General features: G+C 38.7%; 1 protein-coding gene across 2 annotated transcripts; it reads right to left on the bottom strand.

Annotated features, from left to right (window-relative positions):
- Nucleotides 1-10,652: 10,652 nt before the first annotated feature.
- Nucleotides 10,653-12,385, bottom strand: LOC109097068. Of its 2 annotated transcripts, none has more exons than XR_006155512.1 (5): nucleotides 12,098-12,385; nucleotides 11,616-11,924; nucleotides 11,349-11,533; nucleotides 11,017-11,068; nucleotides 10,653-10,912 (listed from the first exon to the last, which is right to left on the bottom strand). XR_006155512.1 is itself a non-coding variant. In XM_019110751.2 (5 exons), exons 1-5 carry the CDS (start codon nucleotides 12,165-12,167, stop codon nucleotides 10,829-10,831), a joined length of 636 nt encoding a protein of 211 aa, XP_018966296.2. In that variant the 5' UTR covers nucleotides 12,168-12,374; the 3' UTR covers nucleotides 10,653-10,828. The 2 variants fall into 2 exon arrangements, 1 of the variants encoding a protein (XP_018966296.2); XM_019110751.2 differs by having other exon boundaries at nucleotides 11,349-11,469; nucleotides 12,098-12,374.
- Between the last annotated feature and the right edge of the window lie 59,704 nt (nucleotides 12,386-72,089).

A 72,089-nucleotide genomic window follows, 5' to 3' on the forward strand; every position in this document is an offset into this window, starting at 1 on the left:
AATAAATTGTTACTTTCTTGAAAATCAATAAATACATTTACCTTTTGAAATAGTTGTGTATGAGTCCCTCAATTGTCCTCAGTGTAAAAAAAAATGGATCTGAAATCATACATTCATTGCTAGAAAGGGTTCAAATATGCAAAAGATGCTGGAAAACTTGAGAAAGTGAAGGATCTGGAAGATTTTTCTGAAGAAAAGCGGCCATTTAAACTGTTCAGGACAAAAGGACTCATGAAACACTATCCCAAAACAAACATGAACCACTATTTCTTTTTATTTAATCAGCTATAATTCTGACTAGCAGACTAAATGTAATTAAATGATATTTTGATTTCAGTGAAATATCAATACCCCATCATCCTCTGCCATGTCCTTTCTATTTATCATGTGGAAACTGTCACCAGTGGTTCAAAGGGTTCATATTTTCCTTCATCCTTCAGATGAATTGTTGGGTTTGGGAACAGAGGATCCTGTAAAAATATAATAAAACACTTAATACATTACATTAATACACATCTCTAAATACATTTTACAGTTTTCATTGTTTAAACACAAGTTAGTATGATGAAACATAACATTATAACACAAATGTAATGAAAACAGGCGGCTATTTTGTTAGCTGAACTATACAGCAATTCACAAGGTCACGTGTATATATAATAGAGAGAATAAGCATATCTGGCCTGCTGTCGTCTGGGAATAGAGGTGAGAAATGCGGCGATATAGTGAATCAGAAGTCAGCTGCAGTGTTTGGATACTCTGAAATCAGATGAGCAGAATGTGTCTACAGATTTGTCAATGGGGAATATGTTAACAACTAAAGCACGCTACTGTAGCTAAACTAACATTAATTAATAAACATGTACATTGTACTAAAAGCTAACTTTTAAAATGTACGTAGCAGTTGCTAAGTAAGTTACCAGTTAACGTAGCAGTTTACCAAAATATCTAGACTAATTTTACTACATAAACCCACTCAAATGTATCCATTATAACACTTAACATTAAGTTTTGGTAAAAAGCTATATTTATAAATGGCTTATTTAAAATGTTTCTGTAAATTCTTCCTTACTTTCTTCTGATGAAGGCCGCTGAAGCGGGAACAAACGGCTCGAAACACTGGGTTAGAGTTTGAAAGAAATTATACAACATTGTAGAATTTGTAATGTTATGTTCGGATAAACATGTTATTTAAAAGGTTTTATGTATTTATACTAACCTTCGTCAGATGTAAATCTCTCAGAAAATCAGCGCGCGCAACAGCAAAGCACTTGAAGCGGGAATAAACAGCTCAAACAAAGTTATGCTAGAAATACAGATTAAAAATATTACAAATTCAAACAACTTTTAATGTTATGTTCTTGTAAACATGTTTTTTTTTCAAAATGGTTTTATATATTCACACTTACCTTCATCTGAGTTTAATCTCTCAGAAATTACCGGACGCTGTCAGCCAGTAGCCCCTCAGAACACAAGCTCTCCTGTCAGCACGCCAGCGCAAATTCAAACAACAGCTACGGCGGGAGGGATAAGGACAGTGAGTCGATTCCAAAAAGATTCGATTCACGGGCATCAAGAATTGCGAGTCTCGTGTGAATCAGCTCTAAATGCGAGGCCTGGAATGTCAGTGCTTGATATATTACTGTTCATTACCTCTATTACCAAACCCCGAGATACAGCATTACCGCGAATAGTGTGGATTTTATTTCATTAATCTCACTCAAATTTTGCGATTCTGTTCAAAAGACTCGTTTAGATTCATTCAGTTCGGATCAATTTAAACTAGCCTACAGATTTAAAATGACTGGAGGATTAATTTTTAACTAAAACACCCCGAAAAAACATGACAGTACTTGCTCCCTTAATTACGACATTAACCATGGTAGGCTACAAATAAAACCAAAAAAACATGATTATTGTACTCACATGGTAATCATAAATTAACCATGGTACACTCCATAGTTTAATGTGGTAGCCTATTTGTAGTAAAACTGTCGTTATACAAATGGCAGTCAATCTGCCAAAAAACATAGTACTGTATATACACTTTTATAGGGCTGCTGTACTGGAAATCTCTGAACACGTCTAGTGTGTGCAATCAGAAATATCCTGTATCCGGAAATCTCTGTGCATCTCAAGTGTATGGTTGTGTACAGGACTCCGCACACTTGCCTGGGAAATTTTTGACACGGGTCGTACACCTTAAGTTTCACTGAAAATTCCCATGTCAGATTCATCCCGGAAATTCCTCTTTTCACGCAGTGCAGTTAAACATCAAATTTTAATTTTTGGGTGAACTATTCCTTTAATGCAATACAATGAATCACAACGTCTCTCCCCGTGACTTAAATTATTGGCAGTTTAGCATTTAGTAAGTTATTTACACCAAAACAAAGATTACATCTCCTTTCATGTCCGAAAACATTATTTTTGTCTTACATTGCATAATAAATCCAGACAAGCTCAGAACTTACTCATTTTTCATCAGTTTACTTTCATGAAATGTAATGGGTGCAAAGTATTGTGGATGACTGAAGATTGTGGTGGTTCATCCCATGCATCTTTCAAATTCAGCTGAATGAAGGATGTGAAACAAAGGCTGCCTTCCAAGGATCCTTCTGATTGAGATGGCCTTCAGAGACGTTTGATGACGAGGCAGCCAAAATATGTAGCCTTCGTAGGATGCAGCCTTCCGTTTGAGAAGCACCTATCGACAAACAATCAATCTGCCCACCTGGTCAGAAATCAATCACAACATTCAACTGTAAGGTTTTTTGGGAGAGATGTATTCTAAATGTAACCAATAAAGTCACTTTTCTGTGAGGATTATCAATAAAATTAATTAAGTTTACCAATAAAAAAAAAAAAGCCTGTGTACTCAGTGGCCCAGTAGCTGTCTGGTTTAGGGGTGGGTTTAGTTTCGAAACGACCAATTTGTGTCTGGTCAGTAATACTCCCAGATATGTCCAAAAATCTGAGGTGTGTAGGCTACAGGAGATTACTGGTCCGTATACAGCCCTTTTCATGCAGTGATGCCCATTCAAACAAGTGGATTTTGAATGCAGCTTCTAAAAGACAAAAAATAGCCAAATATTTATTTGATACAATCACACTGGCGTGATTAGAATGTGCAGTGCGGCACAGCATCAGCTGCTAAATTCACATCTGCACTGGCGTTGTGGCTGGTGCTGAGCCAGAAACACATGTTTTTACAGCATAACCATTTTATGGCTGATGTGTTTTAATCAATAAGATAATATTTAATAAACCACAAACTATGATCATTTTAAAAGCCCCGATATACTTCAAACAAAGTTCGTTTTCGTTCTTCGTTTCGGGACAAAAAGAAGTTCGAAAAGGCTGAGCGACAGTATACTGTTAACAAACTTTCAACACCCCCGGGCTGCTGGAGGCGGGGTGTAGATTAATGTAAACATGTGTCATGATGCTCGCGTGTATCTCCTAAACAAAACAACAATGAAATGAAGAAGTGTAGGCAATCTAGGTGTGAGACGGGGCCCAATGGTCAGAATATTATAAAAAAAATAACAATTATCAGCAACAAATAATAAACAATCATCATTTCAACAAAAAAAAACAACAATCCATAATCAGTGTTCATTTATTTTATTAAACTGGATAAATTGTTTTGAAATACTGTCTCTACATCTTTAAAGTCTGTCCGCGAGTGATCGTACAGGTGCGGATATATTTGTGAAGCTCAGCTATTCGACACTCCAGTGTATTCAGGAGATGTTGCTCCCCTTAATGACCTCCGCAGAATGAGGAATGAACCGAGAAAAAAAAAATCACACGTCAAAGAAGGTGGAGTTTCAGAACACACCCACCGGTTGCGTAACCGCCATGGACCAATAGAAACTCAAAGGTGTTTAGGAGCCAAAACGAACTCCCCCAGAAAGTTCACTTTGGCCAGCCTTTTCGAACTGCCAAAACGAACTTTGTTTTGGCCTGATTTTGTTCGAAATGATGTCATATCAGTTCGTTCTTCGATTTCGTTTGAAGTATATCGGGGCCTTAAGGTATATACCAAGGGGAAACTCTTATTTATATTTGTTAAACGCAAGTAAAACATATCCTTTTTTAAGATTTTGTAAAAGATCAAAGTTTAATATAGGTGATTGTATTTTACTATATATATATATATATATATATATATAATATTTTTTTTTTTACAATGTGGGTTCATCAGTCTTATTCGTTCTATTCATAAAACTTTTGTTTAATATAAGTCAGCGACTATGTCATCGTAGCATTTGTGGTGATTTCTGTGATCGTGGCTCCTAATCAGTGGTCCTATGTCATACAGTAAGAGAGTTTCAAAGATGGCCATTGTCACAGTCTTGCGACCACTGCCTATGATAATTTTCTGGCAGTGTCAGAAATTCAGCATGTTCATCGCACAGTGTGTTTGCAGTAACGACCCACATTTACTGACCAACCAGTAAAAATGTGACATGAACTGCTTATCTCAAGCTCTTACTTCTTCCACTTTCGCCGCTCCCACTTTTTTTCAGCACACATAAATACTACAACTGTTAAAATGTGATTCATTATGCTCTTTTTGTTTACCACTAACACATGCTAATGACATTTTATTCTTCTATAGAAACGTGCATCGTAGCCTGCGAGTCAATAGGTGTCATCATCGTACAGTCTACATGCATGTCGTACCCAAGTTTATTAGATTCATGACGACAGTGTGTCCAGCAATGATTCTTGTCAGCTTAGGCTAGGCTACTTTTTTCAGTGAATTAAGGAATAAACAAATTAATAAAATTTATTTTTATTTATTTTTTTGTTACAAACTGTTCATTATATATATTTTTAACACAGTTACAAATACACACCAAGGATATGTGTCTTGGCTGTAATTATTTCCCAGCCGATGGTCGGGCTAGTTTGTTTGGTGTGTTCCACTCGTGGGCTTTCATCGGGCTCACGTCGGCGGCAGTTTGCCCAATTCAACATGTTATAGACGGTTTCATCGTGTGCATGCACCTGGCCCTAAGTTAACTTCCGGTCTGTGTTTGTTTATCAGTCTGGCTATAGCGCTGTCTACAAACGCAGTTAAAGTTAAGGTGATGAATAGACTGAAGTTGGGCTCAGGTGTTTGTGCTGTGGGATGTGTTTCACATACATTTATTTATTTGTGGCACTCACAATATCAAAACTGACCGATTTTCCAAAAGGCTTCGTTGAATAAACATAAGCACGTAACGAGGTGTGGGTGTTTTTATATCACTGTATTTCTGAATTAAGACTATCTTTAGTTAGTCTATTAAATTTTTGATAGTCATTTTCATTTCATCTTGCATGTTATACACCTGATAAAGCAGTGTTTGTGAGCTCAGTGCTGCTTTGTGTACAGCAGTTACTGGGGAAAACTCTGTTTCTCCCACTTTAAAGCACCTCCTGCTGTCAGAGAATGAATTAGCATTTTCGGTAAGTCTTATTTACGCACAAACATATTTTGCTTGTTATCAAAAATAATCAACTCTAGAGGGACTACTTAGCTGTTGTCGACGTCGGGACAGTCTGCGGGAGTGAGAACTCTGATTGGATGTTCAGTTTAGCAAACAAGTCACTGCCCGAGAATTAAAGCAAAAGTGATGAAAACAAGCACGTAAATGAAGGCGGTACAGACAGAAGTCTGTTTAAATGTTACGTGATCTAATACGTGAATGTTTTCATAACAACATGAGCCACTTAAAATGATTAAAGTTATCAATGTTACTGATATTTAAAATGGTAAGCAAGCGCTGCTTTTTGTTTACGTTTCGTATATCTGCATTTATTGTTTCGGTTTCTCCTTTTGAATGACAAATATATAGGTTACAACGGAGCTAAAGGCCTGCCTTAAAGTGGAAATGAAGCAGTCAGTCAAGTTTACATTATTTAGGAAAATAACTTCCATTTTAATAAAAAAAAAAAAACTATATAACAAACATGATCAATGGGGAAGTCGTGGCCTAATGGTGCATTCCAGGCAGGTTTTTGAGCCTGTAAATCACGACTTCAATCCACGACTCATGACTTGTAGCGTTCCAGGCAAGTCACGCCAAACTTCCGGAGCGCAAAGAATTGTAGCTAGATTATAAAATTTATTGCAACGTTATATTGTCCTAAAGTCTATTTCTCACCGTGTACCACTTGCATATTATCCGTAGGGGCTGCCATTGTTGTTTTGCGGGCTATGTGACATCAGAGCTCGGAGCTGGGAGTACATAGAATCTAGTACGAGTTCACGGGTGGGAAGTCATTGGTTTGACTGCCGTTCTGGTGCACTTTCACGGGTATAAAGTTGGAAAAAATACAGGTTACGGGTTGCCTGGAACACGGCATAATGGTTAGAGAGTTGGACTCATAATAGGGTGCCGCCATCTTGCAGTACCACTGCGTGTGATGTCACGGGGTTAGTTCGCTCCGATGGCCAGTGAAGTAATATAAGCATTTCTTTACATTTTGAACACAAAAATTTTATTTTAACAAACAATTTGGTTTTCGCCATAATTTGGATGAATATTCAACATCAAACTGTCTTTGATCATGGTATCCCAAACATTGTTTTCATAATGTGAGGTGCAACGTGATGTAAAAAAAACAACGCTTCATACAATATCATTCATGTCGCATTTTATTATGTCAGACCATTAAGACATATGCATTACACTGACTGGTTCATCAGTTGTATGTAGCTGACCAGTGCTGCTTCCTCAAAGTTTATCATTCTCACATTTTTAAAGCCTTGTCAGTTTAAATATTTAAGTGTTTTAAGCCATTCATGCAAGAGACAGCATGGAATAGATTCCAGTGCTGTACTTACACACTGTGATAGACCTTTTCTGAAAGAGATTTAAATGCGTTACTCACGCATTGTGATCATTTCTGTTTGCACACACACAAAGCCACAGCTCGGATAGCACATGAGCAGGCTTCCAAATTGAGCTTTCTTTCGCACCTTCATCAGCAAATGCACACAAAGCACGTCGGAATGACAGTCTTGGGGATTATCCACGTAAACGAGTAGTTTCCGATCCGCACTTTACCCCAAACCAGCAGGTTCACAACTTCTTCAACCCCTAATACTGCTCTGTCCCATCACCGTATCAGCTCAAATGCATAGGCAATTGCACTTATTATGGACTTAACAGTGCTTTAAAGGTCATCTTCCTCCATTTCAAAACAAGCGTGTGTTCAAAATGTAAAGAAATGCTTATATTACTTCACTGGCCATCTGAGCGAACCAACCCAGTGATGTCACATGTGGTGGTACTGCAAGATGGTGGTGCCCTTGCTCCCAAAGCTATTACAAAACAACTTTTTTTCTTTAAAATGGTTACATTAATCATGTTTGTTATATATTTTTTAATCAAAGTGGAAATCACTTTACTAAATAATGTTAACTTATCTGACTGCTTCACTTCCACTTTAAGAAAAAATTTGCTATTCACTGCGTCTAAAATGTAGGGCCTATAATTGCAGAAAATAAAAAAAAAAAAAAAAAAAAAATAATATATATATATATATATACATATATATATATATATATATATATATATATACATATATATATATATATACACGTTGTATTGAACATTAATGGAGCAACATATTTCGTGTGAAAAAATCATTCAAGTTCTTTATTTTGTTTAAAAATCTTATAAATGTATGAGGTGGCAAGGGTACGGAAGAGGATTAGGGCCAAGCATTAATAAAAAAATAAAACCATCTCGAGATTAAACTCATTAAATTTCGAGAAAAAAAGTCGAAATACAATCTTGAGAATAAACTCATTAAATATCGAGAATAAAGTCGTTGTGTTTCGAGAAAAAAAACTCGTTAAATTTCGAGAAAAAAAGTCGAAAGACAATCTTGAGAATAAACTCATTAAATTTCGAGAATAAAGTCGTTGTGTTTCGAGAAAAAAAGTCGAAATGAAATGTAGAGAATAACGCATTCGTGTTCATTGCATAGCCTACTGATAGAGGACATGGCAGAGTTGGATCACTTAGTCAAGCTATATTTTAGACTTTCATTCAGTAACAAAGAAATACAACTTTAGCTAATTATGACACAATAATAATTAGCACACGAACTTTAAAGAGAATTTGCAAGCGGCTAGGTCTTTTTAGAAGAAAAAAATCAGTCCAATTTGCGCGATGTAGGCTACTCGCTTTTGTCCAACATGAAAGGTTATCGCTGGCTTCACCCAAATGCACTCTGGCACTTGGACAGCTATGATAAATTAAAACCGTACGGCATTGCCATTAATGGCGTGTAATGTAATGAGTTTATTCTCAAGATCGTATTTCGACTTTTTTTTCTTGAAATTTAACGAGTTTTTTTTCTCGAAACACAACGAGTTTATTCTCGATATTTAATGCGTTTATTCTCAAGATTGTATTTCGACTTTTTTTCTCGAAATTTAATGAGTTTAATCTCGAAACACAACGACTTTATTCTCGATATTTAATGAGTTTATTCTCAAGATTGTATTTCGACTTTTTTTCTCGAAATTTAATGAGTTTAATCTCGCAATATAATGACTTTAATCTCGAGATGGTTTTATTTTTTTTATTATTGCTTGGCCCTAATCCTCTTCCGTACAAGGGGGGCCAAAAGGCTCACCAGCATGGGGTAAAAGGCCCATGGAATTGGTACAAATACTTCAGTTAAAATAATGTTTTTTTTTAAGTAATGTCTAAGTTAATACTTGTTCAAAACAATCACTTTAGCAAAGTTTGTACTATTTTCTGCTTATTTTGAAAAATAAAATAATTCATTTTTGTTCAATAAATATACTGTCATTAAATATGGTAATTAAAAAATATAGTTTAAAATACAGAAACAAAATCATTTGAATAAGTAAAGATTCTGAAAGTATTGAAGGAGATCCAATTATAATTGAATACATATTTACAGTAGTAACAACAAATTATATTTTATTATTTGATATGATTAATATCATGTTTTTTTTTTTAATATGATGCTTCATTCTAAACATGGTGATTATCTCTAATATGGACACCCAACAAAATATATGATATTTACCATCTGAATCTAACCATTTCATGTCAACAAAAGGAAAAGTCAGCCATCTATTAATTATCATGTTAATTACTGTGCGCCTTTAGCCCCAACAGCAGGGGCGCTTTTTACCTCAAATACCATACTTTTACATATTCTTTCATTATTTATTCATATTCCGTTGCTTTAATTATCTTAAACAAAACTGAAAATCATAAAGAAGACCTTCGTCTCAAAATACAGTATATGCATTGATTTTAGCGATTCTCATTTGCTACTTAAATCAACAACACCTGTGTTCAGGTTTGACTGTAGTACAATTAATGCAAAAACTGGAATTTAAAAAAAAAATCTTTGAGAATGTCAAAATATATATCTAAATCCACAACTTAATAAATGTTAGGCTAATGTTAATCTTAATCTTTTTGTCTAAAAACAACTAGAGAATGTTTAAGCCTTTTATATAGAGCTATATAGGAATCTAGTTGCTAAACCATGGAATTGCAGATGTTTTTCTTTCTTTACTCCCACCAGATGGCACTGATCTGCCTTCAAAAATTGGATTTTAAAGACATTGTCTGTATTTTAACATAAAATACTGCCATAATTGAAACGTGATATAAAAATCTTATAATTTTTTTCAGTGGGAACGAGTTTATCAAAATTACTGCATAAATATTAATTAGTAACAAGAAATTCTATCAAAATAAAAAATACAAATATTATGGAACAAAATATATTACATTGATTATACTGAGAGAAAAAAAAAAAGTTAATTCCAGGTGTTCGGTTACTTTTGACCATGAACAACACAAGTGTGACTCCCAAATTTTTTTATTTATTTTTTACTACCAAATGAACAATACCAGAGAGTTAAGGTTACAGTAGTTCTTGACACGTGCGTGCCTTAATTCATTAGTAGTTCATATTAAAGGGGTCCTATTATGCTCTTTTACAAAGTCTTGATTTTGTTTTGGGGGTGTACTAGAACAGGCTCTCATACTAGGTTGTTCAAAAAACACATTATTTTTCACATATTTTACATTATTACAACACCTCTCTCCCCAGTCTGTCATAAACAGCTCGAATAGTTCCTGTATCAAATGAAGGCCCGCCTTCTGAAATACGAAATGCGCTGTGATTGGTTATCTGGGCCAGTCTGTGTTGTGATTGGTTATCTGGGCCAGTGTGTGTTATAATTTGTTAGCTGGGCCAGTCTGTGTTGTGATTGGTTAACTGTGCCAGTGTGTGTTGTGATTGGCAGCACTCGGCACCTGGTCGGGAATTTTCATGCCCCTTACCATAGCCACCTGTGAGCTTCAGTGTAAATATTGTGTCAAAATCAAATCAATTTGAGTGTGATTTAAACCCGGATGATTGTAACCGCTCTAAGTTTGTCTGCCTTGGGAAGACTAGTGCTTCTGCGACATAGTGATAACACTCGTTGCCTTCTCTAGTGCAGCTCAACCAGGTCTCTTCCCATTCGTCGATCTTTGTGATATCACAAATCCTGGAAAATATGCATTGTCGTCCAAACAAATAGTTCATTGTAGTTTTTGAAAAGTGATTTCTCTTAAATAAAATATCTCCTTTTGAAGTGGACTTTGAGCTTTGTAACTTTGGAGATATTTTTATGCTCAAACAGCAACATTACAGACTAACTAAAGTTGAAAAAGTGAAATAGCATAATAGGACCCCTTTAAAGTTACATTTAATATTTGTATTAGTATGATTATTCATGTACTGTTATTGTAAAGAGTTAGCCTAATAATAAATTACATCATATTTGTCCATATACTGAGTTGTATCTCTCAAAGTACTGACTGTTGTGAGTCTGAATCCTTCCTCTGACTGGTGCCTGGGACTAGAGTGAAGTGAGAAATTAAATAATTATTTACTGAATTAAGGAAATACTGGATAATATACTACTTAAATGCTTTTTATGTGAAAAGAAAAAGAAAAACTCACAAAGTCCTGTCCTGCTTCTCTCTGACTTGAATCTTTGCTGTTTTTCCATCTCCTGTAAACACATAGTCACACGTCACATGTGTTGTTCTCTTATTTGGTTTAAGGCCACAACAAATACTACTGAGATGCTTTGCACAACTCTGCTCATCATATTTGTTATCTCTTAAATTAAAGAAATAAAACAAGGGGAAGAAATACATGCATACTGATGAAATTGTTATAAATATTTACTAGCATTTATGAAAAGACTAGAATCACTGTCACTACTTCACATATGAAATCTAGAGTCAATAAACAATCTCATCAGTTCATCATGTGTTAAAGTCTCTGACCTGTGAATGCAGATGCTGATGGTGATGATCAGACAGATCACAATGACTCCACAACATGAGATGATGATGATAATTATGTGCAGCGGCATTTCTTTGGGTGACTTTGGTCTGATCTGGTTTTCTGACAGATACCACAGTCAAACACACATCAGTCCACCAGTACTCCACTAGATACTAGTCACTGGCTGAAAACGCAATTATATTTCCTCTATAATAAATACACTTTATTTGAAAAAAGAAATTTAGTTAATGAAATCATGTGATAACCTGTTGTTGTTAATGTCCATCTTATTGCTGCTGGGTAACAGGTGTAGTTTCCTGCATCAGACGCTTGTATTTGATGTATTGTTAATTCTCTTGGAGCTGTGGAGTCGATGTGAATCCTGTTTGAGCTGAAGTTTCTCATTGTTCTGTTACTGTAATAGTCAAGACTAAAAATAAAAGAATTGTTCATTTTCCATATGAAATCCTCATCAAACTCGGTTTTGTTGCAGTGAAGTGTAACTGTTTCCCCCACAAACACTGTCTTGTTGATGTGCTGCTGAATCCTTTGCTCTTGATTAGATTTGGAATAATCTGATGAACAGACAGAAAATCACAATCACTGCTGGTTTACAGTAACTGCATCAGGCAGTAAAATGCATGTGACTACAAACATGCAAAAGTTCATGAGACACCTGTTTCTCTTGTCCTTATTCACCACTAACAGACACAAGGGGACCATACAACGCAAAATCAAACAAACATACCTGCATTGGTCAGTAAAGTAATCATCACACACAAATTCAGATGCAGGATCCTGGTTTGAAAAATCTCCATGGCAGAAGGTAGAAATGAACCTCTTACTCTTTCTTCAGCATTTCAAGTTTTTATGATTGAACTGAGAGAGTCAGCAGACAAAAACGAGGGGAAGTGGTTACGTGAGAGTGGGACACCACCAAGAACCACTGAGCTCCAGAGAACAACCTGATGATCAGAGTGTGAAACAGCTTAAGATATGATTTTAACAGCTGCCTTTTGACAACCTAAGAATATTCATGACTGTGTATTGTTTCTATTATATTTGAAATATACTACCGTTGACAAAAAAAAAAAAAAAAATCAACATCAAGATTGTATATTAAAATGTATAGATATTGATTTAAATATAAAATATAATATATTTAAGTCCTGTGACTGACCAACATTTCTTTTAAGTTTTTCCACCATTTTTAAATTAAAGTCATGTAAGTGTGAAAATGTTTTAAAATTACATACATTCCGAGTAATTTCTTAAATATGAGATCATGAAAGCTGTGCATAATAATACAAATAAATAAAATAAAATGTTTGAAATACTTTAGATTTAGAGTTTAGCATATTACACCAGCATGCAGACGAGACCGACTATATAGATATATATATATATATATATATATATATATATATATATATATATATATATATATATATATATTATATATAAGAATAATTATTTATTGCTATATTTTTGGTAAAGAAAGACATTGGTTTTGTGTTAGAGGTCTTGTATAAATGATCTTGCAAAGTAGCACCTATAGCTCTGAACATGTATGCCAGGACTTTACAGTGTAAATTCCCCCAAAATATATGCACTATTAATTCCAGTTCATTAATAAATTTGGTGACAAGGCTAATATTTTCTTAAAAATTTACTCACTGAGCTCGGTAATGTGCACTAAAATGGCCTCTTTGATGAGTTGTGAGACAAGCCTCATGACCCACTCACTTCCTGTATTCTAGGACCTCTGTACTGGAGAAACATTTTGCAGACCAATGCTAACACACAAGAAACTGTCTATTTTTAGGCTTATTTTGCAAAAGCTCTCATTTTAAATGATGTAAGCACCTTTGAATTCATTATAACTGAACTACACCCTCATAATAAGGACTGTTCACCATTTTGACTGAACAACTTCTGCTGATGCACTGATGCAAAACACCTCTACACCATATTACTGTGCAGCTCCCATAGTTATGTATTCTGTTTAGCAACATAGTATCATGGGCTGTGTTGTCCAGTGGAAGAGAATAATTTGAGTTTACATAGTAATATAACATTTAAATGAAAATGAAAAAAATTTAAATAAATAAATGAAAATAGCAAAAAAGTACTTATGTTTAACAACACCCCTTTAGCTGTGACTACATGTGTGTAGGGAACTGATGCAATGTGGTGAATAAATTCCACTGGTCAAAGTTCCTGAAAGAAAACGTGCACAGATCTTTGTTTAGGGTTTCCACCTGGTTTTAGCGTCATAGAAGAAGTAGACCTGAAGCAGACAGACCAAAATCCACCATAACATTAGATGCAGATATGGGCTTGTAACTGAATAGACATCTTGCTATTACTTCTCCTGACTTCGACTTGTTTTAGTTCAAGTCTATTTTAAAACAGAATGACATGTCATCATCAGTAAAGTAATAAGATGATTCAAAAGACCTTTGAATAACATATAATTTAACCAAACAACAATTTTTCATGTAATTTTACAACAATTTAAACTATTTACATTTTAACTTTTAGTATTCTGAGGTAGTGAACTTTTTGTCTTTATTAAAATGTTCAATGAAGCGTTTATACATCTCATTAAGGAGGATGAAGTGTAATTTCTTATAATTTACAATAATTGTTTGTTATTGTGATGTGACAATTACAATAATTACAATAATAGCTTGTTATTGTGATCTGCCCTAGGAGGTGATTATTTAAAACATTTTTAACATTGTAAAAAAAATAAGCTAAAAAACATGCAAGTAGCCAGACCTTTTACTAATGGCACACAGTGTGCAGCTTGTTCTGGTGAAGATCCGCCCACCTACACAGGAACAGTCTGTCTGATTGATATAAAAAGCGACCAATCATAGTTTGTTTTGTGTTTATACAGCTTAGGGGCAGGTTTATCATAAGCAGTTAATATCACAGTAATATAATGTCATGGAGCAGTAAAGCTGATCACTTCACAATCGGTTGCACACAAAACAACCAAAGAAATTAACAGAAACTTTGTGAAAATTTCTGTTCCTCCAAAAAGAATAAGGAATATTTCATGAACAGAAATAAAGCAGATTACAATGTTTTTCAGTAATTTCCTTATTCGCTAAGTGTCTCTAACACAACTGTGAATGTCTTTCAAAGATTTGATTTCACTAACCTGGCAAACTTTAGCAAATCCAGTGCATCAGCCCAGTGCCTTATGAACACAACTTAATTTCCAAGTTCGCCCAAACTTCTGTTAATGGCATAGAAGCCAGCCAACCAGATTGGAATGGACTAGCTTGTTTTAGACAGCATTTGGCAGATATGTGGCAGTCAGACCGTGGGTGGTCCATGGGCATGTAGTCTAAAACTGAAACTACACTTTGTGAGACCGTATGTTCATGAAGTAAATATTATCTAGAAGAGTGGAACAGCTGTCAAAAAAAATAAAAAAACACTTGAAAATTGTTGTTTGGAAAGTTGTCATGGCACAAATAAAAAGGCTGTCAACCTTGTTGGAAACTCAGAAGCGTAGACCAGGAGACTTTTGGGTAATCTTCTGCAGAATTCTTTATTGAGAACGCGCTGGATGGCGCTGCAGTCATCAAAAGTCTCACCAAAGCAGTGATATTTTGGAGTTTATATACATTTCAAGGGGGAGGGATACATAGAGTTGGAGACAATTTAAACAAAGCAAGCAAATGGAATCAGGAAAATTCCAGACACTGGCAACTTCCCAGCCTTGATCTCATCAGCATAACAGTGTCATTTAAATACAGAGGTCCCTGACAGTATCACCCATACCTTCACATTATCATAGAAACAAAGGCACAGCTGTGTCTTGATCTTAAGAAGCCAGATGGTCAGGAAGAGCAAACAATAGGTCAATGTCTCAGAAATCTGGGCTGTTTGACTTGATCATCTCAGAATGTCATCATCTTAAAGGGGGGCTACAATGGTGTTTCATGTATTCAGAGTTGTTCACAGTGTTAAAGAGATGGATTCTCATGCTTAACATGGCCAAAGTTTTAAAAAATAATTCAGACAATGGAGGAGAATTTCTGTGCCGAAAATCTGTGCTGAAAATCTTACAGGTACTTCCGGGTTGGTACAAGTTTCAGCTGTTTTTTTTTTTTTTGATTGTGGATTGAATGAGGAAGACAATGGTGGAACTCCTTATATGAGCATTTCTCTCGGAAAAGCGCACTCATGCACACGTCGACCAGAGGAGTGCAAGACTGCGCCCATCAACGCTCTTCATCGGCAAATCCTCAGCAGCGCTTCATAGGATTTGTTCAAGAATGTCTCTAAATAAGTGTGTTTTTGGATGTGAGGGAAGGTTTACCGTGTTCAGATTCCCAAAAAACCCAGCGTTACACGAACAGTGGATGCAGTTTGTTTTTCCGGGGCAGCAACGGAGTGTAGCAGTGTGTTCTCGTCATTTCAGTCAAGGCCTAGGTCGACGCTGGATTTTCACATGGTTTGCTATTAAATAATGGAGCGGACCCAGTGATGAAAGACCCAATTCATGTAAGTACAACTGCATCAGATTTCTGTCTTTTGTAGGAAATTCGCACATAAGTGAATATACTGTATGTTAATGGAAACAACACGAAACATCAGTATTATAGCTCCACCCACGGCACGCCTCCAGGAGCTCTGCTTTTTCCGGAGAGAATCGGAAAGCTGTATTTTTCTTTTATAAATATGATAAAACTAAAGACTATTTGGAGATATGAAGGATGCAGTACTACTCTATAGGTACTAAAGATTAACATGAGATTTGGTGAAACTGTGTATGTTATGTACCCTTTAACCTCAAAATGTAAAAACACAATGTACATACTATTACATTGGAACCTAGATTTAACATTTTATAAATTTGTAATCCTACAGTCCTCCCATTGAGAGTTCTAATAACTCTCACATAATACAAATTTAAACCTTCATAAGTCCATTCTATGGCCTATGTGTGTTAACATAAGCCCCATCTTGCAGTCATGTAACCTGAAAAGGCACATATCTTATTCTGTGTCTTGTCCTAGATTTACTTAGGTGTAATAGTTATTTTTAGAACCATAACTGTGGACACATATGACATGGATGGTAACATGTTGTGGAAACTTCATGATGACACAGAAAACCATGTAGCATAAGAGTGGAAGTCTTGAAGTCCATGGCGCCTGAATAGCTGTGAAGTCTGTTTTCTGTAGTCCATTTCCCACGTAGAGACGCCTGGTCCTCATGAAGCTTGTTCATGGATGTCTTAGGTGATGCTTTACACCAGGGTGCCGCATATGAAGGTGACATGGCATGCACACATACCTGCAACACAAAAAAACAAAGAAACAGCAGACCAGCAGTATTCATGCATAGACATTTTTAGACTTCTGTTGATCGTATAGTGGTTTTAAGTCTGGTGATCGTATAGTGTTTTTCTCAACCTAGTTTTAAGTAATTTGACACCTATGGACCAGTGAGGTGGGGATAAAACTACTGATAGGGAAAACCTATGAGGAAGTCTTCACCACAGGGTTGGCCCCCGAGGCCCGTTGCACTTTGGTTCTTCCTTGGGCTCCCCACTGGTCTGTGTGTGTCCTAATCTGTCCCTGTAGTTGGTGTGCAAACTTGACTGTACAACATCTCCATCCTCTAATGGAACATCAGTCATAACAAAACATCATAACCCAAAGAGAATAGGAGTGACTGGAGTGTGCTGTAATATAGCTTTGAAGGCTGAGAGTGTACTTAACGTTCTCTCAATGAAAGGAAGTGACAGTCACCTTCCTGTAGTTTTATTTTTCAAAGAATCTTTCATCTTTGTTATACATTACTGGGGTAGTTAAGCACTCACAGCCCTAACAGTTAACACCTGAGCAAGCTGCTTCAACAGTTAGGTGAAGTGGGGAGGGGCTGCTTCAGAGTGGTAAGTAGACTGAATAGGAGCTGAGTAAAGCTGTTCATTTCTCTTAATGTCTTCTTGCTATTCCTACACTTTTTCATCCAGTGTCCAGTTTTACCACAGTAATGACAACTGCGCTCCTTCTTAAGACGTCTACGTTTCTGTCGGTTCACTGTGTTGACATGAAAGGATGCTGCTGCAATGTGTACTCTGACTTTAACATCAGAGTCTCTTTCCCATGTAGCTAAACTGTCTAGATTTCTTCTGAGAGTTTTGTTAGACCAAGTTAGATCTAGGAATGGCAAGGCTTTTCTGTACTCAGCTACAAGGCCATCTGACCAGATGCGGACTAATTCTAATAAGTTACTGGTGACTTTCAAAATCTTTCAGTGTATTCACTCACAGTTTCAGCCTCCTTCTGTACACAACTAGTGACCTTTGACCAATTCACTTTTGGTCCAACAATGTTCTTTAACTCTCTCAGAACTCCCTCTCTTAATTCATCTTTACTGGCATGTTATAGTAACAGCACACTCAAAACTGTTGAATTCAGATTCAGTTAGAATTTGTGACATCAGCTGTGTGACTTCTGCTAACGACATGTCATAGAGACACATTTTGCTGATCAATGCTCTTCTGAATTCAGTAAAATTTGTGCGTTCAGTAAACTCTGGGATAGTCTCTCTATATCTTTAGGTCTTAGCGCTTTGGCAACAGCTCGGACAACAGAAGAGTTGGGAGGAACACTTTCAGTTCCCTCAATTCCCTGAGAACTTCTCCTAGCTCCACATACCTTCACTGAATTTACAGGCACATCAGTTACTGACTGGATGGCTACATCTGTTTCAAAGAAAGCTTGTAAGTCAGGATAAATGTTATCAGGCTGACTAACTTCTACCACATCAGATTTTGCTGCAGTTTAATTCCTTAGTCAAAGAGGATACTCTAGCTCTGAGCTCTTTGTTCTGTTTCTCTAGCTCTGAGTTACGCTGAGAATGTTGCGTAGCTAAAGCTAAACCAAATTCTCTGTGGCAGCAGATAATGCCTTTCACATTGTTTTTGCGAATACATGATCCTAGTACCTTTTTACATTCTTCAACTGACCATACTTTTTCTGGATCAATACCAAATTTCTTTATCAAATTCAATCTGACTGACTCTGTCACTATTGAGTCCATGTGCTGTCCTAAAAATGATTTGAACTCACTGTCTGTCCATGAAGGAGTAGCTAGTCCACCTTTCTTAGTTGTTGGAATCAGCTTAGCATTCCTTCTCAACATTTTGTAAAGTCTTTCTGACACAACAGGACACTTCTAACACTTCCCTGGCAAGCAGAGGATACACTTGTTAACACACCTGTTAACTTTCCCTGGCAAAGCAGAGGATAGCTGGATTCAGGTGAGAAGCTCTATCCAGGGCACGGCACCAAAACTGTTGGAAACTCTGAAGCGAAGACCAGGAGACTCTTGGGTAATCTTCAGCAGAATTATTTATTGAGAAAGCTCTGCTTAGCACTGCCGTCATCAAAAGTCTCACCAAAGCAGTGATATTTTGGAGTTTATATACATTTCAAGGGGGAGGGATACATAGAGGTGGAGACAATTTAAACAAAGCAAGCAAATGGAATTTGAAGCCTTGATCTCATCAGCATTAAAGTGTCATATAAATACAGAGGTGCCTGACAGTATGGCCCATACCTTCACATTATCATAGAAACAAAGGCACAGCTGTGCCTTGATCTTAAGAAGCCAGATGGTCAGGAAGAGCAAACAAAAGGTCAATATCTCAGAAACCTGGGCTGTTTGACTTGATCATCTCAGAATGTCATCATCTTAACCTCAAAATGTAAAAACACAATGTACATAATATTACATTGGAACCTAGATTTAACATTTTATAAATCTGTAATCCCACAACCTAGAACTACAGAGAGAAACAGGAAGTATATTTATTAGGCCTAAAGGGAACAGGGAGGTGATATTCTAAAGGTTGACTTTTTCACACAGTCATGTTCCGCTGGAACTAGATAGTACTAATTATAGTAAGTATAAAATTTTGTCATGTGGCAAGACAAGATGAAGAAGAAATACAAAAGTGCAATTTGACAATATTTACACAAACACTAGACTGGAGACCCATGAGCATCTGCTCACCAAATCACTCACATTTCTTTCAGTGATCACCTAATGCATATAGAGTGGTGGAACTATGATGTCATTTTGTAGGCAACAACCCATTTTAGCACTTCTGGTTCCATCGTCCCAGAGTCAATGGGTTTTTTGAATGTGAGTTTTTTTTATCTGTTAAGTTTCTTTAAGAAGGCGGTTGCTAACAAGTTGCTAAATGTAACTACAGGCCCTGTTGGAGACATTAAACATCATCACGCCAAACAGTTTATTAGTTTACATTATTTTCCAATTGCAGTGTAATTTATAGTACAATTAATTGTAGAATAACCAATTAACACTAGAAGTCCCAGAGAGCACTTTTCTACCTATAAAACCCACAGGACAGCCGATGGGCTGGAAGGCTTTAGGCTAATATCCTTAATCAGCTGTGAACAGTTGCTTTTGTTATGTAAACAATTTGGGGCCATGCTGAGCCACTTCAAGGAAACTTGTGTTTCACTTTGCCATCTTAGGGAGAAATCAACACACATGTTTTTTTTTTCCTTTGTTGCTGAGATTTATTGATAAAAATAGTACAAAATAAAATAAAGAAACCAACCATTTGTACACATATTTACAAATAATATTAAAAAGTGAGTGAGTAATCCAGCAATCACTCACAATCCTGGCACTGCCATGGTATCTCCCGTCTGCATTTACCACATGTGTATCTGTAGCAGTGAACACATCGCACAGTGGCATGATTGTTCTTGCATTGGTGTTTGACCTGACACATGGCTCTTTTTCCAGGGCTAGGTGTGGAGGGTTGTGTCCGAAGCAATTGTTCTTTTTTTGCCTTCTTCGCACACATATGAGAGTTAGCCAACTCTCTTGCAAGCTCCACCAGGAAGTCCACCCGTCTTTCCTGCCTTTCGGTGGATGCTTGATACAGCACATGTGCATTCAGTGCTGCCATGTCAATCATGTTATAGAACACGGCAACTGGCCAGCGCCGTGTCCCTGTGCGGATAGTGTACTCCCGCACCATCTGGTCCATCACATCCACGCCGCACTTTGTGGTGTTGTAAAGTGTGACAGTGTTTGGCTTCCTTTTGGTGGTATTATCAGTCTGAATCACGCTGTGCATGCTGCTAAGAATGTAGACGGTCTTCCGTTTGGGCGCATACGCCGTCAGCGTACCAGCAGTGGTTGAAAACACCTAATAAATAAGATAAATAGTTATTTTCATAGCACTTTTACACACAATGACACAATGACTCACTTGATCCCCACACACTGGAAATTGCAGCAAACTTATCAGTCTTTGCTCGATCACTCCGGGTGGACCTGTCATCAAAGCGTAGGTGTCGCGTGATGTCTTGAAAGCGGTTTCGCGGCATTGTTCCAATGATATGTGGGTTTCCCAGGTTTGCTGACCAGCAGTCACGTAGTGATGGAACCTTGGTAAGCCCCCGCAAGATGACAATTGCAATAAATGCCATTAGTTCAGGGAGGGCCATGAACCAATGAACATGCTCCGTTTCCTGTGCATGTTGAATAGGAAGCTCTGAAGGCGACTCGAGATACTTTTCCTGGCCATAGCCGTTGGCTCTCCATCTGCAGCATACGCTTTGATTGGGGTGAAAGGGAGACGCGTCCCCACCTGTTCTTCACGCCACACTGTGCCATCTTTCACTGTCTCTGTCAGGTCAGTCCCCAAACGGGCTCTCTTTTTTGGTTGAGGAGCAGTCTCCTCATCTGCAGTGTGAACAAATTCAAATTGTGAGCAATGGAAAAGTCAAATGATATCACAAATGCATGCATAGATACTAATAATAATTCCAGTATCTCCTTCTCTGTATCAGAATAATGTCTGAAATATCTTCCTAAATAAAAAGATACAACTAAAGCAAAGAAACAACTAATAATGTTTTGCACTTCAGATGGCAGTGAATGTCTGCTAAGTAGTACAAACAAAAAAGTGGACAATACAAAAAAGGCAGAGTAAATATTTATTTCACTCCACTCTGCTTTTTTGGTGTTTTCCACTTACTGGTTTGAAATGAAATAGGAAATAATATGAAATGAAACTTAACCTGAAGACAGATCAGACAGATCTGAGTCCGAATCCGGCTGAAGTTCTATGTCTTCTCCATCTGAGTCACAAGGGTTTACTTCACTCAGGATCATTTCCAAGGCCTGCCGAGTGGTGAGTCTTCTCTGCATTTTCTTTTCTTGAGGTCAATCAAGTTCTCTGCTTTTAGCAGCCCTCCCTCCCCCACACATACAAACAAGCCACCAGCAACCATTCACACACACACCCCCAACCCCCCTGCAGATTGCTCAGGTAATGACCATATTTACACAATAATTGATGCTAATGATAGCCAAAAGACTAGCCAGTTAGCATCCACTTGGCTAAAGGAGGGTTACAAATCTCTGGGACTTCTAGTGTTAATAGTTTCTCGCATTTTATATTGTTGTTCGACAATGTTTTTTTCCCCCGAAATGCATCACAAGTCTTGGAAGATGTTCATTTTATCGCTTTCCTACTGATGCGGAGACTCTGGGTTCAAGTAAGCTCATATTACAATTATTCCATGTAAACACCACATTTACCGGCTTAGTCATAATGACAGTGAATCTTTTACGATGCAAAGTGCCTAAAGCCACATTAAAATTAAATGTTTATGGCCCCATGAAGCTGTTACAGATTGAGGATTTTCTAGAAGCAATGATAAAATAACATTTTGTTTACTCTCCCTAACAAAATTATAGCTGAAATATGGTACTTTATTCACTAAAATAAGTTTAATCTTACCATACCCCCCCCCACTCTGCTGTTATTTAAGAGATTAAATGCACTAGAATTTTATTGTTTATTAATAAAGGATTTATTGACTTTTAATGCACCTTATTTCGAAATGTACAGAAAGTCTGAAAAAGTTGTGGGAAGTGTGGTGGTGGTGACGCGGGCAACCGTGGAAGTGGAACTGTGGTGCTGTAGTTCGTTTATAGCCCAAGTTCAGCTTTTAAGGTCTGGCGCTTTTATTTAAGCTTAAAAATTCATAAAAGTTATATTATTTTGTGGAGATTAACTTTATGGACAAAACGTGTAAGTTTCATGAACTATGATTTAACACAGAGCTTATTTTTTGCGATAATCCAAAAGCCTATCGAAAAACCCCTATTGGCTTTTGTCGAGGGAACCAGTGTAATACTAACAGCTGATCCGCCTAGAAAGTGATGTCATAGCTCGCTTACTCTATTGCATACTGAAAAGCAATTTCTCAATCCAAACTCGTTTCTGATTGGCTCAGTTTAAGTGCACATCTGATTATTTTTGAAAATTTTTAGGAACAGCAATGTACCAGAAAATCAACTGTATTCTTACCCCACAGCATACAGTAAACAATGTTTGATCATCTTAAAGTTGGTATACACCAAATCAACATCAAAGAACTAGTGGAGATCAGCTTTACCTGGACAAAAAAGTTGAGTGAGAGTAAACTGTCCATAACAGTTGTATTTGTCATTAAAAAAAAAGGAAATTTTGAACAAATAATGCGAATATAATTTTTTTTTTTTTAAAGCAGAGCTTGCTTACCATTTTGAGTATAAATCGTTATAATCTGTTGGCCTTCACTTATATTAATTAGGCTACATATTGGCATGTTATTATAAAAATATTCACACACTGGAATGCCCTGAAAAAATTAAATAGTCTTCTTTTTGTGCCCTCTTGTCTTCGTAGTTTGCTTGTCTTGCCAATTTCATTTTTTCTTGTGTGCTGGTTTGCAAAGCTGAACAGCTAATCAGACATCTCTCTTTCATCAATGGTGCCAACATGATGGATGCCAATTCAAGATTCTCAATCAGCCAAAAAGCCCCAACATACCTGCATTGGTCAGTAAAGTAATCATCACACACAAATTCAGATGCAGGATCCTGGTTTGAAAAATCTCCATAGCAGAAGGTAGAAATGAACCTCTTACTCTTTCTTCAGCATTTTTAAGTGTTTTTGATCGAACTGAGAGAGTCAGCAGACAGGAACGAGGGGAAGTGGTTACATGAGAGTGGGACACCACCAAGAACCACTGAGCTCCAGAGAACAACCTGATGATCAGAGTGTGAAACAGCTTAAGATATGATTTTAACAGCTGCCTTTTGACAACCTAAGAATTTTCATGACTGTGTATTGTTTCTATTATATTTGAAATATACTACCGTTGACACATAACAAATATTTAAAAAATAAATCAACATCAAAATTGTATATTAAAATGTATAGACATTGATTTAAATATAAAATATAATATATTTAAGTCCTGTGACTGATCAACGTTTATTTTAAGTTTTTCCACTATTTTAAATGCCTTCATTAGTTAAAGTCCTGTAAGTGTGAATATGTTTTTAAATTACATATATTCTGAGTAATTTCTTAAATATGAGATCATGAAAGCTGTGCATAATAATACAAATAAATCAAATAAAATGTTGTTTGAAATACTTTAGATGTAGAGTTTAGCATACTTCACCAGCATGCAGACAATGACATTATATATATATATATATATATATATATATATATATATATATATATATATATATATATATATATATATATATACATATATATATATAAAGAATAATTATTTATTGCTATATTTTTGGTAAAGAAAAAAGTTGGTTTTGTGTTTGAGGTCTTGTATAAATGATCTTGCAAAGTAGCACCTCTGGTTCTGAACATACATGTATGCCAGGACTTAACAGTGTAAATGCCCCCAAAATATATGCACTATTAATTCCAGTTCATTAATTAATATGGTGACAAGGCTAATATTTTCTTAAGAATTCACTCACTGATCTCAGTAATGTGCACTAAAATGGCCTCTTTGATGAGTTGTGAGACAAGCCTCATGACCCACACACTTCCTGTATTCTAGGACCTTTTTTGCGGACCAATGCTAACACACAAGCAACTGTCTATTTTTAGGCTTATTTCGCAAAAGCTCTCATTTTAAAAGATTGTAAGCACCTTTGAATCACTTATAACTGAACTACACCCTCATAATAAGGACTATGTTCACCATTTTGACTGAACTTCTTCTGCTGATGCACTGATGCAAAACACCTCTACACCATATTACTGTGCAGCTCCCATAGTTACGTTTTCTGTTTAGCAGCATAGTATCATGGGCTGTGTTGTCCAGTGGAAGAGAGTAATTTGAGTTTACATAGCAATATAACATTTAAATGAAAATGAAAAAAAAAGTAAATAAATAAATGAAAATAGCAATAAAGTACTTATGTTTAACAACACCCTTTTTTCTGTGACTATACTGAGAATATAGCACTCCTCATAAAAATATTCTTTTGTGTGAGAATGGAAAGCTCTGTAAAATGATCATGTTTGCAGGAAACTGATGCAATATGGTGGATAAATTCCATTGGTCAAAGTTCCTGAAAGAAAACGTGCACAGATCTTTGTTTAGGGTTTCCACCTGGTTTCAGTGTCATAGAAGTAGACCTGAAGCAGACAGACCAAAATCCACCATAACATTAGATGCAGATATGGGCTTGTAACTGAATAGACATCTTGCTATTACTTCTCCTGACTTCGACTTGTTTTAGTTCAAGTCTATTTTAAAACAGAATGATATGTCATCATCAGTAAAGTAAAAAGATGATTCAAAAGATATTTGAGTAACATATAAATTAACCAAACCTACAATGATTTAAACTTTTAGTATTCTGAGGTAGTGCACTTTTGTCTTTATTAAAGTGTTCAATGAAGCGTTTAAACATCTCATTAAGGAGGATGAAGTGTAATTTCTTATAATTTACAATAATTGTTTGTTATTGTGATTTGACAATTACACTAATTACAATAATAGCTTGTTAATGTGATATGCACTAGGAGATGATTATTTAAAAAAAAATTAACATTGTAAAAAAAAATAGCTAAAAAACATGCATTCAAATTTTGTTATTCATGCAAACTTTATAACATTTAAATGTTTTTAAGTGTGTGTGTGTGTGTGTGTTTATTATATATAGAGCCGGCCAAGCCACTAAGCGACCTTTGCAATTGCAAAGGGCCCCGTGGCCAGCAGAGGGCCCCCCTAGAGTCACTGCTAGCTAGTGGGTGAAAAAAATCATACATCAAAAGTAACATAAATAAATAAATAAAAAGAAATGGGCCTACAGCGCTCTTTATCAGGCATCATGATAAGCACAGTTGTTATTTATTCACAGTTGTTATTTATCCCCGCGAATCTTGACCCTGACTGACCTCTATGATGTCACTCGTCACCTGGTCAGTGTCTGTCAGTCAGTCACTCCGACGTCGACGATGTCTGACAAGAAACGAAAATATCTTTCTGGCCATGAAAAACGACAAAAGAAGAGGCTGGAAGAAGAGAAGAAGCAAGAAGATAAAGGTAAAGGTACGTAAACCTGTAGGCTTAATTTTCCGATACCTGTATGGAGAATCTGCAGTCTAAAAGTCTTATATTGAATGCAAACACTTACAGGGGAGGGTGTTGTGAGGTTTTGCGCTTATGTTCTCAGACTTCGCGTGTAGCCTCCCCTGTTGGTGATTGGTTGGAACACTATTTGTTTTGGTTTTGAGTGGTTGGTGAAACCAATTGTTTTTGTGTGCAGATCTCAGAGCCTAGGCTGCCTACAGAGACGCGTTTTTTGATGGCCTGCTTATGGGGCAGGCAGCTAGCGGATCGTCAGGAAAGATTAGATGAATGTGATCATTTATGGTTGGGCCTTTTTTGGGCCTGAAATCGCTGATACATCCTTTAATTCAATTTTTTGTTTTTTAGCAAATTACTTTTTTCCAAGGAGACCATATATGCATGTGCGCACACACAAATACACAAGTTTGGATTTTAATAGTTCTATTGAAATGTTACCTAATTCTTATTATTGTTACTATTAATCTTGTTTGTGGTGTTTTAGATGTTATTGTTAATTTTGTTTATTTGAAAAATTCAAACATTTAAATGTTCTATTTATTATTTATTTTATATAATATTTTATTTAAATGTTATTCTATTTGCTCTATTTCATATAAATTGTATATAGGCTGTTGTTTGTGCCTCTTAAACTCTGGTGTCAATTAAAAATGTTTCTTTGATGGTCAGTGAAAATCACTTTATCAGTCTTTTTATTCAGCAAGTTTATCAGTGTGTGTTCATTGCACTGCACTGCCATTCAGCTCAGTGGTATCATAATTTTCCTGTTAGACATCAAACATGGAACTCAACTCAAGAACTCAAGGTCTTTTATTGTCATTCTGTACATGTTGCCACATAAGAACGAAATACTTAGGACCAGCAGCGTAAAAAAGATAATTAACATACAGCATACATAGAATAATTAAAACATAATTTAATAGACTAAAAAAATTAAAAATAACATAGTAGATATAATATGTACAGTATAGTTATAAGGTAGTCATTGCTTTTCTTTAGGCCTTACTTAAAACGGTCAAAGGGGCCTCTAACCAAATTTTGCTTAGGGCCCCGAAAGGTCTAGGGCCAGCTCTGAGTTTATATATATATATATATATATATATATATATATATATATATATATAGTTACATTTTCAATATCACACTGTATTATATAATATATATATATATATATATATATATATATATATATATATATATATATATATATATATAAAATACAGTGTGATATTAAAAATGTAACAAAAAGCTCTATGTAACAGTACAAAGTGAAGTAGCCAGATCTTTTACTAATGGCACACAGTGTGCTCCACAGTGCAGCTTGTTCTGGTGAAGATCCGCCCACCTACACAGGAAGAGTCTGTCTGATTGATATAAAAAGCGACCAATCATAGTTTGTTTTGTGTTTATACAGCTTAGGGGCAGGTTTATCACAAGAAGTTAATATCACAGTAATAAAATGTCATGGAGCAGTAAAGCTGATCACTTCACAATCGGTTGCACAGAAAACACCAAAGAAATTAACAGAAACTTTGTGATAATTTCTGTTCCTCCAAAAAGAATAAGGAATATTTCATGAACAGAAGTAAAGCAGATTACAATGTTTGTCAGTAATTTCCTTATTTGCTAAGTGTCTCTAACACAACTGTGAATGTATTTCAAAGATTTGATTTCACTAACCTGGCAAACTTTAGCAAATCCAGTGCATCAGCCCAGTGCCTTATGAACACAACTTCATTTCCAAGTTCGCCCAAACTTCTGGCAATGGCATAGAAGCCAGCCCACCAGACTGGAATGGACTAGCTTTTTTTAGACAGCATTTGGCAGTTATATGGCAGTCAGACCGTGGGTGGTCCGTGGGCATGTAGTCTAAGACTGAAACTACACTTTGTGAGACCCTATGTTCATGAAGTAAATATTATCTCGAAGGGTGGAACAGCTGTCAAAATATATAAATAAATAAATAAACACTTGAAAATTGCTGTTTGGAAAGTTGTCATGGCACAAAAAAAAAAAAAAGGCTGTCGACATAGAACCACAGAGAGAAACAGGAAGTATATTTATTAGGCCTAAAGGGAACTGGGAGATGATATTCTGAAGGTTGACTTTTTCACACAGTCATGTTCCACTGAAACAGCTTTGCTGGAACTAGGTAGTACTAATTATAGTAAGTATAAAATTTTGTCATGTGGCAAGACAAGATGAAGCAGAAATGCAAAAGTGCAATTTGACAATATTTACACAAACACTAGACCGGAGAGCCAGGAGCATCTGCTCACCAAACCACTCACATTTCTTTCAGTGATCACCTAATGCATATACAGTAGTGGAACTATGATGTCACTTTGTAGGCAAAAACCCAGAAGCGAGTTAGCATTTTAGCACTTCTGGTTCCATCGTCCCAGAGTCAATGGGTTTTTTGAATGGGAGTTTTTCTTATCTGTTAAGTTTCTTTAAAAAGGCGGTTGCTAACGTTGTTAAATGGAACTACAGGCCCTGTTAGAGACATTAAACATCATCAAGCCAAACAGTTTATCAGTTTACATTATTTTCCAATTACAGTGTAATTTATAGTACAATTAATTGTAGAATAAATAATTAATAGTTTCTCGCATTTTATATTGTTGTTCGACAATGTTTTTTTCCCCCGAAATGCATCACAGGTCTTGGAAGATGTTCATTTTATCGCTTTCCTACTGATGCGGAGACTCTGGGTTCAAGTAAGCTCATATTACAATTATTCCATGTAAACACCACATTTACCGGCTTAGTCATGATGACAGTGAAACTTTTACAATGCATAGTGCCTAAAGCCACATTAAAATTAAATGTTTACGGCCCCATGAAGCTGTTACAGATTGAGCATTTTCTAGAAGCAATGATAACATTTTGTTTACCCTCCCTAACAAAATTATAGCTGAAATATGGTACTTTATTCAGTAAAATAGAGTTAATCTTACCATATCCAAAAAAACCCTCACTCTGCTGTTATTTAAGAGATTAAATGCACAAGAAATGTATTGTTTTATTGTTAATTAATCAAGGATTTATTGAGTTTTAATGAACCTTATTTCGAAATGTACAGAAGAGTCCTGTAGTTATGATTATTTCATTTATTCAATATACTATTTATTACTAATGTATCATTTAAGTTTTAGTTTGGCTCTAGTTTTGTATTTATTCCAGTTTATATGAAAAGGTTCATGTAGCGTGGATTAAAATTTATCCACAGAGTAAATCCTTTTCACTGAACATGTTAAAAATAAGTTTGAAAAAGTTGTGGGAAGTGTGGTGGTGGTGACACAAGCAGCCATGTAAGTGGAACCGTGGTAATGTAGTTAATTTATAGCCCAAGTTCAGCTTTTAAGTTATGGCGCTTTTATTTAAGCTTAAAAATACATAAAAGTTATATTATTTTGTGAAGATTAACTTGATGGACAAAACGTGTAAGTTTCATGAACTATGATTTAACACAGAGCTTATTTTTTGCAATAATCCAAAAGCCTATGGAAAAACCTCTATTGGCTTTTGTCGAGGGAACCAGTGTAATGCTAAATGCTGATCCGCCTAGAAAGTGACGTCATAGTTCTCTTACTCTATTGCATACTGAAAAGCAATTTCTCAATCCAAAATCGTTTCTGATTGGCTCAGTTTAAGTGCACATCTGATTAGTTTTGAAAATTGTTAGGAACAGCAATGTACCAGAAAATCGACTGTATTCTTACCCCACAGCATACAGTAAACAATGTTTGATCATCTTAAAGTTGGTATACACCAAATCGACATCAAAGAACTAGTGGAGATAAAAGTAGATGCTGGTGTTGGCTCACATCAGCTTTGCCTGGACAAAAAAGTTGAGTGAGAGTAAACTGTCCATAACAGTTGTATTTGTCATTAAAAAGGAAATTTTGAACTAATAATGCGAATATACATTTTTTTTTAAACCAGATCTTGCTTACCATTTTGAATATGAATCGTTATAATCTGTTGGCCTTCACTTATATTAATTATGCTACATATTCCCATGTCATTATAAAAATATTCACACACTGGAATGTTCAGAAAAAATGAAGTTGCCTTCTTTTTGTGCCCTCTTTTCTTTGTAGTTTGCTTGCCTTGCCACTTTCATTTTTTCTTGTGTGCTGGTTTGCAAAGCTGAACAGCTAATCAGAGATATCTCTCTCATCAATGGTGCCAACACGATGGATGCCAATTCAAGATTCTCAATCAGCCAAAAAGCCCCAACATTGTCCAACTAATGGCGACGGTGCAGAACAAACAGCAAAAACTGGGCCAGTCAATGTTCAGTGACAGTCCAATGTTGGCCAACCATCAGCTTGTTGTGTCAGAGCCTTAAGTGAGCTGATAATGAAAAAAAATGGCCTGAATATACTGCAATGTGGACCAGATCTTTTGCGATTTAGCCAGCAGCTGGTAGTACAGCTAAAACTAGAATGAAGGGCTTTAATGCAGTTGAAACTTATTTTCAAAGTAAAATGTTGTTACTTTTTATAATTTATTATGGTTTTTTTTATGATTGCAGTTGTTCTAACTCTGACTATTTGCCAAGTTGGTGCTAAAATACTGTTTTTTTATGTTTGTGTGATTCATTCACTGGGTTAGTAGTGAACAACAATACATTTGAATAATTGTATGGAACAAAAGCACAACAGCAGCAGCATAGATGGCCTCAGAAGTTTACTGGAAACTATTTTACACCTCAACCACAGCACAGAAGTGTCATGTGCCTCTGCAGAGCAGAATTTAGTACCCTCGGAGGTTAAAAGACTTCCAAAAAGAACATCATAACATACAGGCATGTGCACACATAGACATCAAAGGGGGCTTGAGCACCTGCCCTTTTTTTCTAGGTGTTTTTTTTTTTTTTAGTAAATTAATATATGTATTATGTGTGCGTGTGTGTGTTTCTGTTTATGCACAGCTTTCCCTGTCAAACAAATTTAAAAAAATCTAAATATCAGGTTGGGAAATGTTGAGACGATGACAACAAGTGACGTTGTACTTGGAGATGTTCACACCCTTTGAAATATCGCACTATCAATGCTGAAAAGTGCCTAATGAATCTGAGGTGGTCAGGTGGTACAAGTTGTAGCTCTCAGAAAACTCCTAATTCACAAGTTGTAACTACGAGTTCTACGAGGACGTTGGACTCTCGTTATCACGGTAATTACGATGTGGGGTGAACGCACCTTCTTTCGAACTCCGAACTCGAAGTTTCGCACACTCTGCCTTTTGCACCACATATCTGTGTGAAATGTGGTGCAAAAGTGATTTGTGCATCTGTAGAGGCAACAGCGGGCACTCTTCAGAGATCAAGAGAATTTTGTCCAATCAGAAGAGCTAGTTTGGGCGCCTGTCAGTAGGGAGAAGGGAAAAAAAAAAAGAGCTGTGCAAGCATCTTCTGGAGCAACCAATAAAAGTACATTTTCTTTTTTTATTCTGAAATCATTCACCGTTAAACTGTACTTTTGTTTATAGTTTAAATATTAAATGAGTTTAGCTCGAACCCTGATAAAACTACCTGTAGCCTTCTAGTAATCCTAAGTGGTAGAGGTGTGTTTGATTAGGGTTAAAGCTAAACTACAGGACAGTGGCCCTCCAGTACCAAGTTTGCCCATCCCTGCTTCAACTCACAAAAAGGCTTTATAAAAGATTGATTAACCCATTGATTAAATAGATTAATATGAGAGTGTCATATACAAGACTTGATGGCATCCTTATCTTCATTTATCAGTGAGTTAAAGGATTGGCTATATTGTAATTTTCTTAGTCTGAACTTGAGTAAAACATACATTTTAATAATTGGTCCTTCATCTCTAATAAAAAATACAATTGATGTTTCTAGCTTTGACCTTGACGCTATTTCTATTTTTCCATCGGTTACTGTTAGAAACTTAGGTATCATTCTAGACCCATCACTGACCTTGGATGACCTCATTAGCAAACTCTCCAAAGCTGCCTTTTTTCAATTACGTCGAATTGCACAACTTTGTCCTTTTCTCAGTAGAAAAGATGCAGAATCATTAGTGCATGCATTTATTATCACTCGCCTTGACTATTGTAATGCTCTTTTCTCTGGCTTACCAGTTCACTCCATCATTTGTCTGCAGTACATTTAAAATTCTGCTGCCAGATTATTAACTTCCACAAAAAAAATCTGCTCACATCACCCCTTGTAATGTCTGTTTGGGGTTTTGTTTCATGTTCATGTTTTCATGTCTTTTATTTTGTTATTGTTTGATTTTGCTGTTTGTGTCATGCTTCCCTTGCCCTCATGTATCGCTGCTTTGTGTATGTGTCATGTTCTCATTGGTTATTGTCTGGTCATGTGATTATCAGTTCTGTTTGTTCTCATTGGTTACTTTAGTCATGTGTCTGTTTCCCATTGGTTTGTTACTGTCATGTTACCCTCATTGTTTACTATAAATAGTCATGTTTTTGCCATTGTCTCTTGTCGTGTATTAACGTAACGTAATGTTGTAACCTGCTGTCGGTGAGTCAAGTCTGTTCATGCCACGTCAAGTCTGTTCAAGACAAGTCTGTGTATCTTGTTTGGATTATTGTTTGGATTTTGGATTACACCTATGTAAATAAACTGCACTTGGGTTCATCTACACTCGCCTTCAGTGGATTGATTGTTACACCCCTATTCTATTTAATCTGCACTGGTTGCATGTATCTATTCGTGTGCAATACAAAATTCTTCTGCTCACCAAAACTTAAAACTGATGTTTTTTTTTTTTTTTTGTTTTTTTTTTTACTGTATTTTCATTTAAAGTATTTTTACTGTATTGTCAGTATTAGTACTGTTCAGTTTATTTAAATTTTTTACCTGTATAAAACAACCCCAACCCCATAAAAAGCACAATAACTCATTAGCATATGTCTTTATGATATTCTTTTTAATTGTTGAACATTTTCTTTTTAAAAATACAAATTACAAATCTTCATCTCTAGCATGCACTAGCTGAAAAAGGGCATCACCACAGTTCCCCTGTAACATTGCAAAATAAAAAACACAAAAAAGTCTTTACAGAAATAAAATACAGTAAAAATTAGTTTGCGGTGTTGTGTTAAATTTCAGTAATTTTGGCAAAGCTGACAAGCTCTCTGATGAGAAACACCATGAGGGGATTCAGGCTGATGCTTTTTCTTTGCTCCCTCTTTTCTGAATTCCATCTGGTCTCTGAATGGCATTTAGTGCCACCAGGGTTGATTCTCGGAATGAACCTGCAAGCACAAAAAGTGCAAGAACAAAAACTGTCAGACTTTGTGCTGTATGTGCTTTGAGATTAATTAACACTATATCCAAGATGGCGCCGATGCTGATGGCAACCTCCGTGGCATGCTCTGCAGTTGTTTTTGTGTTTTTGTTCGTTTGTCCTGTCTTTAGTTATATTCCTGCAATCAGTTTTACCAGAGACGAATTGCTGGACCTTCGGCCATACAAATCACCTGATATATTACCGGTATTCGACTATTCTGATGTTTTGCTGGACATAGTAGTTGGTGGAGCAGCTGCGCTGATCACGCGCTTCAGGATGCACAGACGGGAGAAGAGAGCCGGCGCACTTGTGAAGCTCAGGAAGCGTGGATTTCGAACGCCGTTGCCTAGCATCCATCTGGCAAATCGCTACTCTCTACCCAACAAAACAGACAAACTCCTTCTGCTCTCCCGGACAAATAAGGATTTCTCACACTCTGCTGCTCTGTGTTTCATGGAAACTTGGCTAAACGATGCCATTCCAGACAGCGCGCTCCATCTGCCAGGCTTTCAGCTGTTCAGAGCGGACCGGGATGCAGAATCAACAGGGAAATCGCGTGGTGGTGGGACATGCTTTTACATTAACGAAAGGTGGTGTACAGATGTAACAGTGTTAAAGAAGATGTGCTGTCCCAATCTAGAAGCGCTCTTCGTTAACTGCATGCTGTTCTATTCACCGCGGGAGTGTTTACATTCCTCCGCAAGCGCATGTGAGCTCAGCTTTACAGAAACTTGCTAATCACAGAAACAAAACAACAACACCCGGACCCTGTTTTAATCATTCTTGGGGACTTTAATAAAGCAAATCTCTCCCGTGAACTGCCAAAATACAGACAGCACATCACTGTTACACCACAATAAAGAATGCATATCACTCTGTTCCACGGGAAGTTTTAGGAATCTCTGATCACTGTTTAGTTCATTTAATACCGACCTACAGGCAGAAACTGAAATCAGCTAAACCTGTATTAAGAACTGTAAAAAGATGGACTAATGAAGCAAAGCAGGATTTACTAGCGTGTTTTGACCTCACTGATTGGAGTGTTTTTGAAGCTGCTGCCACTGATCTGGACAATCTCACAGAGACTGTAACATCACATATCAGTTTCTGTGAAGATATGTGCATTCCTACCAGGACTCATCTAACTTACAACAACAAACCATGGTTCACTGCAAAACTCAGACAGCTCTGTCAGGCCAAAGAAGATGCTTACAGGAAGGGAGACAATGTCTTGTATAAACAAGGCAAGGCAAGGCAAGTGAAAAAAATAAAATAAAAATAAAACAAGGAATTTATAAACTTTGAAAATGATTTAAAAATTGATTTAAAATGAATTTAAGACAGTTAAAACTAGAATATGATTTAACATAAAATACAGTCAATACATAAAATACAGTGCAATCAGTTCGGACATCGCACAGTGCTCATTCAATAAATGAACAGCTAAATAGATGAGTTTTGAGTCGTGATTTAATATTGGATAACCTGAGTGGTCTGTTAGGTTTATATTCAGTGAGCATATCTGCAATGTATTTCGGTCGGTTGAGTGATTTATAAACGAGTAGAAGTACTTTAAAATCAATCCTAAATGTAACTGGAAGCCATTGTAAGGACCTGAGGACTGGTGTGATGTGCTCAGATTTTCTGGTTCTAGTCAGAATCCTGGCAGCAGCATTCTGGATGAGCTGCAGCTGTCTAATGGTCTTCTTGGGAAGGCCGGTGAGGAGACCATTACAATAGTCCACCCTGCTGGTGATGAACAAGTTTCTCCAAGTCATGACTGGAAACAAAACATCTAATTCTTGCAATGTTTTTAGATGATAGTATGCTGATTTTGTTACTGCTTTGACATGACTACTGAAACTAAGGTCTGTCTCCAGAATCACACCAAGATTCATGACTTGAATTTTAGTTGTTTGACCCCTAGAGTCAAGGTATTCATTCACCTTGAAAACTACATCTTTGTTTCCAAATGCAATGACTTCAGTTTTTTCCTTGTTTAACTGAAGAAAGTTCTGGCACATCCAACTGTAATTTTATCAATGTATTGGCAGAGGGAGTCAATGGGGCTGTAGTCATTTGGCGATAAGGCTAGGTAAATATAGGTATCATCAGCATTGCTGTGATAGGCAATTTGGTTCTTTCTCATTATTTGTCTTAGTTGAAGCATATACAGGCTAAACAAGAGCGGTGCAAGAATTGAGCCTTGTGGGACTCCGCATGTCATGGATGTCCACTTAGACTTATGCTCTCCTATACTCACATAATAACCTCTCCCTTCTAAGTTTGACCTGAACCATTTGAGTACCATCCCAGAAAGCCCGACCCAGTTTTCCAGTCTCTGTAGAAGTATGTTATGGTCGACAGTGTCAAATGCAACACTGAGATCTAGTAATACCAGCACTGATATTTTGCCAGAATCAGAATTTCATAGAGTGAATATCATTTATTATCTTAATGAGCACTGTCTCTGTGCTATGATGGCGTCAAAAACCAGATTGAAAATTGTCCAGGTATCCATTTGAGTTTAAGTATTTGTTCAGCTGATTAAAAACTACCTTTTCTATAATTTTGCCTATAAAAGGAAGATTTGAAATTGGTCTATAATTGCTCAAAATGGTGTTATCGAAATTGCTTTTTTTCAGAAGGGGCTTGACAACTGCAGTTTTCAGGGAGTTTGGATAAGTCCCAGAAAGAAGTGAGGCGTTCACCACTTCTAAGAGATCTGCTTCTAAATAGTTAAGCACACTTTTGAAAAAAGATGTGGGAAGTGTGTCAAGATAGCAGGTTGACGATTTTAGGTGCTGCACTATTTCTTCCAAAATTTTGCTATCAATTGCTTCAAAAATAGACATAGTACTGGATGTTTTTCCCATTTCACACCATTCTTCTTTTCTTTTCGCCCAGTCCTGTGGGCGAAAATGCCTTGTTGATGCTAGAGGTCAGAGGAGAATGGGCCGACTGATTCAAGCTGATAGAACAGCAACTTTGACTGAGATAACCACTCGTTACAACCGAGGTATGCAGCAAAGCATTTGTGAAGCCACAACACGCACAACATTGAGGCGGATGGGCTACAACAGCAGAAGACCCCACCGGGTACCACTCATCTCCACAAATAAGAAAAAGAGGCTACAATTTGCACGAGCTCACCAAAATTGGATAGTTGAAGACTGGAAAAATGTTGCTTGGTCTGATGAGTCTCGATTTCTGTTGAGACATTCAGATGGCAGAGTCAGAATTTGGCGTAAACAGAATGAGAACATGGATCCATCATGCCTTGTTACCACTGTGCAGGCTGGTGGTGGTGGTGATATTGTGTGGGGGATGTTTTCTTGGCACACTTTAGGCCCCTTAGTGCCAACTGGGCATCGTTTATATGCCACGGCCTACCTGAGCATTGTTTCTGACCATGTCCATCCCTTTATGACCACCATGTACCCATCCTCTGATGGCTACTTCCAGCAGGATAATGCACCATGTCACAAAGCTCGAATCATTTCAAATTGGTTTCTTGAAACATGACAATGAGTTCACTGTACTAAAATGGCCCCCACAGTCACCAGATCTCAACCCAATAGAGCATCTTTTGGATGTGGTGGAATGGGAGCTTCGTGCCCTGGATGTGCATCCCACAAATCTCCATCAACTGCAAGATGCTATCCTATCAATATGGGCCAACATTTCTAAAGAATGCTTTCTGCACCTTGTTGAATCAATGCCACGTAGAATTAAGGCAGTTCTGAAGGCAAAAGGGGGTCAAACACAGTATTAGTATGGTGTTCCTAATAATCCTTTAGGTGAGTGTAGATGCTATAGTGAATTTCAAGTTTTGTCTTCTGCCACATCTGCTCAGCTTTTCTGCATTGTCTTTTCATACTCTGTACTTCTGTTGATTTTCTCCAAGCTGATTTCTGCTTGCTTGTTTTCTTACTGACTATTAAAGGAGCTATATCATCAATAACATTCTTAACTTGAGTTAAAGGAATCAAGGAGAAGATCAACAGAGTCTGCAGAAATGCTTGGTGTTAAAGATATAGCCTCCATAAATAGCGCACCAGTGTTCTTGTTAATGCATCTCTTTCTGACAGAGATCTAAATTCAGTGATAGCAGAGATCAATATATCAAAGAAAATACAGAAGTGATCAGATAATGCTACGTCCTTAATAACAATGGATGAAATGTTTAGACCCCTACTGATGATTAAATCTAGAGTGTGTCGACCTTTGTCTGTGGGTCCATGCACATGCTGAATCGGGTCAAAAGTGTTTAAAACAGTTATCATTTCTTTTGTAATTTTGTTTTCTGCATTATGTGAATATTAAAATCACCTGCAGTAGCAAACCAGTCAAACTCTGAGGAAATCATTGATAACAATTCTGTGAAATCTTCAACAAAGACTAGAGAGTATTTTGGAGGCCTGTAAATAATGATAAACAGAATGTGTGGAGCACCTTTCAGCACAATCCCTAGATATTCAAAAGACAAGTACTGACCAAATGACGTTTGCTTGCGTTGATAGACATTTTAAATAGAGGAGCTACACCTGCACCTCTCCTAACAGTCCTGCAGACACTCATGAAAGTAAAGTTAGGAGGGGCTGCTTCATTGAGGACTGTTGCACCGCAGCTGTATTCTAGTCATGTTTCGTTTAGAAACACAAAATCCAGATTGTTTGTGGTTAAGTCATTGATTAGAAATTATTTACTTTTTAGTGAGCAAATGTTTAAAAATGCTAACTTAATGGCAGTGCTTTGTGTCTTTACAGCAATCTTAGTTAGATGCATAATAGGCAGCAGATTAGATGAGTTGGCCCTTTGGCTTGAGAAGGCCTTAGACTTTCTATCACGTGATAAAACAGAAATAGAGAATGCTACAGGCATACTGGGTTCATACACATATCACTGAGAGCTGCTGTCAGTTGTTTTTGGTTCACCTACAGCAGATGGAGGGTTTGACCCCTGGCGTTGTGGCAGCAGTCAGAGAGCTCTCACAGGAGCAGGGCCCACAGGGTTTGGTGGTTGGGGGGCCCGCCGTTTTTTAGTTGATATCTGGGGGCTTGCAGCAAAAGAGTGGGAGAGTTTGGTCCCAGCATACACCAGTTCCTCCATTTTCTGTGAGAAGCATAGAAGAGGAGATGCTGAAGAAAGGAATAATGTGTCTGGTGAGATGGGCTGTGTCTCTGGTGTTTCCTGTGGCTGAAATATGTTGTCCTGGCTTCCTTGGCTGTTTTCCAGAGAGTCGTCCTTGGGTGCTGAGTCTTGGAGCTGTTTTGACACGTCACAGTCTGTCTATGATGAGCTTTGTGGGCAGGGCTCAACCGGAATAGTGTCCATGAGCAGTGCTTGTTGTGGCTGCATTGTGTTATCAGTGTCCTTGTGGGATGTGTCAACCACATGATGACTCTGAGCAGGTGTGTGTGTGCTGAATGGATAGACACACTCTGCTGAAGGATGACGGAGGGAGAAGTAGATATTGTCCTTAAGCACTCTAGCACCAAGTTTGTTTGGGTGGAGGCCATCCGCTTTAAACAGTTCTCTATGGCCCCAGAAAAGATTGAAGTTGTCGATGAAATTCACTCCTTTTATATTGCAAGATCTTTGTAGCCATGTGTTCAGCCCAAGCAACCGTGAAAACATATTAGTTCCCCTTGCTGGGAGTGGTCCACTGATGAACGACTGAACTTTGAGTCTTCAAAGTGTTTCAAAGAGTTCACTGAAGTGCTTCTTAAGGAGTTCTTACTGCTCTTTCCGAATATCATTCTTCCCCACATGGATGATGATTCGATTTGCAGTTTCGTGCTTCATCATGCTTTTGTCCTTCGTTGTTCACATCAGAGACTGTTGCTTGATGAAAGCAGCATATTGTTGTATTTCTGCTACTAATGTTTCTGATAATAGAGTCACCCACTATAAGAGTCCTGGGCTCAGCTGCGCTCTGAGCTGAATGCCGCTGTCTGCTTGACCTTGAGTGCCTGTTAGTAGCGATGTTGGCAGCTGGCTGATCCGATCCCTGTTTAATCACATTTGGGGATTCCTCGCCAGCATACATTAATGCTTCAAATCTGTTCTCAAGATGTATAGTGGGTGGTAGAATACCAGTATTCACAAGCCTTCTCATAGCCGAATCTTGGGTAGAGGATGCTACGGCAGCAATACGAGAAACTCGTGACAATCTGATGTCTCGTGTGCCTTTGGGTCTCGCTCCTTGTTTGTGCCATCGATTAGTGTGACGATCAGTTTTGGCTTGTTCCTCTACACTTAGTATAAACTGTTGAGATTCACTAGATTCATGGGACTCACCGGGTGTATGCTGAGGGGGCCAATGACGACGGTCTGCTGAGTGTTCCACCTGTTTTGGAAGTCCAGCAAGTAACTTTGTTTCAAGAACCACAATCCTTTGTAGAAGTTTGCAGCAGTTCATGCAACAAGTATATTCAACAGGAGGCATTTGGAGGCAAAAAACTGGCAGTGGGAGGCAAAGTCTTCTTTTTGTAGTATTATTCCATTCCCAAATAGTTTTTAGTTTTAGTGTTTGTGCCAAAAATCTGTTGTTTGAGCACTGTGCTGATCTGCTGAAGTAAAAATCTTAGAAAAATCTGAGAAAAATATAGAAAAAAAGAGGCAAAGCACAGAACAGTAAGCAAGAACGTCTGAACGGTAGCTAAACCGGAAGCAAGGCCAAATACACACTGGAAAAGGAGATCAGAGTGACAAAGAGGAATTATTCTGAATTATTCTAAAGGTTATGCATTTTTGGCAAGCTGTCCGGGGAGAGGGCTCCGAGCTCAGTAATTACTCTCGAGACCGGGGTACTCCCCCTGTCTGGGGAGAGGGCTCTGAGCTCGGCTTTTAGCCCAGACCCAGAGCACTCCCCCAAAAGGTTCAATTAGTACAGGATAGCAGCCAGAGAGGGGCATTGATGACCCCCCAAAATGTGCCAAGCTTAAGATTGGTGGGGTGCTGGTCATCGCTTGTAGTAGCGGCACTGCTTAGGTTTTAGAAGCGAGAAATAGAGGCTTCTGCGGAAGTGGGCGCTGCTGCGGCATCTGAAAAAGAAAATTCCTGTGGGAGTGGGAACTGCCATGGCATCTGAAAAGAGATAATGGCTTCTGCAGAAGCGAGCGCTGCTGCGACAGTGTAATTAGGTAAGAATTGGGTAAGGCTTCTGTGGGACCGGGAACTGCTTCGGCAGTGGGGAAATATAGAAAAGCTCCTGCAGGAGCAGGCACTGGGGAAATATGGGATGACTCCTGCGGGAGCAGACACTGCTGAGGAAGGGGGGAAATATGGAAGAGCTCCTGTTGGAGCGGGCACCGCTGGGGACATATGGAAAGACTGTGGAGCGTACACTGCTGAGGCAGTGGGGAAAATGGAAGAGCTCCTGTGGGAGCGGGCACTGCTGCAGCACTAGGGAAATATGGAAAGACTGCTGCGACAGTGGGGAAATAAAGAAAAGGCTCCTGGAGCAGGAACTGTGCTGGAATTAGGTAAGGCTCCTGTGGGAGCTGCAGTGGCAGTGGGGAAATATTGAAAAGCTCCTGCGGGAAAAAATCTGTGTCCTGATGTTGCTGGTTACGTTGGGTGGTTCCAAGGCGAGAGTGTTTGGAGGGATGGGTAGGAGCATGGCAGAAGATGGAGGAAGGAAGGGTGAGCATGCGAGGGGGAGGAGGAAAGAGAGCTGCCAGAACCGCTTGCGGAGGCCTGCTCACGCTTGGGACGGCTCCAGGGGTAGAATAAGAAGGGGAACAAGAGGGGGAATGGTGGGTGTCGGGGCCTGCACCATTAGTGGAGGCATGCTCGTGCTTGGTACAGCACCGGGAGTGGATGAAAAAGGAGGAAAGAGAGAGGGGGAATGGTGGGTGCTGGTGCCTGAGCCATTAGCGGAGGCATGCTCACCCTTGGGACGGCTCTGGGAGGGCACGCTGAAGAAAAAGGTGGGGAAGAGAGGGGGAATGGCAGCATCGGGCCTGCCCCATTAGCGGAGATGGACGGTGGGGCTGTGGGCCATTGGTAGGGGAGGGTGTTGGGATTGGGTTAAGGAAAAGGCTGTGGATGGGTCTGCACTACTAGCGGAGGCAGCCTCACGCTAGCTTCTGCTATGGGAGCTGGGGGCCACTAAAAAGGAAACGGTTTAGAAGTAACAGGAGGGAAGATGTGAGGACCTGTGTTGCAAGCGGAAGCAGCTTCATGCTTGATTCAGCTGCTGTAGCTGTAGGCCGCAGGAAGGTGGAAGGGTTTTTGACTTTTTGTGGGGCAGGCTGGAATGCCTGGGTAGCCTGCAGTGTTGCCAACTTAGCCATTTTGTTGCTAGATTTGGCAATTCCTCAGGCCTTGTCCACAATAATACGTTTTGTTTGAAACGCAACTTTCTTTTCGTTTTTACCTTCCGTCCACACTGAGACAGAGTTTTGTCAAGGAAAACTGTGTTTTTGGAAACGCTGTCCAAAGCGGATAAATTTTAAATGCTGTTTTCTCATTGTAGTGTGGCTTATTAAAACAGAGGCTTTGAAAACAATGATGCATGCTTAGTCATGTGACACATATTGTACCAATAGACATCTATGATTATACCTATAATGTTAATTGTGCAGATACGTGCTATTCACTTCCACGCTGTTGCTAAGATATTTACTTGCACACTCTTCATAATACAGTCCCAAAAGATGACAGAAAATTACTCACAATTGCTGTCCTTTTATCTGAAAAGAGAATGTGGTTTCTGCAGCAGTGGGAAGTGAAGATACGGGCTCCTGCAGGAGCAGGCGGGCATTAGCTGGTAGAGACTTGGAGAAAGGTGCCAGTTGTACTTGCACTTGTTTAATAATAATAATTGTTTCTTTATAATACACCTTAGTTGTTTAGTTTGTACCTATCATTGTTAATCAATTAGGTACATATTTGAACTTATTTCTCGAAAATCTCTTTTTAATCCATGTATCTGAGTAAAATGTGTAATTTAAAATACAGGAAAAAAATGCTAGTGAAATTCAGAAAATCTGAGTAATTTCGTTGTGCCTTCTAAACAGGTTTTGCACCATGGTTACGGAATGACATCAACATCCTTTTATGTAACGACATAGTATAAAATTTTTTAGCAACAAGTGACCTGCCTTTTAGCAACTTAACCTAAAAATAATTTGCAACCCAGCCTATGTATCTTGCAGTGGCAGCCTCACGCTAGTGTCTGATACTGGAGGCCTGGTTGCACATGACGCTGCGGCCGGAAGAGCTGCGGTGAAAGGTTGAGCCGAAGCGGGAAGTGAGTGATGCTTTGCTGCAGTGAGATCTCGGGCGTGGCCCAGACTCGTTAAAGGCCTGCTGCTGCGACCCAGTCCTTAAGGAGAGCCGGGTCTTGTGCAGGGCGATGGTGGTTTAGGAGTGAGTTTGGCTGATTTGTAGGTTGACGAATAGATTGTACAATTTGTTTACTCTCCGCGAGAACTGTGCATCAGAATTAATCAGCATTTGCCTCAGGCTCAAAATACTGTCTACTTTCTGATCTGAGGATTGTTGGTGTGACCTAATGATATGAGGATGCCCGGAAAGTTGGAAGTTTCGGCAGTGGAGGCAAGGTTAAGCCTCGGCGTCGGGGAAATCTTGTGGCTGGTCGAGCCGAGTGGAGGCCGCCCTGGAGCATGGGGCTCGGCAGCGATGACTGGTGGAGAAGGAGTGATCCTGGGGCTAGTGGATTGTTGCGGAGGGTCCGAAAACCCGAGTATAGGTCTTGTTGTTTGGACGGGAAAAATTGAGTCTGTTATGGCAAAGGAGCGAACCAAATGCTGAAATACAAGAGATAATGAAGGTAAGGCTGCTTTGATTATTTATAGGGATTCTCTCTTGTATTGGTTGGATAGATGGGGTAATTACTGATGATGGACTGGCCGTGTTAATTATCTGCGCGTGCTCCTCCCGAAATTTGTTAATAAAACATAATTTCTCTACAACTACAAATTCCGCTGTCACAGACGCTCAGGTGTTTTGCACCAAAAATACCTTCATAGCTGTGCATTGTGTCGTGCACGGAGGCACGGGGGGAGAAAGGCATCGGAGCTCGACAGAAGGTGCATTCACGCCACATTTAAATTATAACAACAACTAAAAACCAAAATTAAAAAATTTTAAATGTCATCATAATGAGAGCTAAAACTTGTATTATTACCAAACTTGTATTATAACCATAAATTGTACTACCTGACCACCTCAGATTCATTAAGCGCTTTTAAGCATTGATAGTGCGATATTTCTGATTCCAAGGGTGTGAATATCTCCATGTACAATGTCACATGTTTTCATTTCCCGACCCGACCTGATATTTAGAATTTTTTTTTTTTTTTTGACAGTGAAAGCTGTGCGCAAACAGAAACGCACACGCACATGTAATAATACATATATTCATTAAAAAAAAAAACTCCCTAGAAAAAAAGGGCACTTTCTCTCCAAAAAGAAAAAGGGCAGGTGCTCAAGCCCCCTTTGATGTCTATGTATGAACATGCCTGGTGCCCCCATGGTAGCTGATGGCAGTTATCAACAAAAATTCCAACATACATGGCCTTTGGTTACTATGCTAGCTTGTTCCCTTTCAGTCAGTCATGTCCGACGTTACGTCAGCAGTGACTGATGAATTGGGATCTCGCCAGAGAGCCCAATCACCTTAGAGTGTTAACAAAACAAGCCAGGCCTGTATAGTGTAAAAGCTCCAAAAATATATTTGCACAATTAATTTCAGTTCATTAATTAATTTGGTGGCAAGGCTAATATTTTATTTAAATTCATTCACTGAACTCGGTAATGTGCACTTAAATGGACTCATTGATGAGATGTGAGACAAACCTCATGACCCACACACTTCCTGTATTCTAGGACAACTTCTTCAGTGTGGGTGAAAATGAAAAAGGGATGTAAGAATACAAAGATTACCATCATTTCAATCTATTTATAAAACAAATGGTTCCAGTTATCTTTGTTATCCGTTATCTTTGTTTCCAGATGGAACATTAAAGAACGCGACGCATACGTCTCCAGCAAATCTTGTATAATTCAACCAATCCAATGACGACTTCGACACTCCTGAAGTGTTTCCACTTTTATGTTCCATATGCATCAGACGTTCAGCCAACGGTCCATGGACATGTTATCTGAGGCTGAGACTAGAGTTTACATAGCAATATAACATTTAAATTAAAATTACAAAAAAAGTAAATAAATAAAAATATCAATAAAGCACTTATGTTTAACAACACCCCTTTAGTTGTGACTATACTGAGAATATTATCTTGTGTGAGAATGGAATGCTCTGTAGAATGATCATGTTTATAGGTAAATGATGCAATGTGGTGAATAAAATCCACTGGTCAAAGCTGTTCAAAGAAAACGTGCACAGATCGTTGTTTAGGGTTTCCACCTGTTTTAGCGTCATAGGAGAAGTATTATTATTATTATTATTATTATTTTTTTAATTATGCCTTACATATAGGTATTCTCCTATATGTGAAACTGAGGGGCTGCTTCACACATTTATTTCAAAGCATAACATTAATGTAAAGTTTAAATAAACAGTATCCCTACTACATTTGATGTCCAGTGATTCTTAAATTTCAACAAAATTATAATTAGGGGCCAAGCACCGAAGGTGCGTAGGCACCTATTGAAATCGTTGGCGTTCTTCTTCTTCTTCTTCTTCTTCTTTTTCTTCTTCTTCTTCTTCTTCTATTCTTTTTTCTGTCTTCTTTCTTCTTCTTCTTCTTCTTCTCTTCTTCTTCTTTCTTCTTTCTTCTTCCGCCGCAAGTCTTATGGCAGCCCATAGAACCGATTGCGGGAAAAATGTATAATTTGGCACACTGATAGAGGACAGTCCCAGCATTAACTATAGCAAATTTGAAGTCTCTAACTCTAACTCTCTAGCGCCACCACTTGTCCAAAGTTTCAATATTTGTATGCTGATAACTTAGAAAATTATTTTTTCCTCTGAATCCTTGGCTCATGCCGAGTCGAATGAACCCCGAAATTCAAAAATCGCAAGGTTTAGTTTTTTCGCTATTTTCAATTGTTTGAAAAACCTACTTTTACGAACTCTTCCTAGACGGTTAGTCCGATTTTCACAAAAATTGGCTCAGATCATCTTCAGATGATGCCGGCAAAAAGTTATGGAATTCAAGTTGATATGTCCAATCGTTCTCGAAAACCACGCAAACAAATTCTACGAAAAGCACTCAAAAATGCTTGTAAGGCTATAACTCCGCAACGGTTTGGCGTATTGAGACCAAACTTGGTGTGTGTTATAACAAGCATCACCTGAGACTACCTGCAGTGTTCCGACGCAACGCCCCCTAGTGGTCAGGAGATATGAAAAATGCATATTTTTGCTGATAAGTTCTGAATGGTTTTGCCAAAAATCACAAAACTGGTCTCTTTGTATACGGTGGGTCATGCCGAGTCGAATGATATCCAATTTTCCTGTGTCAGCCATTTTAGGTGTCGGCCATTTTGAATTATGTTTCAAAATGCTGTATTTTTTGAACGCATTATCGTATCATTACGAAAATAATTACAAAAATGTTTGGCTCCATGCCCTGAAGGTACTCAAAAAGTTTGGGGGCAGCGCTACCTTGTGGTCAAAAGTTATAATGAAATATCTAAAAAATGCTAATAACTTTTGAATAAATTAGACTATTGAAATGAAAATGGTCTCCATATATTCTTTGAGTCATGCCGAGAACATCGATACCAATTATGCCAAAATTGGCCATACTTCCTGTCCGCCATGTTGATTAAAGTTGAAAACCTACTTTTTCGAACTCCTCCTAGACTGTTAGTCCGATTTTCACCAAATTTGGTTCGGATCATCTTCAGACCATCCTGATAAAAAGTTATGGAATTCGTGTTGATATACGAAACGGTTTTCGTTTAGCGCATCAATGAATTTGTTCGTAAGATGCCAAAACACATCTGAGGCTGTATCTCGGCAAAGCTTTGACATATTTGCACCAAACTTTGTATGTTCCATTGTCACCTCACACAGACCATGCCACATCATTTTGGTAACAGCGCCACCTATTGGTCAAGAGTAATAAACCATTCATTAACCATTAATAATTACATTTATAAAAATGCTAATAACTTTTTATTGCATTAGCCTATTGCAATGAAACTTGTCTCAAAATATTTCCTGGCTTATGCCAACAACATAGATACCAAATATGCCAGAGTACGCTGAACTTCCTGTCCGCCATTTTGATTTATGTTGAAAACCTACTTTTTCTAACTCCTCATCAACCATTTGTCCGATTTTCACCAAAATTGAATCAGATGATCTTCAGACTGTGCTGACAAAATGTTATGGATTTTGTATCGATAGACAAAACCGTGTTCGCATATCACAGCGACGAATTTCAGACATGATTGCAAAATGACACTTCAGCCTGTATCTCTATAATGCTTTGACATACTGACACCAAACTTTTTGTGTGTCATTGTCACCTCACACAGAACACACCAAAATGATTTGATTACAGCGCCACCTGTTGGTCAAAAGTGATAAGTCATTTAATCATAATACTAGTGCTTGTATTTATGATTTTTTTGGCTGCTATTTTCAATTACAATCATCCTAAAATTGCTGTAATTGCTCATTGTTGCAGTTGGTGTGATGTTCCATGCCATGCTTAGCTCCTCAACTTGCCGCTGGAGTGCTTGGCCCCGTAATTGCTGCTTGCAGCTATAATTTATATTAGATTTATTACGCATCAAACACTTTAGATTCTTAAAATTTTACTAATTTAAGCATAATCTTCAAAGTTTAAATACCCCCTCTCTCACACACACACACAAATTTAAACATGTTGCCAAAGTCTTTCTGTATGTTTAAAAATAAAACGAAAAATATTTCTTTTGTTTTAAATGGATGCAAAGGAGCTTGTTTGTTTGTCACAGTGCAGACACGGCTGTGAAGTTTAGATGAAGTTAATGTATCTTTTAAAAAAATATTTTCAGAGAAAGACCCTATTGTATTCAGTCATTAAAGATATGGTTCAGGCAGATAGGTCAATGCCTCTGTGGACCCATGCATCCTAGGAATGTTTCACATGCTTGTATGTAATTCGAGAACTGAGCCCTTTACTACCATAAGGCTATGTTATGCTTCATTTAAAAAGTGTGTGTAAACACAAATGGTGTTTATACCTTTCTTTCCTAACAACTCAATGTCATGTTATATCAATGAAACATTCAGATAAAGTTATCTGTGTAAACGCTTATTGCTGATTATTGTCTTTTGTTAATTTTAGTTAATGATGTTTATGGACATATTTTTATGCATTGATCCTTCATGTCGGATTTGAGTCACGACTGACCAATTTTGACTAGCCTACATATACACGCAGGTATGTTCTACATGTCTAAAGTATAAGTCTATAGAAAGACTAAAGCATCCTAATAATCCCATTGATTTATCTTAACAATTTTAAAATATAATCTGCATGCACGATAAACCATACACTCTTTAAATTGATATGTGTCAAAGGATTCATAATACCATGCAACGTTTTGGATTGTGTCTTACCCAACTGTGTGTTACTAAACAATTTTTTTAATAAAAAAGATAATAGTTTGTTTACCATTTAGATTATTTTATAATGAAATCACACAAAGAACCATTGTTTGTTAACATGTTATTAATCAAAATAATATTATGTGGTCATTTCTGGTCTGTCTTCGAAGCAGCCGTGAGACACAAGGCCTTAGGCTGATGATACACGGGGCAACTTTTTGAGCAATTTTGCCGGGCAACTTTTTTTGAACAATGTTGCTTGGACACTTACCCATTGAGAATGGGTAACAAATTTTTATCTGGATATTTTAGATCGGTCGTGGGCCCTGTGTCTCACCTGGATGCCCGATGATGGCAACATTTCCCAAACATTGCTCAAAAAGTTGCCCAGTGTATCATCAGCCTTAATCTTACTATGTCTCTGTACATTTAAAACACTTAAAGTTACAAGTTGAAGATGGTAAGGAAACACTATTCTCTTTGACAGTATGTTATATATAATCAATATAGTCAATATATAATAAACATAAATTAATGTTGAATACTTGTGTAAAATTAATGATTTACTTTAGTAGCATGGTAGTAACATGCTGTCATATATAATTATATATTTCCATATTCTTTAAAATAGAGAAAAGTCTCTCTTTAGCTTGAAATGTTTATGTGCATGCTTGTTTATATGTTTTATTAGGACACAAATTTGTATAATGACATGAGTATTACTCTGATATAACAATGTAAATTTGGTTTATGATGAAATTTCTTTGTTCCCTTTCAGTCGGTCACTCTTGATGTCACGTCGGTGATCGACAAATTGGGACATCGCTTTGATAGACCAATCTACTTCGAGTGTAAACTAAACAAGCCAGTGCACATTGGCATGCAATTATTGCATCCAGCTGCCGCTGATCACAGCTTGAGTATAATAAGGCAGCAGGTGCAATGCATACCAGTTTTTTAACTTCGGAGCCGAGCGACAACATCGTTCTGCTCCATCCAAGTGTCTTCTGAACTATAAGTTCAACGTGCTCTTGGAAGCTTTTGGTGTTGGCGGTACGGCGCTTCAGCGGTGGTCGTTCCTGTGTTGAGTGGGTTGCACAATTCAGGCTGCACTACCCCCCCAGTCATTACCTGGTGCTGGGTGATGGTCACGATCGCTGCCTCACGTGTCTGGGTAAACATGCTGAGGCAGCATTCGCGGATGAGTCATGTTCCCATCGCAGGAAGATGGCCATCTCGGCACTGCAGGCCAGGCTTCGTTTCCTCAAGGGGGGCGGAGCTCCGTTGCCGCGATTTAAGGTTCGTTTTGGTGGCCAACAGGCGAGAACTATTTCTGGCAGTGGCACGGTGGTTTTGAGGATCACAGCGGTGGCAAACCCCTCAGGGAACCAACCCTCGGGTGCCCACCACTCCTCTTGCACTCTGATCCAGTTGGGTGGCCAAAGGAATTGTACCAGTGGTATCCATTGGTGCTCCTCCCATTTTGGTGCATTGAAGGGAGAGCTCTCTGAGGCAGATTCTGCTGTGCTGCTGCCCTCCGGGATGGTGGCAATGCTTGAATTGGATCCAGAGATGACAGCTGTGCTTTCCCGGGCTGCCAAGAGGGTAGGGCTCGAGTGAAAAAATCCACTGGGTCCCGAGCCTTCAAGGTTGGACGATTGGTTTCTCGGGGTGGCTCACGCTGGTTCTCTGCACCATGCCTCGGTGCCTTTCTTCCCGGAAGTGCATGAGGAGCTCACCAGGTTGTAGTTGGCACCTTTCACTGCCAGAATCCAGCCTGATGGTTCCTCCTCCCTCACCACCCTCGACAGTGGTGCAGTGAGGTGGTATACAAGGGTCCCCCAGGTGGAGCAGTCAGTTGCGATGCTGTTGTGTCCTGATACAGCCTCCACCCGGCAGGGTGAACCGTGCCTCCCCTCCCAGGTCTGTAGGTACTCATCTGGCCAGTCTGGCGATTCTTATATGGCCTGTGGGACCTGCATGAGGGTGTCCTGAAAGAGCTCTGAGTGACGAAGGTCACCGCAAGTTCTCTGGGCCGTGCAATGTCCACACTTGTGGTCTGGTTGATATGAGGGACATTGACGAAGATCAGTTCCTTGATGCCCCTGTGTCCCTTTGTTGACATGGTCGAGAACCTGGCCCAGCAGTTCTCAGCTGCACGGGAGCAGACTGAAGCGGTCCAACCTTCTGCTGGGCGGGCAGCTGCTGCTTCCACCCGTCCGCCGGCTGCAGTGCCCCAGCCTGCTTGTCGCCGAGGGTGGCAACCTGCATCCACCCCAGCCCCCGCACCACATCCGCAGCAGCCTCCAGCAAGTGGTGCCATGGAGCCCAGGTAGACCTGTTTGCTTCTCCAGAGACCTCTCACTGCCAGTTGTTCTAGGGGAACACTTGGCACGGATGCACTGGCACACAGCTGACCAAGGGGGCCTACATAAATATGCGTTTCCCCCAGTGAGTCTTCTCTCATAGACACTGTGCAAAGTCCGAGAGGACGAGAAACAAGTCTTACTAGTGGCACCGTATTGGCCCAGTCTGACATGGTACCCTGATCAAGTGCTCCTCACGGCAGCCCCTCCTTGGCCGATTCCTCTGAGGAAGGATCTACTGACTCAGAGACGGGGCACCATTTGGCACCCGTGTCCAGACCTTTGGAAACTCCATGTCTGATCCCTGGACGGGATGCGGAGGTTCTAGGTGACCTACCCCAGGAGGTATCGAACACCATCACTTTGGTGAGAGCACCATCTACGAGACACGCTTACGCCTTTAAGTGGAACCTGTTCATCAAGTGATGTTCTTCTTGTCAAGAGGACCCCCGAAGATGCCGATTGCGTTCGTGCTTTCCTTTTTGCATCAAGGTCTGGAACACAGGCTGTCTCCCTCCACCCTCAAAAATCCAGGTTGCTGCTATTGCTGCGTACCATGACCCCGGGAATGGGAAGTCTCTGGGTAAGCATGACCTCGTCATTAGGTTCCATAGAGGGGCCAGGAGGTTAAATCCTTCCGGGCCCCCCTCTATACCCTTCTGGGGTCCTGTCTCTAGTGTTAAGGTCACTACAGCAGGTCACTACACTCGAGCCTTTGCATTCAGTTGAGCTAAAGTTTCTTTCATTGAAAACTCTGCTCCTGCTTGCACTGGCCTTCATCAAGAGGGCAGGGGACCTGCACACATTTCGGTAGATGATTTGTGCCAAAAGTTTGGGCCGGCTGACTCCCAGATAATCCTGAGGCCCGGCCTGGCTACGTGTCCAAGGTTCCCACTATGTCTGTCAAAGACTAAGTGGTGAATGTGCAAGCGCTGCCCCCTGAGGAGGCAGACCCATTTTATTATGACCTCAAATTTAGGTTGGAATGCAAATTGGTTGTATGTATGTTTCTAATTAGTATTCTTCTGACATTTGATTATTCTAGTTAAACTCTTTATTTTCTGTTTTACTTGTTCATTCAGGTGCTCATGTCGCTAACATCCGTAGTCTACTAGAGTCAATTATATACCACCCACAGACGTTCAGCGTATGTTTCAAACAGTTCATTGCTTCCCTGTTTAATTTCTAGTATCCTGCTCTAATCCACTGTAAGGGAAACAGGTCAATTTAGCGCAAAGAGAATCATTTAAGATTTTAAAGGGAATTTGAACAGAATCACTGTTTTACGGCTGATCACTGAAACGGCCAGCGATTCATTGAACGAGCCGTATAACATCAACTCTGCAATGGATATTAATATCCAAAGTATAGTAAAAACACTATTAATTAGCACAGTAACAAGATCGGCAGTTTAAGACATTAACTTGTAAGCACAAAACACAAGATACTTCTCTTTTCAATATGAATAAGGCTTTATTAGATAAATCTAAGACATATAAACTAATCTAACACATAAGCACACACATTCACACAAGTTGCAGGAAGATAGAAAGTTATGAAATAATGAGTTTAAGAGAATGAAAATGTGAAATCCCAACACTTAAATAACCCTGGCAGTTCCTCAAGACATGAACAACCATCAGTCACTTAATTAACCCTCGCAGTGAGTTCCTCAACTACCCAAAGCAGTTGGTTCACTTGATAAAGGGTCACAATCTGTCGGGCCTTCTGACTCGGTGGGCTCACTTGTTAATTCTAAGGGTTGTAGAACCCATAAAGAGTCAAAAGACTCATCACCATCATTTTCAGGCAACACATTATCTCCTTGTCTGTCAGGCCTGACACTTTTACGATTACTGTGTCCCACCATGGTCTCGTAAGTACAGGGCTTCATTTGGTTTCTGTGTACAACCTTGGTATTCCCCCCACGTTCAGGCCTAACTGTATACACAGGGCCATCTGCACTATTTCTTTTAACCACAAAATATGGACGATCCTCCCACTTGTCCTGAATTTTGTTCCGACCGCGATGCCTATGATTGCGTAGCAAGACCCTATCTCCAGGTCGAATCAATGCACCCGAAGCAGTCCTATCGTAGATTCTCTTTCTGCGTCTCGCTGATTGTACCGACACAGCTTGAGCAATATCGTTAGCTGTACTCAATCGTTCATGATGCGCTCGCACCCAATCATCCAGATTGTCTGCTAAGTCTTCGCTAGGGTTCTCTCCAGCCAGAATATCATAAGGTAGACGTGCATCAGTTCCGAACATAAGGTAAAATGGAGAATAACCGGTGGAAGAATGAGTCTGATTATTGTACACCATTACCAATTCAGAAAGATGATCTGTCCATTTGCGCTTCTTCTCCACAGGCAACGCTCGTAACATCTCGTGCATAGTGCGATTAAATCACTCACACTGTCCGTTGCCCTGTGGATGATATGGGCTAGTACGACTTTTAGTCATGCCATAGAGCTCACATAACTCTTTAATGACATTAGCCTCAAAACAGCGGCCTTGGTCCGAATGCAACCTGGCAGGACAGCCATAGTACTTGATCCAATGGTTCAACAACACCTGTGCTGTTGAGTGAGCTGTCTGGTTCCTTGTTGGAACGGCAATGGTAAACCTTGTAAACATATCGGTCAATACAAGGACATTTTCAAACCCATCACAGGATTTTTCCAGCACAGTGTAGTCCATAGCTACTACCTCCCGTGGAGCTGCAACGTCAGTGCATGTCATGGGGGCCCTCTGTGTTGGAAAGACATCCCTAGCCAACGCACACCGTTTACATTGCTTTATCCATCCTTGAACATCCCTGGCCATCCCTGGCCAATAGTAGCATTTCTGCATTGAATTAATGGTACTTTTACCACTAAAGTGCCCCCATGATCATGCTTGGCTTCATAAGCTTGTCTGCGCAATGACTCTGGCACCACTAGCTGCCATACCTCCTCACTATCCCGGGGGTCTCTAATCTTTCTAAAGAGTACCCATTGGTACAACGTAAGGCGATCCCACTGACCAGCTAACTTTTTGGCCATGGAATTCATAGTCCCCAATTGGGTTCTGTTCGGCCTTACACCCATCTTGATGGCTGTGAGTACTACCCCAACAGTAATGTCCTTTTTCTGCAATATTTGCACCTCCTCCCAGTCATAAGCCAGCGACCTCTCCCAACATCACAAACTGACTGACCATTACTTCATCACACTCCTCTTTACCCTTGGACTGGGACCCAAGACTAATTCTCACTTGCTCTTCATTTATCAGCAAGAAGTCTGGGCCAGTGTCAGTTTGTTCCAGCTCTATCTGCTCTGGAATCCTAGACAAAACATCTGCATTGATATTTTGTCTGCCCGGTTTATACAGGATATCAAAATGAAACTCAGCCAACTGAGCAACCCAGCGCTGCTCTACCGCCCCAAGGTTCGCAGAGCTGAGGTATCTCAGGGGATTGTGATCAGTGACAACCGTAAAGTTGCTAAACCGCAAGTATTCATGGAATTTCTCCGTAATTGCCCATTTAAGTGCTAAGAGCTCCAATTTAAAAGCACTATAGTTCCGATCATTCTTTTCAGAGCCCACGGCTTGCATATGCTATCACATGTTCTACACAATCTCGTTTCTGAGTCAAGATGGCTCCGAGCCCTCGAAGACTACCATCGGTTGTCAAGGTAAAGGGAAGGCTAAAATCTGGAAATGCCAAGACTGGTGGAGACATTAAAGCTTGCCTTAAGGTGTCGAAAGCCTCCTGGCACTGCTTAGACCATTCAAAGGACAGAGCTCTGGATGACTCTAGAGCTTTGTGGGATTTACCTATCAACTCATGCAAGGGCCTTGCAATTTGAGCAAAACTGGGGCACAAATCGGCGATAATAGCTCATGAACCCCAATACCTGCCGTACATCTCTAGGACACTTTGGGACCGGCCATGTCTCCAGCACCTGTACTTTTTCCTGGTCTACCTGAATGCCTTCCTTAGATATAACATGACCCAAGAACTTCACTCTTTCCTTGAAAAGGAAGCATTTACTGGGCTTCAATTTCAAATTGTTTTCCTTCAAACGAGTGAAGACTAGATCCAGTTTCTCACAGTGCTCATCAAAGTCTTTTGAGAAGACTATAATGTCATCCAAATATACTAAAAGGGTGTCAAATGTCAAATCTCCAAGGACCACACCCATTAGGCGTTTAAATGTCGCCGGGGCGTTGCATAACCCAAAGGGCATGCGAGTCCACTCGAACAACCTGAAAGGTGTAGTCACCGCTGTCTTTATTTGGTCTTGACTATCCATGGCAACCTGGAAGTAGCCAGATGTCAGATCAAGCGTTGAAAAAATACGGGCATTTCCTAGAGCATCAATTGACTCCTCCACTCGAGGGAGAGGGTACGCGTCTTTACAGGTTATTTGATTCAGTCTCCTGTAATCACAGCAAAACCGAATTCCCCCATCCTTCTTAACAACAATCACTGCGGGGGAAGCCCATGGACTGCAACTTTCCTTAAGGATGCCCTGAGACACCAGGTCCTGTACATGTCATTTGACCTCTTGAAAGACCTGTGGTGGGATGCGTCTGTGACGTTGTTTGATGGGCTGAGCATCTCCTGTAGGGATGCAGTGTGTAACTGCAGTGGTGTGACCATAATCACTGTCAGACTTAGAGAACACATCTATATGTTTCTCTAGAAGTGCCCTCAACTTCAACGTCTGTTCAGCCTGCAAAGGTTCCATATTTACCTCTATTGAGATTGGCAATGGGTCCGATAATCAACCATGACCCGCCACCTCCTCAGTTTTAACCCGTACACAGAGAGCATCCTGTTGCTCCTCAAAAATTATCCGGTCTTTCAGGTAGATCTCTGCCGGTTTATGAACCTCAGCAAGCCTAGCTCTAGGTGGCAGTCTCACAATCTTACTAGTGGCATTTAATATCCGAACTGGCACCTTTCCTTCTTTTGCCTGGGTCAAGACATTAGCAACAAGAACCCCACTTGGCAGACTTACACCTGTTGTAGCCTCCACTAAGACTTGACATTGGCTCTTCATTGGGGTTCGGCAACGCCCCTGTACAATTACCTGAGTGTATTGCGGAATGGTAACTTTCCTCCTGCCTGCTACCTTGACGTAACCTATTCTACCTGATGGGGCAATGTAGTTTGTTTCCTTCTCAATGGTTGCCAGTACTCTCCTGACACAGGCATTCTCTCTCAACCCCCTGTGGCGGTCTAGCTTGGTCACCTCTTTGTGGGTCCCGAGCAGTCCCTTAAGGTCCCCCAGTATATTCATGCCAACGATGCCAGGAACCCCCACCTCTCCTGACTGTTCTGGATCCTTTAATACAAACACACACTTGTTACATAAGGCCTGTCCCATGCACTCCACATCAGTCTCCAGACACCCAACCACTGGGATCTCCAATCCATTCGCCGCAGTGAGGCGCACCCATCTGGCACTCAAAAGCTCTGATCCAACTCCACAAAAACGTTCTCTAAAGTAAGACTCTGTAATGGTTGTAACCTCCGAGCCCGTGTCCAACAAACAGCGGGTTATAACCCCAGCTATTTTTACCTCAATAACCAGACAATTACCAAATGCCTGACTAGTAACCTGGTGGCCATGGACCGCAGATGAGGCAGACTGAACACGAATTGAAGCTGACATATCTACACCCGTACTATCACCATGCTGACTGGACACAGTCGTAGTCCTGTCCACTGGCAGCCCTGGTTGTTTTTCCCGATTTTGGGGACAATAACGACTCGTGTGTCCTGGCTGGTTACAGGAGTAGCAAATGTATCTACCATCACTATCCTTCAGCGGGGCCCGGGAGCTGCGTTTGTAACTTTCCCTTGGCTCTACCCTCATTTCTTTAACAAGGCGAACCTCTTTAAACAGCTCTTCTTGACGGGCCGCGAGTTTCTGAATAGCCCCATGCAGGCTTTCTAGGCTGAGTGAAGGTGATTCTGTCACCGCAGTAGTAGAACTGATGGTAGCTCTGGACTTGCCACTACTTAAAGCTGCAGCTGACACATTCTTTTCCCCCTCCTCATTGGACCCCTCATATCTAACAATGCCTGTTTTAATCATTCGTAGATACTTTCGTCAGTTTCATTATTATTTTGTTTCATTATGTCACCGGATTTCATCTCTGGGGTTAGTTTTGATCTTAGCTCTTCAGGAATCGTAAGGAGTGCTATTTGCCACAAATCTCTGGTTTCTAGTTTATACACTGTAGCCTGTAACATAAGGGTTGGAATGGCCCTCTTCTCGGCATCATTCCCACAATCTGTTTGTGTGTTATACACTCTTCGCATGTTAATGGGCGGCTAATCGTGGTTATTTCATCGTTATTGTTTGTCATGGTTTTTAGTACAGCAACTATGATTGATTTGGATGGTTTTTCGCTGGGTTTTGCTCTTGTTTTGCTCGGACTTTGCTGATTTTGTTCTTCATGTCTCTGAACGGGAGCTTGATTACGAGTTTCTCTCCGTGTTTTACTCTCTAACTCGGCAACATCATAATCATCACTATCACTGTTCATATTCACTATTACCTCAGAATCAAAAGTTTCATCCAGTGCTGCTTGCTTAACTGCAGTCACTGGGAACCCTGCATTATCACAGCAGTCCTATTTAAGCTCTAGTCAGTATTATTCATCAGCATTTCTGCTTGCTCAGGACCAAATTACCCTTCTCCATCCCCAACTCCTCCTTTTGCCACAGTAAGGACTTGGCTTTCTGATATTCCTTGCTGAATCAGACTCCTTTTTCTTGAATAATGTGATACACTTAAATATCATTAAGTACATTAATGATATCTGCCTTGTTCTGTTCTGTTTACCCTAGGGGGGTTATTATTGCTGCTCTCCCTGCTCATTCATGACAGGCTGCGTGGATGGGCATGAGTTTTTGCCCAGAACAGAACCATACCACCAAACCAAACTTTATGCTTAGTGTCTATCTTTTTGATGATAGTGGTCCTGACAGAATTGTTTTATTGTTTATTAATCAAGGATTTATTGACTTTTAATGCAACTTATTTCTACTAGAGTCAGTAGAAATACGTGCTTTCATCTGTCCTGTAGTTATGATTATTTTTATTTATTTACTATACTATTTATTACTAATGTATCATTTTAGTTTTAGTTTGACTCTAGTTTTGTATTTATTCCAGTTTATATGAAAAGGTTCATGTAGCGTGGATTAAAATTCATCCACAGAGTAAATCCTTTTCACTGAACATATTAAAATTAAGTTTGAAAAAGTTGTGGGAAGTGTGGTGGTGATGAAGTGAAGTTTAGCTTTTAAATTCTGGCACTTTTATTTAAGCTTCAAAATTTATAAAAGTTATATTATTTTGTGAAGATTATCTTGATGGACAAAATGTGTAAGTTTCATGAACTATGATTTAACACAGAACTATTATTTTTTGTAATAATCCAAAAGCCTATGGAAAAACCCCTATTGGCTTTTGTCTAGGAAACCAGTGTAACACTAACAGCTGATCCACCTAGAAAGTGATGTCATAGTTCGCTTACTACATTGCATACTGAAAAGCAATTTCTCAATCCAAACTCGTTTCTGATTGGCTCAGTTTAAGTGCACATCTGATTATTTTTGAAAATTGTTAGGAACAACAATGTACCAGAAAATCGACTGTATTCTTACCCCACAGCATACAGTAAACAATGTTTGATCATCTTGGTATACACCAAATCAACATCAAAGAACTAGTGGAGATTAAAGTAGATGCTGGTGTTGGCTCACACATCAGCTTTGCCTTGACAAAAAAGTTGAGTGAGAGTAAACTGTCCATAACAGTTGTATTTGTCATTAAAAAGGAAATTTTGAACTATTAATGTGACAAAAAAAATGTAAAAGCAGATCTTGCTTACCATTTTGAATATGAATCGTTATAATCTGTTGGCCTTCACTTATATTAAATAGGCTACATATTGCCATGTCGTAAAAATATTCACACACTGGAATGCTCCAAAAAGATGAAGGCCCCTTCTGTTTGTGCCCTCTTGTCTTCGTAGTTTGCTTGCCTTGCCACTTTAATTTTTTCTTGTGTGCTGGTTTGCAAAGCTGAACAGCTAATCAGAGATCTCTCTCTCATCAATGGTGCCAACATGATGGATGCCAATTCAAGATTCTCAATCAGCCTAAAAGCCCCAACATTGTCCAACTAATGCCAACGGTGCAGAACACACAGCAAAATCTGGGCCAGTCGATGTTCAGTGACAGTCCAATGTTGGCCAACCATCAGCTTGTTGTGTCAGAGCCTTAAGTGAGCTGATAATGAAAAAAATGGCCTGAATAAGCTGCAATGTTGACCAGATCTTTTGCAATTTAGCCAGAAGCTGGTAGTAAAGTTAATGCAGTTGAAACTTATTTTCAAGGTAAAATTTTGTTATTTTTATTTTTATTTATGATTGCAGTTGTTCTAACTCTGAATTTTCGCCAAGTTGGTGCTAAAATATTGTTTTTTTATGTTTGTGTGATTCATTCACTGGGTTTCTCATGAACAACAATAAATTTAAATAATTGTATGGGACAAAAGCACAACAGCAGCAGCCCAGATGGCTTCAGAAGTTTACTGGAAACTATTTTACACCTCAACCACAGCACAAAAGTGTCATGTGCCTCTGCAGAGCAGAGTTTAGTGACCTTAAAAGACTTCCAAAAAGCACACCATAACATATACATAACATAACATATACATAACATATGCATAACAGTATATAACATCATAGTGTATATGAACTCATAATATGATTGTATATCAACAATGTCTTTCAGAATCAAGAAAGGAAGTGTCATGGAGGTTTGTACTCACTAAAAAAGCACACTATGTTTAGTAGCAGAAGAACAAGTACTGGTGTAACTATAACCCAGTAGTATTTATATTTGCTATGGTTAGAAGAAGACAGTTTAATTTGCAAATTAAACATCAGTTATTTATTAAATATTTATATTCATATGCATCTGAATAATTTAGGCTGTGTTGTCATTAGCATGTGCATAAGTTGCGGGTACAAGTATGCAGTCATAAGAAACCCTTGCTGCCCAGAGTGTGTGGTGTTCATGACATACCCACATACATCCTGAGAAGAGCATCTTTCACATTTACTGGCTGATATGAGAGCATCTAGATCTACACCAAACACTAAACACCACAAACAAACATTATTGTGAATACTGAAGGGTATTGTTCACAGTGGTGTAATGTAATGAAGTAACAATACTTCATTATAGTACTTAAGTATTTTTGGGTGTATCTGTACTTTAGTTTTTATATTTCGGCCAACTTTTACTTTTACTCGACCGATACTTTTCCCAGAAGCATATTCGTTAGTCACAAGTCAGAAGAACACTGAGTGCAGGAAAACAGGTTTGACGAATCAGTGGTCTGGCATTTGCAAGTTAGACTACTAAAAACACCTTTGGTCACGTGCAAACAAATGCGTTTCCACTCCAGTCAAGACTGGGGTGTGCAATAAAATGGTAAGTGTTGTTGTAATGAGTGCATGCACATGATTTATTGGTCTATTAAAACTCAAAATTCCAGGCATTCTAAAGTGTAGACGGCAAAAATGCTTCTGTATGCTTTTTGGGATTTACATAATTTAATATAGTTAACTTTATCTATATCTACAGTGGCTGAGAGAGCTCAACGCACTGTAAATAAAAAAAACACCTGCAAATTAAGAAAACAATTTCATCAATTTGACAACACACACGCTGCAAATGCTCCCAACTCAACCAAATAAAGAAACGCACTGAAAATAGAAAAAAGTACCTGCAAATTTATTAAACAACTTCATCAATTTGACAACATGCGTTCTGCAAATGCTCACAACACAACCAAATAAAGACTTTTATTTGCAGCTCGTTTCATTGTTTGTTTGTGTTGTGGGTATTTGAGTGTGTTTCTTTATTTGGTTGTGTTGTGAGCACTTGCACTGCATGTGTTGTCAAATTGATGAAGATGTTTTCTTGATTTGCTGGTGCTTTTTCTTTTTGCATGTGTTTTCTGAAGTTGCAGCGTGTTGAGCTCTCTCGGCCACCATATATATCACACAAAGAGTTTTTCTGCAAAGATCAGCATGATAACACATTTAATAATCATTTTATACAAGTTCAGTAAAGCAATAAGTGATTTACATTTTAGAAGTAATATTGCTTGTTTTTGCTCAATTTTGCCAATGAAAATAGCTCCAAACAAAAGATCACACAGCACTGTTTTGCGTCTCTAAGCAATGGATGGTGTTTTCTTATTGAATGAATCAGCTTTTTGAACGAATCGGTTGACTAAAATGATTCAGTGACTCACTTAGTCGAATGTTTTGTTCCTGAATGAATCTCAATGACTCACTCATTAACAGTCACTTGCTGCCACTTACTACCACTTACTTCTTAATTAATTTTTTTCATATTTTACATTTTCAAATATCAGTATTCAACGTTTTATGTTAAAAACAAAACATAAGGTCTATTTATGCATCTGTAACTGCAGGTTAAATGCATCCATGTCCCCTCTGAGATACATTAAACTGTAGGTAGGCTAAATGTCATTTCAGATGCAGATTCCAGAATTGATTTCTTATGTTGGAATGAAATTCCATCAGTCTGTACCGTTAATTAGTAAGTACTGGATAAAGTGCTTCTTATTCTTACCCAAAAATGCTAAATTGAAGAAAGAGTTAAAACTGAATGCAATCTTGCTACTCAAGCTGTGTGTGAACATTTTATCTATATATATACTGTATGTATTTGCCTACTTTTACTTTCAATACTTAAGTACATTTAAGATTTAAAAAATACTTTTCGTACTTAAGTACAATAAATATCACATAATTTAAGACTTTTACTCAAGTAATATTCTATACGGTGATGTCAGCTTCTACCAAAGTCATTTTCTGGTAAGATATCTGACTGTACCTTTACTTGAGTATGGCTTTCAGGTACTTTATACACCAGCATGACACACCGTGGAGTGACTATATTCATCATACAGCACTGCCTTTTAATTTTATTAAATGCTATTGACACAAGTACAAGTTTTTATTAAAATATGATGTATATTTATTAACATTGAAATCTACAATGCTTGAGACATGATCCAGCATCTTAATTTCATCCAACATGACCTTTATTGATGCGAGAGATGTCTGTGGTTGATAGGATATTGTCCGTGGGTCTTTTGTGACTTCCTGGATGAGTCGTTGCTGTGCTGAATTTCTTTCCGAAAAAGGTCTGTGTAAGCGTTTATTTTTATTGAACAGGGCTGTCAGAAATCAGCCTGGTTGCATATACTGTAGTACATCTGAACCCCATAACTGCAGTTTCATAGATTTGGAAATTAGTACAGGGGCAAATACTATTTCACATAGCTCATTTGGTATTAGAAATTATGTGTAGCCTACACATTTTATTATTATTTTTTCCTGAAACAATTTAGAATGAGATGTACACACAAAAATAAGAACTAGGATGGGCGGCAAATACTTAGACTTCAATTGTTTTATACCAGGTTAATGATGTTTTCAGTGATGTAACCTGACCCCTACCTTTAAACCTAATCCTGAGCACATCACTGGTCGCTTTATGAGCATTTTTTAACTAGTGAGGACACATTTATAAACATTTATATTATGTTTATATTATTGCATTTGGTTATCTTTATGTTAGTAAGGACATTTGTCACTCACAATAGCAAAACCTGTAGAGACACTTTCACATGCTGTCACGCATTGGTAATAAAATAGCTTTGGAACTGAAACATGCATCATATTTTCAAGAATAGCAAGATGACCACCTAGTCACTAAGAGCTGTTTAAATAGCTATACTATTTGCAGAGACAAAACTGCAACTTAAGATAGAAGTGTGTTTCTATCCCAGAGTAAAAAAGAAAACTGATACTTCATAACGGTGACTTGACTTTTTCATTTCTCACAGTTGCTACTATTTCTCGTAATTATGATTTTCAGTTTTGACTGTCTCACAAATCTTACTTCATATCTCAAAATTAGCAAAATCTTCATTCTGAGCTAGAAACAGGCTTCAGAAGATGTTATGCACAAAAAACTTCTGTATTCTGTAAAACAGGTTGCGTCACTTCTCTTCCGAGCCTATATGTGCTTCATTAAATATTGAACTGTTCTACTCAAGATGCCTTCAAAGGAGATACAAAGATGACCATAAAAGATGTCCGTCACATATGCAGATCATTTTTATTAGGATAATAATATTTAATAAAATACAATAAAATAATAAAAATAAACAATAAAAACAACTAGCTAATTTAGCAGATTACCATAAAAGTCCAAAGATAACACCATCAATTCATACTGCTCTCTCTGACAAGTGGATGTGATGAGACTAGTTTTCTGGTTTAGTCAGGTGACATTCGACATATATCCCATTCGATTGTTAAGCCTGATAGAAGTCGCTGTTTGCTGCTCCAAAAATTTTCAGTAGGACTCTCCTGTGTGTCTCCTGTTGCTAGAAATGTTGTATTACTGCAGCTCAGTGGGCTTATGGCGCCACCTTGTCTTTTCCTGCAGTAAGATCTCAAGAGCTACTGAAGTCTGTTCTGATTATATTGTCAGTTAGTCACAACAGCAATATGTCAGATATAAAAGTCTAAAATTATTTCTGCACATTCACATTTGGTAATCAGTTCTTGGTAATACATTGCCTCCCAATAACTGTTTACCCTGATGGACCTTTTTTCTGTATTCTTGATATCTACTGTAGTGAAGCATGCAGCACAGTATATTAAAATTTCTGTTCTTGTCTTTAAAAATGGAAGTTAAATCAGTATAATGTGTCAATGTCCCTGCCCTGTGTATTTGATTAATATTGGAAATCAGATAATCAAATGACATTTCTGGGACAAATATACATGTACAAATGCAGTACAAACACAATATTCATAAATCACTGGCAGATCCTCTGAAATTGCATTCAATTTGGATCAGTCTTGTACTCTAACCCATGAAAATGACTGACAAACATCTTCCTGAATTGAGAGATGCTCATCTGATGAGTGTCAGAAACAAACACTGCTGTTTTGAGAAGAAAAAATTTTCATAAAACTGTGACAACTCTAGACCTGATGAAAACAAAGATAATTAAATGAAACACAATTAACAGGCATTTTAGCTCCCGTTCAAATATCTGATGAACAATTCAGAAGTGCATTATAATTGATTAATGAAAATGACACCATTATTATTTAGATAAAAAAAAGTGTAAAGAACTTTGTGTGATATTTGTTGTGTTTTGCAGTAGAAGCAGCTGTTGATGGGGGGCAGTGAACAGACATGATGTGGTAAACATGATGGAAGTGTGTAGGTGGTGACAAGTTGAGCAACTGCCTTACACACGCTGTTACTGTGTGATTGTCACAGTCTGAGATCATCTTCACCTATGCAGATCATGCAAAAATAGGAGGTCAAAGATAACTTTTGAAAATACACTGCAAGATTCATCTTCACCTGCTTCAGTTTCCTTGTAAATGATGAAGAACTGGAACCGCACAAAATGCAGCTCAGTTTATGATAATATACATCTAATCAACAACCACAAAACCACTCTTAACCACCTCTTACATAAATGTCACACTCCACTCACAATGTTCAACACACACTGATGCAACACACATGGAAAATTCTGTGAACATCATTTCAAGTTTCCTTTCCATTACATTATGACTCATTTTATTTGCTATTTTTAATGTATCTCCAATACACACAATTAAACAATTTTGTTCATACATAATTGTGCATAATTTTACTTAATTACAGCTCGACTGTAAATGGTGCACTTTGATAAGAGTTTAATGTTATTTTCATTAATCATTACATTCATATTTCATCTAAAAATTTTAAGTCTCACTCTTGTCATCTGTGTAAGCTATAACCACATGCACAAATACCAAAAAAAAAGTAAAAAAAAATAAAAAAAAATTATTTTGATAAAACATGGGGTGTCATAATTGCTGTTAATGGTGCAAATGATGCCACAATTTATAATTTTGTAAACATGCAATTAAATAATTTTCACAATGTAAATATTGAAATGGAATGGAACTAATAATAAATGAAATGGAATGGAATAATAATAATAATAATAATAATAATAATAATAATAAACATTTTTATGATTTAAAGTCATGAGTCCAGGACAAGAGTACAGCGACTAGTAAAAAATAATTGATGAAGGCAGGGGAAATGTGTCCAAGAAAGTTTTAATGTGACCAGCATATAACAACATGAAAATGTGGAAATCTGTTTGTTTTAATAATGATAAATTGCCTAGAGTTGCCTGAAGAACCACTCTATAAAGATTTCAAAATATACATCTGGATGCTTGTAAATACTTGAAGGATATTCATTAATACCACGTAAAAAAAAAAATGGTCTTATGGTCAATGGTCTTAAATCAATACCTGCATAAATCAGGAGAATAATAACAACACAGAGATCCAGATGAAGAATCCTAGTTTGAAAATCGTCCTTAACAGAATCAGGAAGTTCAGTTTAAGGTCTGTAAAAGAGTGTAAACTCAGGATCTTGCTGTAGTGACATGCTATAAAGAATAAACTAGTAAAGGAAGAAGTGAAGACAGAGGGCAATGCATAAGAGAGCTGATGAGTTTACTAAAGGAAAATAAACATAATATTCACTAGATGATGTGAAATAACTTCTATACTGTTATGTGCTCGGAGGATATGGTGTTTTGTTGTTGTTTTGCTGTCACTCTCTCCGCTATCATCCTTTTAGGGCGGTGCTGCTGGCTGTCCATCATCATTACGACGTACACCTGAATGGGCGTCCTTACTATAAAAGACTGACAGACCGGAAGCGAGAGAGAGAGAAGGAGCTTGTTGGTTTTCGTTTTGGGGTCACGCGGTTTCCTACTAGGGTTTTTTATTTTGTTTTTTAATTTTACATTATTACTTAAGTTTTATTATTATTTAAAGATTTATTTCCTATTAGTGGTTGTTACTTTTGGTTTACACTGAACTTGAGTTCTTACGTTTTTTTTTTTTTTTTTTGTATATTGCTTTATAATCGGCCAGGGAGTAGTGAGCAGGAAAGTATGTCACGTGACTTCCATTTATGCAACACCTAGGGAAACCCGTGTTAATACATCAGGTAAGGAGCGGGTGCTACTATTTTATGTTTTGGTTTTTATGTAGTGTAGGTTAGGTAGGGCGTGCTGAGCATGTTGGGGACATTACATAAATGTGGGGGCTCGTCCGGGATCCTTAAAGCCTGGAGACGTTGTTGGGGTGTTGGTTCAAGTTTTGGAGTACTTTAGAGAAGGATTTAGTGCATTTGTTGAGTGCATTCGAAAATGATTTAGGGATTGTGTGGGTGTTTGCTTGTGGATTTAGTGGGTAGCCTATGGTTCGTTTGTAAATTTCATTATGACATCGTACACGCAAAATTTCATTGAGAATCCTTCGTTTGAGGCGTTTGAGAGATGTCGGAAAGATGAATTGATCGTTATAGCTGACCACTTCCGAATTTCTGTCGGGCAGCAATTATTAAAAAGGGAAATTAAAGATTTGTTATTGCATCGATTAGTGGAATGCGCAAAATTATGAGAGTCCAAAGGCTGAGGAGGAAGTTGTAAAACTTGCTGGGACGGAGACGTAGCCCGAGCAGGTTTGCCACCCTTTGAGCCATTTTCTCTGCTCGCGCCGGGATCGATAGAGGAATCGAAACTGAAAGTTCGTCTCGCCCGGCTTCGTATGGAAGCGGAGGAGAGGGCGCAAGTACGTCAGGGCGAACTTGATCTGCGTCTCAAAATCCGTGGACTGGAGATAGATGCTGAGAAAGAGGTGAACTTGGGCCGGTTAGAGATGGAGGGGAGGAAGCTTGCATCTGTCACTGCTGGCCCAGTCACTTCTAACTCGGTGAGTAAAGATACTGCAGTTCGAGCTTCTACAGCCTCGGCTGCATTTGATGTGAGTAAAAATCTTCCCTTAGTGCCCTTGTTCAGAGTCGGAGGTGGATAGCTATTTTGGAGTTTTCGAACGTATATCAGTCTCTTTAAGATGGCCAGAAGATGTATGGGCATTATTGTTGCAGTGTCAGCTGTCAGGAAAAGCTTTGGAAGTTTTTTCTGCACTTTCGTAAGCGGATAGTTTACGGTATGAGACCGTTAAGACCGCTATCCTTCGTTCCTTTGAGTTAGTCCCAGAGGCTTACCGGCAAAAATTTTGAAACCACAAGAAAAGTGTGAATCAAACGTTTGTTGAATTCGCTCGCAAGAAAGGGGTGTTATTCGATAAATGGTGTGTATCAAGTAAAGTAACAGATTTTTCCTCTCTTCGAGAATTAATGTTAATTGAGGATTTTAAGAAATGTTTGCCGGAACGCTTCTGATCTTGCCACGGCAGCTGTGCGCGCTGATGAGTTTGTGCTCACACATAAGAATGTGTTTTTTAGTGCGCGTACGGAGAGAAACGACTGCATGCGCGCGACTGTTGTTGCTCAGCCTCAGTTATTTCAGGGGAAACCTGCTAATGAACAGGCGAGGATGGCGAATGAACAATCGAAAGAGAGACGTGAGTGCTATTATTGCCATAAAGCTGGTCACGTGATTGCAGATTGTTTAGTGCTGAAATGCAAACAGCAGAGTTCGCCACAGCAGAAGCCTGTTGCTTTTGTGAACACAGTGCCTGAAGATCGGAAAGAAGTGTTACCTGATGGTATATACAAACCTTTCTTATTGAGAGGATTTGTATCATTTAGTGGTAAGCTTGAGGAGCAGGTGGAAATACAGATCTTGCGTGAGACTGGAGCTGCTTACTCATTTATATGTGCTGATGCGTTGCCCTTTTCTGATCAGTCACATTTGGGATCTAGCATTTTAGTTCAGGGGTTTTGTATGGAAGTTGTGAAGGTGCCTTTACACTGTATATATGTGAAGTCTGATTTAGTCACTGGATTTGTCAATGTGGGGGTGCATCCTGCGCTTCCAGTTCCAGGGGTATCATTTATTTTAGGAAACGACCTGGCTGGTGGGAGAGTTTTGCCAGCACTAGAAGTAGTTGACAACCCTATGTTGACTCCGGAATCAGACGAGTTAACCCAGACTTATTTTTCTGCATGTGTACTCACTCGTGCGCAGGTTAAAAAAAAAGGTGATGAGGTTGTATTGAATGATACCTTTTTGTGTGTAGCTGATGAGTTTGGTGAAGTTTCTGCACAGGGTGATCCTGTTAGTAAAGACTCGGAAGTTACTAAGGTCCATGTTCTTTTACCCTTATCAGTTACTCGTGAGGAAGTTGTGGAGGCTCAGAAGATGGATCGAACTTTGTTTAAGTGTTTCATTGCAGCAAGGGATGGTAAAGACAAGGGTGCTTCATATATTATAGATAATGGTCTGCTGGTGTGTAAATGAAAACTGACCACCATTGCGAGTGACGAGGGTGCATCAGTATGCCAGGTGGTGATTCCCTCGGTCTATCGCCCTCACGTACTTTCCCTGGCTCATGATCACGTTTTATCCGGACATTTGGGGGTTACTAAAACGTATGGCTGTATTTTGCGACACTTTTTCTGGCCTGGACTTAAGAAGGGTGTAGCAAATTTTTGTCGCACATGTCACCCTTGTCAATATATGGGAAAACCGAATCAGGTTATTCCCCCGGCTCCGCTCGTGCCAATCCCAGCCTTGGGTGAGCCGTTTGAGAGTGTAATTGTGGATTGTGTGGGACCGCTCCCTAAAACAAAATCAGGTAACCAATTCGTTCTCACTATTATGTGTTCTGCTACTCGTTATCCAGAGGCCATACCTTTACGTATGATTACTGCTAAAGCTGTAATTAAGTCCCTCATTAAATTTTTTTCTACTTTTGGATTGCCGAAATTCGTCCAAACTGACCAGGGAACGAATTTTCTTTCAAAATTGTTTAAGCAGGTATTGAGTTGCTCAATATAAAACATCGGGTGTCAAGTCCATATCATCCCGAAAGCCAGGGAGCCCTGGAGAGATTTCACCAAACTCTGAAATCAATGCTGAAGAAGTATTGTGTGGAGACGGGTAACGAATTGGACGAGGGAATTCCTTTCGTTTTATTCGCTATTCGGGAGACTGTACAGGAGTCATTACGGTTTAGTCCAGCTGATCTGGTTTTCGGACATTCTGTTAGAGGACCGTTAAAAGTGCTTAAGGAACAGATGCTAGGCATTAGTTGTGACTTGAGTCCAAAGGTTAATGTGCTGTATTATGTTTGTAGACTCCGTGAACGGGTGGCAGAACGCCTGTGACTTGGCTAAATATTTTTTATCTCAGGCTCAGAGTAATATGAAGAAACGATCTGATAAGAAAACAGTTCTTCATTCATTTTCCATTGGAGACCGAGTATTAGTGTTGTTGCCTATACCCGGGTCTGCATTGTCAGCACGCTTTGCTGGACCGTATGAAATCGTAGGTAAAAAGAGTGAAACTGACTATGTGATTAAAACGCCTGACAGGAAGCGACAGCGAAGAGTCTGTCATATTAACATGCTGAAAACGTATCATTCTAGAGATGACGTGCTGGTAAAATCTCCTACAGAGGAGATTGCAGGGCCCGCAATCTCTCCGGTGGCTGTGAATTGTCACATAGGAGCGTCATCTGCTGGTGTACTGACCGATGAGGATGGTTTGACGTTACGCAGCGACCCATTGTCGGGCACGCGCTTGTCAAACTCGGAGGTATTGAGCGATCTTTCAAACTTTCTTGTCGGGTTAACTGAGTCACAGAAACAGGACGTGATGGCACTCATTCATGGTTTTTCTGCAATTTGTGGTGACGTTCCTACACAAACTCGGGTGCTGTACCATGACATTAACGTTAAGGACGCACACCCCATTAAGCAGCATCCATACAGAATAAATGCTACTAAGAGATCCTTAATGAGAGAAGAAGTTGATTATTTAGTAAAAGAAGGTCTTGCTGAACTCAGTAGTAGTCCGTGGAGTTCAACATGTCTGCTTGTTCCGAAGTCCGATGGAAATTATTGATTTTGTACGGATTATCATAAGATCAATGCTGTCACTGTGCCAAACTGTTTCCCTATGCCTCGCATGGAGGATTGTATTGACAATTTAGGCTCAGCCCAATTTGTTAGTAAATTAGATCTGCTGAAGGGATATTGGCAGGTGCCCTTAACCCCTCGTGCTTCAGAGATCTCTGCCTTCGTTACACCTGACTCATTCATGCAATACCGGGTTATGGCATTTGGATTACGAAATGCACCGGCCACTTTCCAAAGATTAGTAAATACTGTTCTCGCCGGGGTTTCGAACTGCAGTGCTTATTTAGATTATTTGGTGGTGTATTCAACGAGCTGGTCTGAACATCTATCCTTGTTGGGAACAGTATTTCAACGCCTTGAAGCAGCTTCATTAACATTAAATCTGGCCAAGTGCGAAATTGGCAAAGCTGCAGTCACCTATTTGGGGAAGCAGGTAGGACAGGGTTCGACCAGTGGAAGCTAAATTTGTAGCCATCCTTGAGTTCCCAGCACCGTCAACCAGACTTGAATTGCGGCGTTTTCTTGGGATGGCAGGATATTACAGAAATTTCTGTAAAAAAATTTCCACTGTGGCTCGTCCTTTGATGGATCTGCTTAGTCCCTCAAAACCTTTTGGCTGGTCTTCAGAAAGTCAACAAGCATTTGAGAATATTAAGGCACTATTGTGTAGTACACCGGTGTTATCTGCGCCCAATTTCGCGGTGCCGTTCAAGCTTGAAGTTGATGCGAGTGCGTATGGTACGGGTGCAGGTTTTTATGTAGTGTAGGTTAGGTAGGGCGTGCTGAGCGCCGTCGAGTTTGTTTTTGTTTTGTTTCCTTGTTGTAGTAGATTAGTGGGGATGGGAATGTAGTTAGATAATGGGTTTTGTTTTGTTTATTTCTTTAATTTAGCCCCGCTCAGGTTCCTACTCCCTAGGCATGGTATTGAACACATGATTATTCAGTAAGAGTGGCAGGAATAGACAAGCAGAGCCACAGAGAGCTAATAACAGAGAAACAACAGAATTCACCCTATTCAACAAGCTACAGTAAAACGTAGAAAGCACATGAAGCACATTTACAAAATCTATGACACTCTGTCACTTGAATCAAAAAGTTGAAACCTTAAACATGATACATTCATTTACTGAGCTCATTATTGGAAATACAAGAGCATTGCATGAGCAGCCATTTTAGTTTAACTTGGTAACTGAACACTACTTCACACATTAACCACAAATGGAACATTTTGTATCTCTGAAAGAGAGTCATCATTTCCATTCCTCAACTATGATTCTTTTATTATCAGTTATGTTTGCATCCTAAAGCTCCAGCCTCAAACCTCACTTGTCACATGATCAAACATCGTGATGTTTGAGGTTTATGGCGCCATATTTGACATCAAGCAATCATTTGAGAATAAAGAGAGGCATACAAAATGATTTTTAGAAGACACATAACGACATATATCATAAAGTGTTTTCCAATTGCATCACAAATGTAATTCCTTACCTATTTGAAAATAATCTATTGCAAAAGAAATTAGGGCAAAAAAAAAATTATGTTGAATGCCATTCTCTAGCATAAAAAAATGAGTCCAAGACATCTGCTTTCAGTCTGAAGGTCTGGCTACGTGAGACTAGCATGAAAATGACTGACACACATCTTCCAGTATTGAAATGTTCATCTAATGAGTGTCAGACACACACACTGATGTCTTGAGAAGAAATGATCATGTTCATGAAACTGCGTGAAGACTGTAGACCCAATGAAGCCAAATATAAATGAAGTGAAACACAAGCAACAGATTTTAGCTCCTGTTCATATATCATGCTGTGCTGTTAATAAATGATCATGTATTTATAGCTGTTCATTTCTAAAAAAAAAATTACAAAATTTTTAATTAAATAAAAGTGATTTCATAGAGTAGTAGTTTTATTGCACATGTTCCCATCAAGAAGTGTGTCAGTGATATTTGTTGGGGACCGGTGACAGACAGGACCAATGAACAGACATGATGTGGTTAAAGTGTTGGTGTGTGTTGGGTTGAACTGACTTAGGCTGTTATTGTGTGTTTGTCACAGTCTGAGATCATCTTCACCTGTACAGATTATGCACAAATATGAAAGAAAATATATTGCTAAATCAAGAGCAGATACGTGTGCTCAATTATGAGCTGTGCTGTGGTCAATATAGGAGATGTATATAGACCCTCTGTTTCCTGTTAAAATGATAATGAATTTTGAGAAGAACAGAATGCAGCTCAATTCATAAGAAAAGCAGTGGCTGATCACTGTTTATGTAGTATGTGTGGATATCTGTCAAAAGTATGGCCTTTTAGTCCATTAAAGTCTCTTAAAAAACACTTTTCACACAAGTTCACATTTGGCCCCTAACAATATGTAATGTGATGGAATTTTAATGATGTAACATTTTAAAGATGGAATAAAATGACGACAGTGCATTTTATATATCACAAATACATTATTTATGTTTATTATTTTTAAATTTACCTTTGTGTCAGACAAGAGTTAAACTATGAAATCTAAAAGTGCTTGTAAACATAAAAGTGTATGGCAAGGGCTGTTTAGACACTTACAAACTGTAAAAATGGTAAATGCTGTTTACACAAACTGTAATTAGAAGTGTAATAAGAGCTGTTTGTGTTTAAAGGGGTCCTATTATGCTCTTTAACAAGGTCTTGATTTTGTTTTGGGGTTGTACTAGAACAGGCTCTCATACTAGGTTGTTCGAAAAACACATAGATTTTTCACATATTTTACATTATAACAACACCTCTCTCCCCAGTCTGGCATGAACGGCTTGAATAGTTCCTGTATCAAATGAAGGCCCGCCTTCTGAAATAATAAATGTGCAGTGATTGGTTAGCTGGGCCAGTGTGTGTTGTAATTGTCAGCACTCAGCACCTGGTCAGGAAATGTCATGCCCCTTACCATAACCGCCTGCTGCGAGCTTCAGTGTAAATATTCCGTCAAAATCAAATAAAT

Source organism: Cyprinus carpio, chromosome B9 (assembly GCF_018340385.1).
Source record: "Cyprinus carpio isolate SPL01 chromosome B9, ASM1834038v1, whole genome shotgun sequence".
In the NCBI taxonomy this organism is placed as follows: domain Eukaryota; kingdom Metazoa; phylum Chordata; class Actinopteri; order Cypriniformes; family Cyprinidae; genus Cyprinus; species Cyprinus carpio.

Coding starts and splice junctions, on each gene's coding strand:
- LOC109097068 (XM_019110751.2), bottom strand. CDS start 12,167: ATGGAGATTTTTCAAACCAGGATCCTGCATCTGAATTTGTGTGTGATG. Junction 11,925..12,097: donor TACTTTACTGACCAATGCAG/GTATGTTTGTTT, acceptor TCTGTTCATCAG/ATTATTCCAAATCTAATCAA. Junction 10,913..11,016: donor GAGAAGCAGGACAGGACTTT/GTGAGTTTTTCT, acceptor ACTTCACTCTAG/TCCCAGGCACCAGTCAGAGG.